The sequence below is a fragment of the Vigna umbellata genome, chromosome 2 (genome assembly GCF_029865625.1).
Source record: "Vigna umbellata cultivar VRB3 chromosome 2, Vumbellata_1.0, whole genome shotgun sequence".
NCBI lineage: Eukaryota > Viridiplantae > Streptophyta > Magnoliopsida > Fabales > Fabaceae > Vigna > Vigna umbellata.
The window spans coordinates 21867564-21939652 of NC_142166.1; the positions used below are offsets into that span (position 1 = coordinate 21867564).

A 72089-nucleotide genomic window follows, 5' to 3' on the forward strand; every position below is an offset into this window, starting at 1 on the left:
ATGGTTGTTCTACTCTGGTTTGGAACTCCTCCTTGCGTGAATCCAGCTGGAAGTAGCTTCCATCATAATTTTTATCAAAATCCTATTTTTTACCTTTTTACACTAAACTAGTCTATTTCTAAAGAATTAAGAACTAAAGAAACCTAAGAAAAGATTTTTAACCTAGAAAAATATGTAAATCTAGAGTGTTATCACCAACCCTTGATGTAATCACTAACATCTCACCAACAAACTCTTGGTTTATCCACTCCTTAGTACCTATGCTAACTACTTATTACACTCTTATAGTAACATCGCTATCACATAACATCACTTGAAGCATCTCAACCACTATGATCACCAACATAGATACACCACCATCATGACTATCCTAGTCATGAAAAACACCATGAGCATCACTATACCATAAACACCTCAGTGGAAAGATTCAATCACACTCTTGTACCCTACCTCATCGATTGTAGATTCCTCATACAGTCCATCTATAGATTCCCTATACAGATACATTCGAGTAGTCCCACAAATCAGCAAGGAAAATTTTATCCTACTATACAAGGACAAGGAAGCCACCTTCACCCACACACAAGGAAGGCTCAATACCCGAATAACCTTCAATGCACACAAGGCAAAAGGAAGCACTTATTCACAGATAGCACCAGGATTTACTAGGTACAACAAGTAGACCTCATCTTCCACTCTCATGCTCATCAATCACATACTAAGGTACATCCCAACACTCACACATGCTCTAATCTCATCAACAAGTCAAACCTAACCTTAAACAGAACCCCTAAACTCATCCTCTGATTCTCATCACGTTCTACAACTTCTCCAAAATAGAGTTGCTGATGCGAGACTGTTTTCTCCCAAACTAGACGTCCAATTTACGATTCGAATGGTCCGAATGAAGAACCATATGTCTGGAACCTACTTTCCAAAAATCAGCCCGATCCATCAGTGAACGACTTCGCAACGACGAAAACACCAGTACAGGTTTTGTGATATGCGGAAATACTTTCCTCTTTTCGTTTAGGTTATTCCTCCCAACGTAAATCTCCAATTGACGATCCACAATGATCAAAATGAAAAACCATATTTCTGGAACCCACTGTCCAAAACTCATCCCGATCCAACAATGAACGACTTCGCAACGACGAAAACACCAGTGCAGGTTTTGTGATATGCGGGAATGACTTCTTTTCTTTCCTTTAACCCAATACTTAAAATATATATTTGCATGGAAACCCCCATGAATCATAACTTTATTCTCCCTTAACATCAAACCCTTTGTTGAGATAACCCAACAACCATACATACATTCATAGGAAAAACCCAACACAAATATTACATAAACCCTACGCAATACATACATAAACCCTTGTCCAACAAGAGCAATATACAACTATAATCATAATCATATAAACATATATCAACAAGGATTATTAATCAAATAACCAAGAGCACATATATCATACAATAATTAACAAACAAAGGTAAGTTTCTCAAACCTTGGTCAATCCTAGGGCTTGATCTAACTTCAAAAATACAATGAGTCCTCCCTTGCACTAGGTTTTCTGCAACTCTTCCTCTTCTCTCCTAGAAACGTCTCTTCTCTCCCTTAACTCTCAAATTTTCGTTTTTGGATTTTAGGGTAGCAATATGCAGCCCCCTTTTACTCTTCTCCTTTTTATCTTTTTTTATTCTATCTCTATCTTTTTAATTAAAATAATATCTTTCACTTAATCTATAAAACCACCAAGATTTCCTTTCTTATTTTATTTTATCTAATATTTAAAATATCAACAACCACCAAATATCTCAAAGAATCACATAATCTTTCTATTTCGTTTCAGATTTTATTTTTATTCTTTTTCTTTCTACACCCTCAACTTAATGTCCACACCACTTAATGATGATATAAGACTCTTTTGCCCTTGGGCCCCCAAAATACAATTAAACCCAAAAGTTTACCTTAAATCTCTTTCTTTCTAAAATTTGGCCTACACCTATTAAATCTCAAATCACTCTTCTACCATCAATCCAACACATCATATTGGTAACAACACACCACACAAATCATCATGAAAAAAAATACCAACCATGTGTTCTACTTAATCAATAATAACATTAAATAATAACATAATAATTATAATTGTAGAAAAACATCAAATAATCCAACAACAATTACCAATAATAATGTCCAAGTCTTATAACCACATTATTCCCTAATTACCACATTTTCCTAGGGTCTTACATTCATCGGGGGTGTACTGCTGGAAATGCGGCCCCCTGGGTGGTTCTCTCGGCTTAAATCCTCCTATCTTTCCAACCTGGCCATCTTGTTTTTTATCATCCGCCCTTTCCCCCTTCACGTCTTGACTCTCCTTCTTATACGATAGCTTCATCTCCTCAACCGTTATTTTGTCAATTGCCCTCTCTCTCAACTCTTTTATACTCTTTGGTGCCCGTTGGCACACGCTATCCTTGAAGGGGCCCAGCTTCAGTGTCGACAGTAGATATTGGAGGGCGAGCTCCAAGTTAAGCCCCTTTACCCATCGCACAATCTTCTGATATCGATCCATGAACGTCTTTAAGGGCTCATCCTTCCCTTGCTTGAGATTTACGAGCTCGAAGATGGTTAAGTCTTGAGCTCGGCTACTTGCGAACTAGCGTCCAAACATAACTTTGAGGCCCTCAAAGTTTTCAATGGAATTTGGGGGTAAAGAGTTAAACCACTCTAGCGCCTCTCCCTCTAGCGATAAAGAGAAAGCCCGACACCAAATGGCGTCGTTCCCCGTATGAAACGTCATCCGGTTCGTGAACGTCTTGATGTGGTCGTCCGGATCGGTCGTTCCGTCGTATATCTTAAATTGAGGCGGGACAAACTGTTCGGATATGTGGACGTCCATAATGGCATGGACAAATGGTAAGTTGCCGGAAGTGGTCTCAGCTTTTACCACCAACTGTTTACTAACAGCTCTAAGCTTGGACGGTTTTAGTCCCGCTTTCCCGGATTCTGGTCTTGGTCGATTTCCAAGTCTCGTTTAGCATTGTATTTTTCTCGGTTCTTTCCTCCTGGGCAGCTTTACCCCGTTCCTTTTCGGCCTTCTCTCCTGTCTCGGGGATCTTCTCTTGAGCAATCAGGGCCGATCATTCGGCCCGAACGGCTGTCAACTCCGCTTCGTGACATTTTTACATTTCCTCCATTCTTTATTGTAGCATCCTGATCATCTTTGTTGGGTTGTCAATACTCATGTTTCTCATGATCACCATTGGGTATATTAAGTCACTCGGCCCCATAGTTGGTGCCAAAAATTTTCGGGTATGAGGTCGAGTCACTTCTAATACCTGCACAATTTCTTCGATGAAAACGTCCGATAACCAACATCAAGTCTTCGTCTTCACTCCACCATCCAAAGGTGTACCTGCCAAAGGTTCTGTGATGCTAAAGTCAGCAAGTTGTCCGTTCGGTAGCTCAATGCAATAGTAATAAATACACAGTAAATGCGATCACCTACCACTTACCTTTAACCTATATTTATAATTTTCGGTATGAGCTTGGGATTAGTGAGATCTTAATCACGGTCCAATCTCAGCCCAATACCCACTAGTATAAAAAAGCTTACAATGTCGAATATTTTTTCCTTTCACGTCGAATTCGAGAACAACGTCATATTGGGAGACGTTAAATTGACGTCGAATTTAAAAAATTCGACGTTAATTTAACGTCGAATTTTGTCAATATACGATGTTAATTTAACGTTGAATTTTGTCAATATACGACGTTAATCAATTTTTTTTTAATTAATTATAATCGTTTTTTACAACTCTACGAGACCTAAAAACCCAAACTATGAACGGTAATATAGGATCAACAACAAATAATAAGAACAAACAACAAACAAGTTCAATCAAACAACAACAACAAACAAGTTCAACCAAACAACAACAACAAACAAGTTCAACAAATAAATTCTTCAAAACAAAAATGAAAACTAACATTCAAAAGGTGGGTTCATCGGAATAAAGTGTTGCAACCAGTGAGAGAGAAAGCAGAATGCGTCTATGAATGACAAGAACACAAAAATGATTGGTGAAAATAAATGAAAATCATACCTAAAGTAGTTAATTAACATGCATTTGTATCAAATAAAAGAAAAATTACATGTGATGGTCTTCCAACTTCGCTCGAGAAAAGTTTGAGCAGAGAAGAGGGTCTCACGCGCTAAGATAAAGTAAATGAATTTTCAATCTCCCGCTCAAATGTTTATTGAATTCACTAACCTTTTGACGTCAAATGCTGAGGCATTCGACGTTTTATATCCTTTTACATCGAATTATAATTCTAAACGACGTTTAATAATTGCATTTATTTACAAAATTGTCACCGGTGATTTTTAACGTTGGCTATTGAATGGTTAGACGTTAAACGCGTGACGTTATACGCTGTTTTTATACTAGTGATCCTTAAGTACTAATTACCTTAATCTTCGTAGGAGGTCGGGCGTTCTGCTTATGGTCGTTCGGTCATGCGTACTACCTCATTCTAATTGTCTTAGTACGTTTCCTGTTTGCTGAAGGTGTCCAGTCTTAACTTGACATTTTGTGTATTTGTGTGATCGTCCGTCCATTATATAGTGCACATTATTGGTTCAAGCGGAACGTATTTAATTATAGGGTGATGTCATGGCCGGTCGACCTTTAATCTAAGTTCTCTTTTAATAAAATAATACTTTGATTATTTTTTGAATATTTCAAGTTACAATTTTTTTTTTTAATTTTATCACACTCATTCATAAATATTAGATTAATTTTTTTCTTTTTTATGTTTTTATTCTCTCACTTTTCACTCCTTAGGATAAATAAAGGTTTAGGATAAATGACTATTTTAAAAAATTGTAGGGTTATTTATAGTATCTATCCTATCTCCACATCATTAAATATAATAATATTTTTACGTTTTCTGTCGGAATATTTAATAATACTATCTTAAATTTCAAATAAAAGAAAAAATAAAAGAAAAAAATAAACGAAGAGAGAGAGAACTGCTTTTGAGTATTCAATCTTGACATTTTATATTAGCATTATCTGTTGGTGGACCGTGGTCACCCAGACTCCGTTTTCAACAAAAATAATTATAAAAGGTTGAATTAATTTAAAATAAAAATTTAGAAAATATAACGTAATCAATTACTCATTGGAAAGGAATACCAAAAATTTCAATTGCAAAGACTCCCATTGAGAAGGTTGGCTTAGAAAGTTGCAAGTTGTTCCTACTAAATTATTATATTTTGGTAGAAAAAACGAAAGATGAGATTCTATAGTAATGATTTAATCAAAGTGCTTGGAGAATAGATACACATTTCCAATCCAACTGTAAGTTGATTGGAGCATAATCAAACACGACCTCCACAGTTTTCACTTGAGGGAAAGGATCAATCAAATCAATGAACGACAAATTTGAAACTTTATATATATATATATATATATATATATGTGTGTGTGTGTGTGCACTTGAGTAATGAAAATAAAGAGGTGAAAAATGGGTGAACTAAAACCATATTTGGCAATGTTTGTGGTGCAATTGATATATTCAGGGCTAACCCTGCTGTCTAAGGCTGTGTTTAACAGGGGAATGAATACCTTTGTGTTCATATTTTATAGACAGCTGATTGGTGCACTTGTTTTGGTTCCTCTGGCCTTCATACTTGAGAAGTAAGTGTGTAATTAAGGTTCTGTTTTTCTTTCCTACTGTGTTTATTTACTTAATATATCACTGACATGTATTTTATTTATGATATGTTCCAGAAAAACAGTAGTGTCAGTGTCACTTTCCTTTTCAACCTTCTGCAAGATTTTTGTGTCTTCATTTTTCGGGTATGGTATTATTATTTTTCTATGTGATTTCTCGTAAAATGTTACTAGGAGAGAACCTTAGGTATATGACCTTAATCTGTTGCTTTTCAGAGTAACTTTGACTATAAATATGCAAGCTATTGCCCTTGTTTACACGTCTGCCACTTTGGCTGCTGCAATTGTCAATTCTCTCCCCGCATCTACGTTTTTCTTTGCTGTGCTGCTCAGGTAATATTTCTGATATGTATCAGTCTCTTGTAACGGTTAGGACTGTCACTGGAAACACATCTTAAGAGTAAAAGTGACCGTGATATCTATTATGATTTTCGTAGAAGCTGCAATTTCATTATGAGAGTGTTGCATCTGAATGTTGCAGAATGGAGAAGGTAAATATAAGGACAAAAAGTGGAGTTACAAAGATAGCAAGTGTGTTCGTGTGCCTGGTTGGTGTAGCCACCCTTGCTTTTTACAAGGGACCACAGTTAAGGATTGCTCATTACTACAATGATAAGAGTCCACATCATGAGGATCATTTTTCATCCAGCAAAAGATGGGTATTAGGCTCTGTAGTCTTGTTCATAAGCGTCATCATCTGGAGCATTTGGCTCGTAATTCAGGTAGATCCACTTGTGTTGCACATTTCTGCTATTCCAACTTATGCTAAACAAGTGTTAGTTTATAAGTTCATCTATGCTCACACTGATCCCAAAAAAGAGCAGGCTCAAATTCTTAAAAGCTACCCTGCAAAGCTGAAGTTCACGAGCCTTCAGTGCCTGTCAAGTTCAATCCAATCATTTTGTATTGCTATAGCTTTTGAAAGAGATATTGAGCAGTGGAAGTTGGGTTGGGACATGAAACTGCTTGCAGTTGTTTACTGTGTAAGTATCAAATACCAACCATGTTGTTGAATTATGCTCAGAAGATAAATGAATTTTAAGTTTAACTACAAAATTGGTTTATAAAATAAAATTTGTATTTAATTATATATTACAAATTGGTGTTATTTATGCTTCCAACCTGTATATTAATAAAAGTTTAGATGAGTTAAGTTTGAAACTGTGGTGCATCTTACAGGGGACACTAGTGACTGGACTCATCTACTACTTGCAAGCTTGGGCTATCCAAAAGAGAGGACCAGTTTTTCCTGCGATGTGGAACCCGCTAAGTTTCGTCATTGCTACCACGGGTTCTATATTTCTCTTGGGCGAGCCCCTACTTTTGGGAAGGTCAGAGTTACAATGCTTCGGATACTTATCATTATTTATTATTTATAAATACATATGAAATCTTAGAAAATTAATTATTTTAATAAAAAGATTAATTAAAATATCAACATGCATGTTGAAATTTTATTTTTTAAAATGTTTTCATTTAATTAATTAATATAAAACTATAATGAAGATCATGACTATGGTCTTCTTTTTTTAATATTGTTTAAAATCATTGCAAGTTATTTGTTTGTTAATTAATGCTGCTTGGTGTTTGAAAATAGTTGAATAGGAGAATCTCTTTATAAGTGTGGCTAGCTCTTTCCATATTTATAAAGAGGAAAATCATTTATCTAATATTATAGATGGCTGACTACAAATGAATTTTTGTAGGGGTGATTTGATATATTACTTACATGTTGTTTACCTAATAGACTATTTGTTACTTAAATGATATATTTATTACGTTGTCAAATTCTTGCTTAAAATGGTTTTTCAATTTTAGTTCATAAAGTTATTTTTGTTGTAGTGCATCTAATTAGTTTACGTGATTATTATATTATATTATATTTATTAACATTTAATTAAATAATGTAATCTCAAAATTTATGATCATATTGAAAGTTTTTCAGTTAATTTATTTATATATATTAATATAAAATATTTAACATCATTTTTTATTACGTAAGTTAAAATTTATGTTCAAGTGTTGTTTAAAATGATGTCACTTCTTAACTTTTCCACCACCAATCCGACATGTCACTTCTTAACAAATGGTTTGTGGATTGGATACAGCTAAGAGTGGAAGAGAGATATGAAGTGGAGAAAGAGAGTGAACACTAAGATTTAGACACTGAGATGAGTGGATTTGGGTGAAATATTAAATAATTTAATTGATATGATAAAATAAAATAAAAATTATAAAACAGTTTAATATAAGAAAAAAATTAAAACATAAATAAAAATTAAAATAAATTTAATTAAAATATATTATAAAATCCTAGTAAAGATTGATAGTTAAAATGAATTTAAATAAAATAAGAAGTTATTATAACAGTTAAAAAAATTATATTTTATTTAGTTCCCTTAAAAGCTGAAATTATAATAAAATATTACATATATATCAATTATCATATTACTTAGGATGTTATCAAAATATTTAATTATTATTTTAAATTTTAAATTATTTTAGTTTGTAACTTCATACTTTTATTTAAGATTAATGAAAACTAAATTTTTCATTTATTTGTTAAAACAATTTTGGAATAAAATTTAAATTTTCAAAATTAAATAAAAATCTATATTATTTTACAATAATATTTGTCTAAAATAAATTCATTCACAAAATTTTAATGTCTCAAACAATAATTTAAATATATCATCGTAAGTTCAAAAATATGTCATAACAATTAATATAATCATCAATAATATCATGATAATAATTAATATAATTATCAATAATCTCAGTATCAGAAACTAATTTATATTTCTAGTGTGCAACTTATAAATATTCGTCCACTAATAAAATAATCATTATTTCTGCTTCTTTCAAATCTTTCTCATTACTCTTCTTTAGTTTGACAAAATATATAAAAGTTATTAAAAGAACATTTTTCATATATAAATGTCATTTCTCATCACTTTCTTGAGAATTTTTCTAACTCCATGTACAAATGTTACTTTTCATCACTTGAAAGTTTCATCAACAAAAATACATATGTGTGACTTCGTATTCTTTTCCAAATAATTATACAAAGTTATCATTTCTATTTCTCATTCCTAGTGTTCTCTTATGTTGTGTTCGTATGAATGGATTTCACTATTCAGTTATATTTGCGAGCAAAGATTTAAGTTGATTTGCGTGTTTGTTTTAAAAGATATGCGCAGACTGATTTGAGATGATTTGCGGGATGAATAACTTTTTCGTCACCCGCTAATGTATCGCGATTTGGAGGGATTGTGTTTAAAAAGTCACATTTATCCTTGATTTATTTTATAATACCACGTCCAAACATACTAACGTGCAAATAACATATTCGATTCTAATGTAAAAATAACTAATTCCAAAGTGTTTGAAGATGGAGAAGATGAAGAGGAGTGGTTGAAGACGAAGAAGAACATAGGCGTATTCGATTACATAGCATTATATTCGATTCCTCTGATACAAACAAAAACAAAGGGACCTGTATTCGGTTCCATGTGTTTGTATTCGGTTCCTAGAGTAAAAACATGGTGTATTCGGTTACATTTTTTCTGTATTTGATTCCCTCATAGTTCTAGAGTGGTATGTATTCGGTTATCTGGACTAATTTTGTACTGACCAGAGCGCGACGGCCAGAGGGAGTGGGCCGATGATGTTGTTGTTGTAGAGGTCGAGGACCTCGAGTCTCTGGAGGCGCGAGAGCTTCGGGGGAAAGGTTTGGTTAAAGCCATTGTTGGAGAGGTTGGGGAAGCGGAGGGCAGATAGGGAGGAGAGAGGCGGAGGGATGGGGTCGGAGAACTTATTGTTGGCGAGGGAGAGATTGGAGAGGAATGGAAGGTGAGCTACGTCAGCGAAGAGAGTCCCGGAAAGGTGGAGACCACGATGTGGAGAGCGGAGTAAGAAGAAGCGGAGGGCGGGGCGTCGGTGTCACCATACCCGTGGAGGTCAGGGGCGATTGCTCGGTAACCCACGACGGAGAGCGACAAAAGCTGGTGACGCCACGAGTACCATAGTTCCGAGAAGCCGTGGAGGAACAAAACCACTGGGCCTGACCATTCTATGCTCTATTTTCTCCATTTCTTTCTCTTCACTCTATCTTTCTCAATTTTTCTACTTCAAATGGTGTTGCAGGGAATTTAGGTAAGTGGAGATTAAGAGAATTTTTCTTTTCCTTTTCAAAATGATTTTGCGTGTAATGATGTAATCCAAGACGATCCAATTATTTCGAAGTACTTCACCTTCTCAAACAACTTCACAATGATAAACTATACATATTCCTTTGATTTTTTTTCTTTTGTTTTTTTATGTGTATTCTAATAACCACAATTTGCTTACTTTTTAAAAATTAATTTTAATAATTATTTTTAATTTTAATAATTATTTTTAATTGTTTACTCTTTATAAATATTTTTACAATTAAATATAAAATTAATAACTATCATTTTATATTATTTTAATAACTAGGGGTATTTTGATAATCTTTAATTTCTACACATCAAACAAATTTTTTAAATCTATCACATCTATCAAATTCTATACTAATTCTAACAAACTTTACTTTCAAATCTACTTTCAATTACATTCAAATCCACTCAAACAAACAACAAAAAATTTACTCTCTCAAATCCTCTCAAATTCATTCAATCACTCTCTCCCAAATCATTTCTTCCAAATACCCTCAACCGAACAAAGCCTTAGGAACTAAAAGAGTGTCTACCTCTAATTCAATCACCACACACACATTCATTGTTTCAAACAAGTATATTTATTCATTTCATCCAATCACAATACTAAAATCAATCCACCACACCCACAATGCTAAACAAAGCTTTACCCAAATAAAACCCAACAAGTGACACACACTCGACTGTAACATTAATTTATCTTATTTGAAAATTTAATAAATAAATAAATTGCACATCATAAAATCCACTATATTTTCTTAAAAATATAAACTACCACTGCCCAACTACACTAAACTTTAACTTTTATATTATCTGTATAAAGAATCTAAACCAAATAAACACCCACATAGTTATCAGAAAGCAAATAAAATAATACTTTTTAATATTATAATGCACCTGCCCAAAATTTCAAGAATCCACATATATACATTTTGAGCCAATATATAAAAACGAATCACATGGCATGTAAAAATACCTAATAAAAACGCTCCATGTATTATAAACCTCATCCAAAAAGTATAGACTAATTACCCAACGATAACACCAACTCATTATTCACCTAAACTTAAGTTCCGTCGGCCAAATTTTACAAAGTCTAACCAAATTTTCATAATTTGGTTGAGTCGTGCTAAATTTTGGTCAAATTTTTTGAATTAGTTTGATTAATTGATAAAATTTGGTTTAGTTTGTTCTTTTTTAAAAGTTAATCAAATTTTGACGAGTCAATCATGATCTAATTTCAGTATAGTAGATCTGGACTAAAATTTAGTTGAATTTGGAAGAGTTAGTCTATGCGAAAATTTGATCTAATTCGATCAAGTTACTTCCAGTCTAATTTCGATTTAGTGGATTTCTGTTGAAATTTTGTCAAATTTGGTTGAGTCGATTCCAACTCAAATTTGGCTTAATTCAGATGAGTTGACATTAATTGAAATTTGACCGAATTAGCCCCAACCCAAATTCGGCCTCACCTTTAACCTAAGGTCGAGATGAGTGAGTCTGACTCGAAGGGTGAGACGAGTCAAATTGGATTAATTGGTCGAGATAAACTAATCCTAGCCAAAGGTTGAGACAAACTAGTTCGGACCAAAGGTTAAGACTGATGTGACCCAAGCCAAAGGTTAACTGGGGTCAACTCAAGCTAACCTAGGCTAAAGTTTGAGACGAGTTAGTCTAGACCGAAGGTCGAGATGGGTGGGTCTGACTCGAAGGTTGAGACGAGTCAAATTGGATTAATTGGTCGAGATAGACTAATCCTAGCCAAAGGTTGAGACAAACTAGTTCGGACCAAAGGTTAAGACTGATGTGACCCAAGCCAAAGGTTAACTGGGGTCAACTCAAGCTAACCTAGGCTAAAGTTTGAGACGAGTTAGTCTAGACCAAGGTAAAGATGGTTTGACTTAGATTGAAGGTCAACTATGAACTGTTTGACTGAAGTTCAAGACAAACTTATTTAAATTGAAAGTTAAGTACGGATCAACCTAAACCAAATGTCTAATAATATATTTTAAAAAATTAATATTTTTTCATTTTTTTTTGAAAAAAAAGTACATAGACTAGCTTTTGCCCCATAGAAATTTTGTGAATATTTTAATTATGTGGACTTTTTCAACAAGGCGGTTTTAACCATGTGAATTTTTTTTCTCTAACTTACCTTAATTAAATTCAAACCCTATAAGGTGATCAATTGACAGCTCTAGTAAAAACAAGTTGACCGAATAGATCTAGATTTAAAACTTGATCCAAACATTTAGATTTTAATTTTAGAAAACATAAACTATTTCTCCAGAAAAAAAAGAATATATATATATATATATATATATATATATATATATATATATATATATATATATATATATATATATATATATATATATATATATATATATATATATGGATCCAAAATGTGATCCAATTTGATCTAGAGTACATTGGATTGGATTTTAAAAGTCCAATCCATGCCCACGTTAAACTAAAGAAATTCTTCACAACGTAATGCTATCCACGTTATTTCGACAAAAGCCAAAATAATGAAACAACAAAACTTCATCAAATTCCAAGTTATATACTTTAATATACATTACGGATTATGAAAGCCAAGAGTACGCTTTTATAAATAAAATAAAATAAAATTAGCAAATGTGCTTAACAGCTTATACAAATAAATAAAATGTTGCATCTCCTTATGGGCTGATGTTCATAAAAATTTCAGTTATATACATAAAAACTAGAAAAGAAAACTAGTTAACTCTCATTGCATCAAAATTCAAATTGTCTAAAAAAATATATTATACCCAAAACTTCATCAGTAATAAAAGTCTTTCGGATTGAATTTTGGAAAATCTCTAAAACAAAAATGTTTGTTGTTTGTGGGAGTTTCCATATGTTATTGAAGTATTCTATAACCAAATAGATTATATAACTTGTTTGGTTATTTTAGTCATTCTATTAAATTTAAACTTAACTAATCTTTCTCATAATTTTAATTAATTAAGTTTTCTATTATCATAAATCCTCCCAAGATTGCAGAGAAAGATTAAAAATCTTGTTTTGCCTATTTATTCTCTCCTGTTTATCGTCCGTGTTATGTTTATAAATTTGGACATAAGTAGTCATGTGATATAGATTGTTATCTTATAGTATTTAAAAACTATTTTAGAGTAATATATGATACTTAGGATATAGATGTGATAAATAAACTAGACTCTTAGAAAATTATATTTGTATATTTATTAAAATAACATTTTTGAAGATGAAAGGAGATTGATTATGATACCTTTAAGAGATATAACCAGAGAAAATGTATGATTAAGTTCTATTTATATCTTTACAGCATTTCCACACATGTTAAATCTATTAAAAGATATAAGTGGAGGATATATGTGAATTAAATTGTATATATAGAAAAAACAGACAAAATATTTTTCTCCCATTTTCTTTTATCATAACTCATGCTAATTATATATATATATATATATATATATATATATATATATATATATATATATATATATATATTTATATGTGTGTATATATTGATATCTTAAGGGTTAAATACGTTTTTAGTCCCTAAACTATTGACCGTTTCTGGTTTTCGTCCCTCTTCCAAAGTAAGGTACAATTTAGTCCTCAATCTTTAAAAAACGTTCGTTTTAGTCGAAAAAACGAACGTTTTGAGGACTAAAACGAGGACTAAAACGAACGTTTTTCTAAAGAATGAGGACCAAATTGTACCTTACTTTGGAAGAGGGACGAAAACCAGAAACGGCCAATAGTTTAGGGACTAAAAACATATTTAACCCATATCTTAACTATACTTACATTTTAAACACGTTTCTCATTTATCATCACATAAAAAATATTATTAAAGTAAAATATAAAATATTAATAATTATGGGACCAAACCAAACTCATGAATAAAGGTAAAAAAATTTATTTCTTTAAAATGAATCTTTTTTAGTTAGTTTAGTGACCTATATATATACTTTATATTTTTTTAACTAAACAGTATTTTTTTTTTCTTTCGAAATTGAATGCACTCTTATTACATACCTAAGGAGAATATAAAAATAATTTATTACTCTGATGATTTCACTTAAATTTATGCATGAGTTCATTTATTAATAAATGCACAATAATATTTTTTTATAATATTTTTTATATATATAGATACAGAGATATAAATTGTATCTAATAAATTAATATAAAATCAATATGCAGAATCAAACAAAAATCATAATGAAAAATAAACTTTTCACGCAGGAATCTATAGTGTGTTGCCATCTTGTTACATTACTTTGTGGTTACTAAGACACATTCTTATTGAAACAATTTTTACCAGACAAATTTACAGCTTAAGTTATTTGTACTGATAAAATAAATTACAGTGGAAAAATCTCAAAGAATTTGTGACTCCCAGAAATAATTAAAAAGTTGGATAATTTTGTGAATTATATTTTCAACTCTAATAATCATTTCAGTAGTGTACGAAAACTTTTTAAATTTAAAAACTAAACTAAGAAATGGTTTAATTCTCAATAAAAATAACTTATGTTTTGTGTGTAATTTAATTTAGTTCAATTAAAGAATTCTTAGTTGAGTTTGTTTTTTTAACACTACAAGTTCACTATTGCATGATTTAGAATAACGTACGTGTCTTATAGCTGTTTAAGTGCTCATCCCATTGTGTTTTATGGGTCTACCAGAGCACAATTTCTTAATCTCAATTATTTTTCTGGTTAGAAACTATAATAGGATTTGCTCAAGAATCTACCAATTAAGGTAATCATGTAATGAATTCTCCTACTAGAGAAGTGATTTTCGAGACATATTCCTTTTAAATGCAGTAAAAAAAATTAATAAAAATATTTAAAAAATTAATAAAAATATAAAAAAACTAATGTACACAAAATTGATATATAATTGGACAAAAATTATGATCATTCTAAAATATGAATATTAAATCACCGAAAAAAAAGATGAACAAAATTGAAGTTGAATACACTAGTGCAGCGAGGGGATTTTACCGCGGTTATTTTTCACTATACGTCGCGGTTTACGAATCGCGGCATATTCAGCCGCGGTAGTAAGTCAAAGACTTTAGGCCGCGGTTATGACCGCGGTATATAGGTTGCATAATATGCCCCGGTTGTCCAAGGAACCGCTGCCTAAATCCATTTTTTTTTTAAAAAAAAAAAATTTGTCCACGATATGCCACGGTTCAACCGCGGCAAAAGACTCCGGTATATGCCGCGGTTCTAGCACTAACCGCGGCCATATGTCTCATTTTTAAAAAAAACGAAACACTATATGTCGCGGTTGTGGTACAACCGCGGCATATTCCCCTGCAGTTTTTTAAAATTGCAGGTCTGTTTTTGTGATATCCACTACCACAAAAACAGACCTGCATATAAAAACATGTACACAAATTCAATTTGAACATAACAAACACATGTTCAAATGTATTTCAACATCAAATAAAGTACAAAGTCTAAGAAAATTCAATCTAATCAAATGCAATGTTTAAATCTAAGAGCTATTGTATAATCTAATTATATACTTCGCAGCAGCGTTCCTAATGAATAATAGTGACTTCTCAGGAACTGGTGTAGTAGTCTTGAATCTCTGCAAAAGACAATTCATATTAATTAGTGTATATGAATTCAACATTTGGGAAAAAATCAAAATTTGTTAAAGTTAAATATTACCGTTTCCCAGCGACTTGTGATGTGAGAACGAACAATATGGGCCATCCAATACATTACATAGTATCCGCACTCATATGACCCATTTTGTCTGTTACATTACAATATATCATCACAGTTGATAATAGTTAGTGAATAACATTAAAATAAAACAATTATAACAAAGTATGGCTTTAGCATATGTCAAACCTTGAAAGAAATCCAAGCAATCTTTCTACTATTAACAATTGATCTCCCACCCATCATCATACTTGCTGGAATAGAACTGTATATAAAAAAAGGTTTTAGCATTCATTTATATAACAAAGAAAGTCCAAACATTGAGGTTCTTACCAATCAATTGCTTGTCTGAGTTGTGTGGGAGGAGGCCTGTGCAATGAACATAGTTGTCTTGCATAAACATAACAAGAAGTTGCCAATGGCGCCTGAAATTCATAATAACGTAACTATTAAATATTAAAATCACATATGGAACATTATTATGTTAACAAAGTTCACTTACCCGGATATATAAGGCAAAAAGTATATTTTCTTACCCCTTCCAAAACTTCTTATCAGATTCATGTTGATCTGCTCAAATTCATTTGATTCATGAATTGATTGAGGATCAATGAATCCATAATCATCAGAAATCTCTCGTGCAGTGTCGGAAGAGTAGGTGCTCGATGGTCGCATACGGGCCAACTTCCATTTCTCATGTCTAGACGGTGGAGAAGGAGGCTGAGGAGGGCTACCACCCTGAGATTGTGGTATAGCATCTGCCTTTTGCTTGAGGATTTTCTCCTCAAGCTTCCTATACCCACCACGAGATAATAGGTGGGGGTTTTTGTTGTGAGCACTTGTTCCTTGTGCTTTGCTTCTAATTGCCTGTCACATACACATTAATTAATTACTTCATATGATATATATTTGTTAATGAGGAATTGAATAATATGAACTACACTAACCTGCCATTCCTCTGACATCCGACTCTCTTTAAAAAGCCGTCAAGTCTCCTCATCAATGGACTTATATGAACTACATGGACTTTTATGTTTAAGGTGTCCAAAGATGTATCTTGATGTCAACTTGCTTTTAAAGTTTCTGAAATTTTCTGCAACAGTTGACAAACACTTATTTCTAAGTGTTGTGACATTTGGAATGTCAAATGTCAGCTGAAAAAAACATAATAAAGTTGTATTAGTACAAAATTATCAATATAAACAAATTTTAATTCAAATGCTATTAACTAACTTACCAATATATCTTTCCAAATAATGTTCCGATCAACCTCGGACACATGATCAAAAGATGGAATGAGAATGCTAATCTTATCACGTGCCACCACTCCAAGGTATGATCGGAAGTCATCTGCATGGGGGCCAGTTGCCACACCCATGGTGACATTCACATTCACCGGAGTTCTTTCACCACTATTTTTCCTGATCAATAGTTGTTTCATCCTAGTGGGTCCTCTAGTGGATCTGGTTGGGGGAGCCTCATCCCCTGAAGAATGTGGATGATCAGCCATATATCTGTCAAAATAAATAACAACATTAAATTTTATTTCAAGACTTATGTAATATCATATAAATTAACAAAACATGTAATAGTAATCATAGGAAATGTATAAAAGGAAAACTTATGTTATATTAATAAAATACTTATACAGAAATTGAAAATTCATACATAAAGATATGGATTCATCATATGTATATTCCCTCATCATGATCTGATCGAATTGCATGTACATCATCGTCAACTAGAGATTGGTCATCCAAATTTGTTGTAGTTTGAAATGAATGGTTGTCAGCAATATAAATATTAATCAGATTGTCTTCGTTAACTTCAATTTGTTTTTTGCCTTGAAGAGCAACATACCAATGGTCAGACGCAGGATCTTTGACATAAAAAACTTGAGATGCTTGATGTACCATGATAAACGGTTCGTCTCGGTAACCCACCTTGCGAAAATCAACCAGTGTCATACCCGAGTCATCTATTTTCACACCACTCTTATTGTCAAACCACTTACACTTGAACAATGGAACAAAAAACTTGGTGTAATCAACCTCCCATATCTCTTCTATTATACCATAATATCTCATTGATCCAAGTACAGGAGATTGATCTTTTGATGTGGAAAATTGAAGTGACTCAGCTTCTAAACTGACTCCACTATTTTGTACTGTGCTTTTATCATCCAAAGTCTTCGTATAGAATGTGCAATTATTGACTTCATAACCTGTACAACACACGACATCAAACTTCAAACCATTTGCAAGCCACAATAAAGTTTCAGAAGAATGTGGCTCTTTGTCAATTTCATATTTGAACCAAGACATAAATGTTTTGTTATGCTCCATCAATTGCCATTTCTCTGATTGTCTTGGATTTTTATTCTTAACAATGACTTTGTGTGCTTCCAAAAAAGGGATCACCTCATCTGTGTTGTTCAATATATAAAGATGCGCTTGCAACAATTCTTCGCGATCTTTTGTCATCACATTGACACCTCGGATGCTTTTACTTGTAGAAAATTTATTCAACCATGCTGTGCGAGGAACTCCTATTGGATTCGTTGATGTCATGTAATATGAACAAAACTCGATACTTTCTTCAGCAATATACCTTTCAATCATCGAACCTTCAAGACGATATGGATTTTTAACGTACCCTTTCAAAATCTTCATATAACGCTCAATAGGATACATCCATCTTAAGTATACCGGTCCGCACAACTTGATTTCTCTAACCAAATGAACAAGTAAATGTACCATGATGTCAAAAAAAGATGGAGGGAAAAACATCTCTAGTTGACACAAGATGATAACAATCTCGCCTTGAAGTTCATCTAACTTTGTAGGATGATGGCTTTACTACATATTGACGAGAAAAATGAACACAACCTGTTTATGGTGTGCCTAACATTTTTGGGCAAAATTCCATGAATAGCCACCGGTAACAACTGTTGCATTAAGACGTGACAATCGTGAGACTTCATGCCAACAAGCTTTAAGTCCTGCATCGACACTAAACTCTTCATATTTGAAGAGTATCCTTGTGGTACTTTGATACTCTTTAAACATACACAAAAACTTATCTTCTCTTGTCTAGACATTGTGTAACATGCAGGGGGCAAATAAGTACGTTTACCAATCTCCTTGGGTGCCAACTCTTCTCGGATATTCATGTCAACCAAATCCAAACGAGCATTCACTCCATCTTTTGTCTTTCCCTGAATGTTGAGTAATGTACCAATCAAGCTATCACACACATTCTTTTCTACATGCATCACATCTATGCAATGTCGAACATCTAACTTTGACCAATATGGAAGATCAAAGAATATTGATTTCTTCTTCCAAGGGGTCGTTACAGATGACTTCTTGGATGTTTTCCCAAATACATGATGTATTTTATTAACTTTTTCAAGAACTTGAAGGCCAGTAAGTGGATTTGGTGTTTCGTCCCTCTCTTGATCTCCATTGAATGCTTTTTTTAACCTTCGATATGGATGATTACGTTTTAGAAATCTCCGATGACGCAGATACACCGTCTTTCTTCCATATTTCAATTGATGAGCTGCAGTGTTTTCTTCACATATAGGACACGCTTTATGACCCTTGACACTGTATCCTGACAAATTACCATAAGCAGGAAAGTCATTAATGGTGCAAAATAACATTGCACGCATCATAAAAGTCTCTGAAGCGAATGCATCAAATATTTCAACCCCATCAACCCACAACACCTTCAAGTCTTCAACTAGTGGGCTTAGATAAACATCTATGTCATTTCCAGGCTGCTTTAGACCAGATATCATCATAGACAACATCATGTACTTCCTCTTCATGCACAATGCAGGAGATAAGTTGTAAATTATCAATATAACTGGCCAACAACTGTGATTGGTACTCAGATTACCAAATGGGTTCATTCCATCAGTGGCTAAACCAAGCCTAAGATTTCTACACTCTTTACCAAATTCGGGGAATTGTCGATCAATATTTTTCCATTGCTTTGAATCAGCTGGATGACGAAACAGCCCGTCAATTTTTCTCTCATCTGCATGCCATCTAAGGTTTTTAGCATCTTTGGGATTCGCAAACAAACGCTTAAGTCTGGGCACTATTGGAAGGTACCAAACTACTTTCAAAGCAGATCCATTTTTTTCTATCTGACCATTATCTTCACTATTATTTTTTGACTTGTATCGTGATAAGCCACATTTTGGACACTTTGTCAAAAATTCAAACTCTTTCCTATACAAAATGCAGTCATTCGGACAAGCATGTATCCTTTTATACTCCATACCCATTGGACAAAGAATTTTCTTCGCATCATAATTACGAGTGGGCAGTGTATTTCCATCTGGCAACATTTCATTCAACAACGTCAACAGTTCTGTAAAACTCTTATCAGTCCATCCATTGCTCGCCTTCAAATTCATGAGCCTTAACACCGCTGACAAACGTGTGAACTTAGTTGAACCGACATACAAAGGTGTTTCCGCATCAGTCGACATCGTCTCATACACATGAGCTTTGGCAAAATTTTCTGCTCCAACATCGCGGATCATGTCCTCCAATTTGTCTTCATCTGGTCGATCTTCTTCCATGGTGGAATCAGTAACATTTACAGTTTGAGAGTCAGTGGGAAAATGCATTTCTTCGCCGTGCCATATCCATGTTGTATAGCATCTTAGGAAACCATCACATATAAGATGTTCTCTAATTTGAGTTGCGTTCAACTTTCTCCCATTCAAACAGTTCACACAAGGACATCTAAACTTCACTTCATCATCACTTATCCGCTCATTACGTTGCGCAAATTGTATAAATTCCTCTACACCTCTCTTGTACTCAGCACTAATACGTGGTAAATTAATCCAATTTCGATCCATATTCCTAAATATTACATAAAAAGATAAGCTACTAAAAATCAAACTTGCAATTTCATACATATCATTGAAACTTAGTGAATAATATTTTAAGGTTTATAAATAATGCAAGAACTACAACACACATTACCAAAACTATAGCAAAAACTATACCATACATTACCAAAACTATAGCAATTTCATGCATTACCAAAATTTTAGCAAAAACTATACCATACATTACCAAAACTATAGTAATTTCATACATTACGAAAACTATAGCAATTGTTATTATGCAAAAACTAATGAAGAAATCATGTTAAGAATGCAAAAGGGCATAAATACCTGGAACAGGGGCGGTGAAAAAGCTTGGTGCAACAAAGGGGAATGGCAGCGGAGAGGAATGGCAGGCGTTTCAAACGATTTTGATCGGCTAAAATTGTTTCTTATCGTCAAAAATGGGAAATGACCGAACAATTTTGAGTTTAAACGGTGAAGAAACGAGGGAACTGAGATGGGTGGTCGGCGGGAGGGAGAAGAAAACTCGCAGGTCTGCACGAACAAGACGATACTGTTCCAAAGTTTTATTTTTTAACTCTGACTGGGGCATCTACCGCGGTTCACTACTTAACCGCGGTATAAGAGAGTTATATGCCGCGGTTTCACAACGAACTGCGGCCTATACTCATTAAAAGAATAACCTAAATGGCATTTTTGAAATTATTTTTAAACTATATGCAGCGGTTGAGCGGGCAACCGCGGTATATTCCTCTAAATATTTCAAATTCATTTTAAATTTATTTCAGGTAGGAGAATAGGTCGCAGTTACTCTGAGAACCGCGGCCTATACCCCTGTAACGTGCTGAATACAACTGTCTCCCCAACTGCCTTTTGGGGAATATCAGTAGATGACAGGGGGTATATGCCGCGGTTGCTCTGAGAAACCGCGGCATATACCCCTGTAACTTCTGAAATTCTCTGACTGACGGAGAAGTTCAGAAGTTACTGCGGTATATGTCGCGGTTTCTCAGAGCAACCGCGGCATATACCCTTGTAACTTCTGAAATTCTCTGACTCATTCAGCCCCTGCAATAAATTGGCACGGGTATATGCCGCGGTTTTCCAGAGAACCGCGGCATATACGCTGTTATTTAATTTTTTTTCAGACGTGGCGTCAAAGGGGATGGTTGACTGTCGTATATGCCGCGGTTCCCCTCTGAACCGCGGCATATTCCTTCGATTTATTTACAAAATTGCCACCGCGCACCATTATGCTGCAGTTTCTAGTGAACCGTGGCATAATGTGCGCTGTAAAAACCCAATTTTTTACTAGTGATAAATACTGCCATTCAACTAAATGTAAGAAGACATAAATATCGTAAAATTAAAAATATTAAATATATAAAAAAGTTTATGTAACATTCAAAAATATAGTATAAACTACATATTACAATCATCACATGAAATGATATGATAGAATAGTCATCTATTTAATAATAAAGTATTAATAGTACAATTATCTCAAAATAACTATAAAATTAAAACATTACGAAGTTCAACTCTTCTACAAAACTAGATACATAACCGAACGGTTCATACAAAACTATATACACATATGACCGGATGGTCCTAATCTAAACAGTTGGGTCCTCATCATCCAGCGCTTACTCCAGCGAACGCTCGTCTCCTTCTGCTCACACCCACAAGGTGATCATTACAAGAAAGAAATATCGAACAACAACATAAACAAGGTAGAAGAGAAGTGTAAGCTAGAGTAATTTAATTAATCATACTAGGCATAAAACTAAAACAAATACATAAGCATGTAACAACCAAACACTTATAATCATGCAATGACCGACCACTCAAACAGGCCAGAACCGAACACATTATAATTCAAGCAAAGACCGACTACTTGACTTGACCATCTGAATTGTATGAATATGTAGCTTGGGGTCGTTCGTGCACCCGAGTGATGTAGTAACACTACAAGAAAAATCGCAGTTACATACGGTCAAAATCCGTATATAACCTCCAAAATCCGTATATAAATTAGTGTTATATACGGATTACATACGGACAAAAATTCGTATATAAAAGGAGCGTAGATAAATTATATACGGATATATCCGTATATAAATTACATACGGAAAAATCCGTATATAAATTATATACGGAAAAATCCGTATATAAAAATCCGTATATAAATTACATACAGAAAAATCCGTATGTAATCAACCTAACAGTATATCAATCATTAATTGCTTATATCAATCATTAATTGCTTATACCAGTGAGAGATTTGGACAAAATGAAATAAACCACAAACAAACATTTTACATTAATATATAAATATTATTTACATGAATATAATTGTCAATTATATAAATGGATAAAAAATGTGTCAACCGTAAAGAAAACTTGAGAATTACAACAGCATTTGGTCAACTACTTTTAATATTGACGATGAAAGAATCACATAGCTAAGGCATAGCATCCCAATTGCATAACTCATCATTATCATGCTTTCCTAAAATTAAGGATGTTACAAATGCATATTTATGAACATGATCAGTATCAAAGCTAATACATTTAAGCCACATGTAACGAAAAAATTTATCCAAGAAACTTCAATACAAATATGTCAACCGGTCTTCAAGAATACTCATCTCTTATGAATTTTGAAACTCAGGTCTTCATCATCTTCCCAATCACTTTCTTCCTCATCATCAAAACCATCAGAATCTTCATTCTCACCTGCATTCCAAATAACTAGACAAATTAATTGTCATTGAAGTTAACTATTAATTTTGCTCTTATTTCTTTCTTTCAATTTTTCTCCCTCATAAGTAAATATTATTATAAGCACTACAAATTCGATATTAATCATTTAATAGTACAGGAAATTCTAAATGCCCGAGCTACTATTTAAAATAGTATTGTATTATATATATATATATATATATATATATATATATATATAAAAGAAACAAAAGATACGTCATTATTCATCTTCAAATCCCCACAACCACACTGTTTACCCTTAATGTTTCCATGGAATTCAATACTTCATCTCAAACTTTGAAACTCACTTAACGTTTCCATGGAATTCAATACTGCATCTCAAACCTTGAAACCCACTTGGTATTATAGGAAAAAAATGTAACTTGAACTTTCAATCTAATTGTTGAATGAAAGAAATATCTTATGTTTACATTTAATTAAATCTTTTAAGTATTTTATAAAATTGAGTATTTTTAATTCACTCTATTCAACACTTTTATATATCTGAGTTTCTTTCATCTAATTTTTCTATTGACTTGTTTAAGAATAAAAATGAAACATTTTGCGTTAATATAAAATAATATTAAAAGTAAAATAAAAACATAAGTAATTTTTATTAATTTTATTGGTTAAATGTTGCACTAAAATTAATACAAAACATATATTAGGAACTTTTTTCCACTAATACTTAAGGGTGGTGCCCTGATTATGCAGTAAGTTGTTGCTTGGGTTCTCTTTTAATGTAGCTAAACACTTACATCCTATCTAATTCATTTTACTATGTTAATTATGATTTTTCAGAAGTTTCTAGATAAAATTTTGGCATTCAATTCAACCAAAATGGTAACAAACAAAATCTCTGTAAAATTTGATTACCTAAGAAATAAAAAAGAAAACAACATACACACATTAAGGAAAGAGTAATTAGAATCAGGTAATAGAAGGAAATTATAATTTGTGACACTTAATCAATGATAATTTGAGTTTTCCAAGGTATACCAGTGGCATATAAAGGTGCTTTCGTGTCTTTAAATCCTCGAAACACTCCTTGCATTGCCAAGGAGAGAAGGACGGCAGGAGCACTGAGGAACCTCAATCTCAGATACTGTTGTGTAGGGTGTGACATGGGAGAGTCCTGCATAAATAATTCATATTACTTGGCAATCATCTTATGCTCAAATAAGATCAAACCACTAAAGGAACAAGTTAAAATAAACACCAAAGTGAATCCTAAAATTTGGAAATGCACAAAACCTTTTATTGGTTTTCCTACAGAGCAATAGATCATTGCTCTTGAGCAGAAGCCAAGAAAACTTTCCAGAAACCAAACCTATTACAAAAGAATGGTATAATGGTATCATATACCTCTGTAGTTGTCGCAACCGGAATCGCGACGGGACGACGATCCAAAAAAGAAAAACGGGTTTCGAAAAGAGATTTGGAGTCGCCACCATAGTTTTTTATGGAAAACTACGGAAAAACCATAAAATGATAAGACATGGTCTACAAGAACCAGATTCTAGGTTCGGGAGTCGGTTACGTGTAGGGAAGGTATTAGCACCCCACAACGCCTGCCCTAAGGCAGTACCTTTAACTAAATGCACGAATATGATGCGGTTTTCAAAATGTTTAATTATCCCCTAAAATAAAATTCTAAATAAACAAAACATATTTTTTAGTTTTTTGGGCCCGACAAGGATTGACCTTGCTCCTACGTATTCTCATTCAAAATGAGAAATCAGGGTTACGTAGTTCTAGTAGAAAACTGCTTGAAAATTTGTTTGAAAATTGTTTAGAAAATTTTGTTTGGAAAATGATTATGGATAAATTTGGATTTTTGGGAAAGTGAACCTGACAAGGACTGGCCTTGCTCCTACGTATCTCCACTTTTGATGGAGAATCAAGGATCACGTAGTTCTGGGTAGCAAGACTATTTGTTGTTTAAAATTGTTGATGTTTTCGGGTTTTTTGAAGATTTTATACCTTTTTTTTTGTATTTTGTTTAAGAAAGAGAAAAGGTTGTTAGCACAAGGACGATGCGTGCGATCACACATGCGCATAAACCTTTAAAACATATTTTTTGGTTAATTTTACTTAAGGAAAAGAAAAGGTTTTTAGCACAAGGACGATGCGTGCGATCACACATGTGCCTAAACCTTTAAAACATATTTTTTGTAATTTCAATTAAGAAAGAGAAAAGGTTTTCAGCACAAGGACGATGCGTGCGATCACACATGTGCCTAAACCTTTAAAACATATTTTTTGTAATTTCAATTAAGAAAGAGAAAAGGTTTTCAGCACAAGGACGATGCGTGCGATCACACATGTGCCTGAACCTTCAAAACATATTTTTTGGATTTTATTTAAGAAAGAGAAAAGGTTTTCAGCACAAGGACGATGCGTGCGATCACACATGTGCCTAAACCCTTGAAACATATTTTTGTAAATTCCTTTATTTAAATTGTAAATATTGCATTATTAAATATATATTTTAGGATAAGTAAATATTTAGAATAAGTAGATAGAACAAAATAAAATAATAAATAAAGTAAAAATAAAAGAAATAAATAAAACAAATGAAATAAGATAGACAAAATAAATGAAATAGAATAAAATGAAATAAGAAAAACAAACAAATAAAAATAACGAGCGTTGGGGGAATCTGGATGACAAGCGTTCGTTGGAGAATTGAAGAACGGACGCTGGGAAATGAATGACGAGCGCTCGTTGGGATGAGCGTTGGCTGGGAAGCTGCGGCTGGATGACGAACGCTGGCTATGGACGAGCGTTCGTTGGGAAGATGGGCGGATGACGAACGCTGGGAAACGAGGCTGAAGTACGAGCGCTCGTTGTGGACGAGCGTTCGTTAGGGAGATGGTGAACGCGTTGAGAAACGAGGCTGAAGGACGAGCGCTCGTTGGGGGACGAGCGTTCGTTGGGGAATTGGTGAACGGACGCTGGGAAACGAGGCTGAAAGACGAGCGCTCGTGGTGGACGAGCGTTCGTTAGGGAGATGGTGAACGCGTTGAGAAACGAGGCTGAAGGACGAGCGCTCGTTGGGGGACGAGCGGACGCTGGGAAACGAGGCTGAAGGACGAGCGCTCGTTGGGGAACGAGCGTTCGTTGGGGAATTGGTGAACGGACGCTGGGAAACGAGGTTGAAAGACGAGCGCTCGTTGTGGACGAGCGTTCGTTAGGGAGATGGTGAACGTACGTTGAGAAAATGAGGCTGGATGACGAACGTTCGTTATGGACGAGTGTTCGTTGGGAAGATGTGGCAAGTTGATGACGAACGCTCGTTATGGACGAGCGTTCGTTGGGAAGATGAGGATGGACGACGAACGCTCGTTATGGGCGAGCGTTCGTTGGGAAGATGTGGCAAATTGATAACGAACGCTCGTTATGGACGAGCGTTCGTTGTGAAGATGAGAGAAATTGGTGACGCACGCTCGAAAAAGGCCAAAAACGTGCGTTCACTATGGGCTTGGCCCACCCGGGTGATTTCTAACCTAGAATTCCCTTAGGGGTTCTACCTTCCCATTCTCATTCACTCACTCACGCCGTTTCTCTCAGATGAGACCAATGTCTCCTTCTCTCTGACCAAAAGGAGTTGCTCCTCCACGCGCTGCAACGTCGACACCGTCGCCTCCACCGAAGTTGGCCGCCGCAAGCCACGAGCCAGGGCGTCGCCCTCAAGGTCGTTGCCGGTGACCACCCCGATCTCTCCCTCTCTCTCTCGCACTAGCCTAGGGTTGAGGCTTTTCCACCTTGGGCACCTCCTGCCGCCGCCTCTGCCAGAGCCGGCCACCGTCGCCTCTAGCTGGAGCGCGCTTCTTCACCGGCGCCACCAGCGTCACTTTCCTCCCTCTCCGTTCGAAGGCTTTCTCGGCTGCTAATCGTCCCCGCAAAACCACATTTCCCTCTCTTCTTCCCCTAATTTTTATCTCTTTTTTTTTTTATTGATTTACTGATTAATTTGAAAATTACGAGTGTGTGTTGTGTACATCTGAATGTGAGGGGTGAAGGCTGGATTTGTTCTGCCTTATGTGTTGGTTGGGTTAAGCTTGTTGGAGGTGGCGTCGGAGATGTTGGGGAGATGAGAGTGATGATGCTGGAAGTGGTGCTGGAGATGAAAGTGGTGAGAGGAAGAAAAGGGACGTTGGGAGTGGATTATGGTTGAAGATGGAGATGAGGTGTTGAAAATGAAGAAGGTAAGGGATGAAAATGATGGGTTGGCCGTGGGGTGTTGGTAGTAGTGTTAGAGATGATGATGCTGGAGGTGGTATAAGGATGAAGATGTTAGGTGTCCCCGTGGTATAAGTATGGCTTGTGGCAGTGGGTGGATGTGGATGATGGGTGTCGGAGATTGGTCACTGTTCTTGGCTGTGGCTTTGTGCAATGCAGGTTGAGGATGGTGGTGTTATGCGTGAGTTGGGATGGAGGTTCCGTGATAATGGTGTATGGGTTGGGGTCTCTGCTTGAGTTGAATTTCTGAAGATGAAGGAGTATGTGGTTGTATGTGATGGTTGTGGCAAATGAATATGGTTGAAGTGAATATGGTTGATGATTCGGGGAGGGGGATCCAATAGTGAGGTTTGGTCGTGTGGTATCAGGCGTTGGAGATGAAAAGGGATGTTGAGTGTTATGAGAGACCAGAACCCAGGAGAAAAGGAAAGTGAAGCCTCGTGGTGTAAGGCGCGTTCATGTGCTCATGGGAAGAGAATGGAGACGCGTTGGTAGCAGAAACATTAGGCAGTGAACGTAGCACGAAGAAGGAAGAAAGGAAAAGAACAACAATGCAATATTGAGTACGTGCACATTAACCTACAATATTGATTACCTTAAGGATCAAACTAGGATGGAGAACGGGGATGGACGACTTACCTAAATGCTGGAGTTTCCTTCTTCTTTTTTCTTTGTGATAATCTCCTTCTCTTCTCTCGGTGCAGGTCTGAACCTCCCAGGAAGTTGGCTTCTCTGGTCGTCGATTCTTGATACAATGAGGGGAGTTTTTTCTTTTTGAGAGAGTCCCCCTTGATTCTGCTCCCTGTCCCTTTTCTGTGTGTCTATTTCACTTTCTCTTCTCCATTGCTTTTTGCCAATTCAATCCCTCTGCTGTGCCTCCTGCCAAAACCAAATCGCGCCTCTGCTCTCCCCCAAAACTTGCCTTGTCCTTGCCTGCACAAAACCAATTTTTGCCTCCCGCAGCAGAGCCGTTTTCCTCCACTGTCCCCTCCTTTTTTTGCCAATTTTGTCCTTTTCTAACTCTTTTGATTCATTTTTATTTTTTCTTTAATTTTAAAACCTTTTAACTAATAATAATTTTTTAATTAATTAAATTTTTTTTTTAATTTTTTTTTTTAATTATAAACAAAATGAAAAGATAAAAATTTAATTAAAATTAAAATGAATCAAAAATGAATAAATAAATAAGAAACAACAAAAAAAATAAGAATTAAAAAAAATAAGAATTAATATTGAAACAAAGAATTAAAAAATAATAATAATAATAATAATAAATAAGTAACAAAATAAGCAATAAAGGAAATGAATAATAAAAGATTAAATATGTGGCAACCAAAATGCAATAAAACTATAGAAATAATCCGGACGAAATTGGGTATTGACAGTAGTAATAACACTTTGGACTTCAAACTTAAAACGAGGAAGGCAAGAAATATAAAATAAATGGACACCTAGAAAATGGCATGCTTAAATACAAATGACAAAGTTAGCAGCATTTCCTTCCTTTTTCTTCCCCTGCAACAAAACAACAAACCTTACATAATCCCTTCAAAGAAACACATGGTAACCATATCACAACAAAAAACTCAAAAGTTCAATACTAATTTAGCAACTTGTAATCACAACCAGAACAATTATGTTTGAGCTTTATCATCTTTTGTTAAAGCTTTTCCAACCTGCAATGACAAAGAAAGGTTTAATGAAGTTCAATCCAGTATGAAAATTTGACCAAAAATGTTAGACCATGGTAGTTATTGAGGGTATTAACTAGTAATCACCATTAACTCTCGGAATAGAGTAGCACAGATAGATCAAAACAGCATCCCTACGGTTCTTTCTGCATGATTTCGTATGATCAAATAATTAAGTAACCTTTTACATATTTACGATGCAAATGAAACAATTGATATCTTCCTGTGATGTGATAACTGTCCATGGGTAATTCAATAGTAAAAGTTTGCTTCACTTAGACTTTTTAATTCAAACCAAATTTGTCAAACAGTCTTAAGATATATCCAAATACTATCATTTGATAAGAAGGGTCAATAACACCCTTGAAGTAGCCGCACTTGGAACCGAGCAGGGAACCCAAAAATTTCTTAGATGAAAACTCGTTCTGAGAATACCATGAAAAGAATAAGGACCAAGAAATAAACCCTTCAGGCTTCACTATCGAAAATTTGGAAACTTTTTTGAAAGGGGAAAATAGAAAGTGAAGTTATGTATACCTAGTTTTGGTGAACTTTTCCATTTATGCCACGAAGAGGCACAAAACCATCGTGTCTCTCCAATCCTCTTTATCCTTCCAACACTCGACATTGCCTGCATTGGACGATAGAGCAAGAGTTGTTCTAACCCTCAATAACTTTGGCTAGGGTTTTCACCTCCTCTGGAGGCATGAGCTATCGAGCCGCGAGCGGTTGAAGCACAAGTGGTGGACCTCCGCTAGGGTTTTCGCCTCGTATGGAGCTCGGGCAAGGGTTCCGAATGAATCAACAATCTTTCTTTGTCATGGAGAAGGAAGAAGGAAGAAGCAGGTGCGACTCATTTCTTAGTCCTTATTCTTATGGTTCAAGGGTACAAAGGAGCACGAAAATTTGTAGTGAATTAGCGCAAAGATTTAGGGATTTAAGGATTTAGGGATTTAAGGGACGAGCAAAGAAGAAGGTGGAGGCTAGGGTTCGAGGAGAGGGTAACACGAAAGAGGCGTTTGCAGCAGAGGTTAGGGTTTCAATGGTGGCTAGAGAAGAAAGGTTGGATAAAAATGGCTTGATGAGAGGGAAGAACAAGAGCTCGTGAGGGAAGAAGAGGGGCTCGATGAGAGGGAAGGAGTCGAGGAGAAATTCGGAGTACTGATTCTGTCTCTTAGGTTTTCTATTAGGTTTAACTTTTTAATTTATCTTTTATTTATTGTAAAATCCTTATATAACATCTGCACATAGAATTCACTTGTATACGAATTTTATATACATATTTATCTTTGGCAAAGCTCCCGGGAAAAGACGCCACCGTTATATACCAATTTTATATACAGAAAATCCGTATATATACTTTTTTTTCTATTATATACGGAAAAATCCGTATCTAATTCATCCGTATATAAAATCTGTATATAATGAAATCTTTATCTACGAATCAGAATCCGTATATAATAATCCGTATATAAATGATATTTTTCTTGTAGTGTAACTGGATACCCTTAGTTGCCACCTGGGGTTAGTCCATTATAACTCACCTACAATACCCTATAGGCTAGGACCTCTTGCTATTCTCACAACATGACTTACCCATCTCTACTTGAGACTTGGTAGTCATTAGAATGTCAGGATGAACACCGTCAATTTCGTTGTTCTATTCATACTTTACCACAACCTTGATAACCAATCACTAAGACATTCCTCCTTGGAATTCTCTTTCACATCCATATTACAAATATCATATCATACTTTCCTTTTGACACCATTATGATAATGCATACATAAGCCATCAAAGCAAGTGGAACAATTAATTAAAATAACATACTAGAATAACTATAAATATAGGCCAAACAAAATCACCAACATATATGAACAAGACCGAACACCCTGTGCATTGTGGAGACCGAACGGTCAATAATAGATACAGATGAAGAGAAGGTCGAGCGCTATTAATGACCGACAACTAGAGGATTCCGAGTACCACATCATGACTGAATACTACCACCAGTCCAAGTACTAAGTTTAGACTAAACGCTTATGGCTTAGGCCGAACACCTATAGCTTAGGCCGAACACTTAGAGTTGATACTGTATATTAATATAAGACCGATTCAAAAATATCACCGAATGATCATTAACATGTAAGGCCCATGAGAGGCTGAACGCAGTTGAGACCGAATACATGTACGAGACCGAGCGTTAGTATAAAATCGAGCACTAGTAAGGGCCATACACCCCACTAAAAATGAACACTTTGGACTTAGACAAAATACTCAAGTAGGACCGATTACTAAAGTGACTGAACGCCAATACAAACCAAGTATTAATGTAAGACCTAGAACCTATACTGGATACTTTATCTAAGTTGAATACTAGGTTAAGACCAAAGGCTATGACTAGATCTAACGCTATATTAAATTGAATACTAGCACAAGATCGATCGGTCATTAACTGAAAAGCTCTCCAGAAGTAGAACTCAGTTAAGACCGAACACAAGAAGAAAGTCGAACGGTCAATGAATGACACTCGGCGATCTGCATAATTTTGCAAAATTATGATCAACAACTATCTTTACCAATTTAATACAACTTCTAATCTTCCAAACATTGATTCATATACCATTTTACGCGTATCCAAAGGTACTTAAAATCGTTCTAACATGATCCCAAAGAGTCTCATACCAGATTTCACTCTCAACCCCAAACTCTGATTCTCGCCTACCCGCTTCCTTAAAATCAGAACAGACCGAACACTTACGCAGAGAAACTCCAACCAGTTCCCAGGTTTCAACATTCACAGATTCAACACAATTCAATCAAACATTCAAGTTACATGCATGCAACCATTCAAACAGTAATTAAATATATAGAAAATCATAATTAAATTAACTAGCTTCCCTTACCTCTTGACCGAACAGAAAGCATTTACCCTTTAAAAAAATTGTTTGAACTTCAAGAAAATCTAAAAACACCTAAAGATCACCGATTGAAGAGAAAGGATCAACCAAACGATTGAGAACATGATCAGAAATGAGAAGAAGAAGTTGATGTACACATGCAACGGAATTTCCCTTGCATGCACTAGAAAACTGAAACACTAAGAAGAGAAAATGAAACTTATTAACTCAAATCACTGAACTAACTAGTTGATAAGGAATCTTTCAACTCAAGGATCACTTAAACTCCTCCTAAATGAAGAACAACTGATCAACTGATGAAAATTTTTAGAGAGAAGGAGGAGAAAAGAGAAGATCAGAATTTTTGAAAGAGAGAGAGTGTGTATCCAGAGAATGGAACGAAATTTGAAGCTTTCATTTATATATCATTCTGAAAACTGAACGGTCCAATCCAATGCAAGCACCTGTCCTACTCTAATTTTCTTTAAATCTCTCGGTTCTCACATTCTCCCTAACAACAAAATTTTTCGTCCTCGAAAAAATTGGACTTACTAGAGAATAGATGAGGGTATAACTCCCTCATGACATCTTCCAATTCCCAGGTATAGCCACATGTTCTCTTATCCTAGACAATCTTAACTAGACTGATGAATTTTCCTCTAAGTTGCTTAATTTGGCTTTCCTGAATGCTGACAGGCTGCATCTCAACCGAGTAGTCTTCCCTGACTTGTATATCTTCTACTTCCAACACATGAGAAGGATCTAGACAATACTTCTTGAGCTGAGATACATGGAAAACTGAATGGAGATTGGCTAGCTTTGGAGGCAAGGCTATATCATAAGCGACTGGTCCTATACGCCTCAAAATCTGGTAGGAACCAATAAACCTAGGAGATAACTTCTTAGACCGAACGACTCTTCCAACACCAGTAGTAGGAGTTACCCTGAGAAAAACATGATCTCCACTAGCAAACTCTAAAGGCCTCCGCCTTCGATCGACATAAGACTTTTGCCTACTCTAAGATGCCCTCAACCTTTCTTGAATTAGCTTCACCTTTTTAGTAGTCTGCTGAATCACTTCTGGCCCAATCAACACTGATTCTCCTTCTTGAAACCAACAAAGAGGAGTCCTACAACGTCTTCCATACAAGGCTTCGAATGGTGCCATACCAATGCTGGACTGATAACTATTGTTGTAGGTGAATTCCACCAATGGCAACACTTCATCCCAGACTCCCAAGTGATCCAAAACTCACGTCCTTAACAAATCCTCAAGTGTTTGGATTGTCCTCTCAGACTCACCGTCCGTCTGGGGATGATAAGCTGAACTCATCTGCAACTGGCTGCCCAACTCATTCTATAGTGACTGCCAAAACTGAGAGGTGAACCGAGGATCCCTGTCCGACATGATACTAGACAACACTCCATGCAACTTCACTACTTCTCTAATATACAACTGAGTCAACTTGACCATTGACATCTTCAAGTTAATAGCAAGAAAATGAGCGCTTTTAGTTAACCTGTCCACTATCACCCAAATAACATCATGACTTCTAACTGTTCGGGGTAAATGGGTAACAAAGTCCATAGCAATGTTATCCCACTTCCACTCGGGAATTTATAACTGCTGTAACAAACCACCCGGTATTTCATGCTCTACTTTAGCTCTTTGACAGGTTAAACATTAAGATACAAACTAAGCCACATATCCCTTCATACCTGACAACCAAAATGATTCCTTGAGACTCCTGATACATTTTAGTCATGCCTGGACGCATACTAAAACGACTCTGATGTCCTTCCTCAAGAATCAATCTCTTTAATTCCTCATCATTAGGTACAAACACTCTTCCTCTGAACCTTAAGAGACCGTCCGTCCCTACACTAAAATCTTTTCCTTGCTCTGAACTGACCAAACCTCAGAACTTAAGTAGCTCGTCATCAACCGACTGTCTTACTCTGATGCGGTCCAACAATTCAGTTGCTAACACAAAACTGCTACAAATAAAACCACTCGGTTCCAACTCCACCTGTAGTCTTAAATCTCTGAAGCTCTCAACCAAACTCAGCTCTCAAACCATCATAGCATAAACATGCACAATCTTTCAGCTCAAGGCATCAGCTACTACAATAGCCTTGCCTGGTTGATACAACAGATCAAGCTCGAAATCCTTAAGGAATTTCATCCACCTTCGCTGCCTCATGTTCAACTCCTTTTGATCAAAGAGGTACTTCAAACTCTTATGATCACTAAACACTTGAAATTTGGCATTGTAGAGATAGTGTCTCCAAATATTCAAAGCAAAAACCAGAGCTGCCAACTCAAGATCATGCGTAGGGTAATTCTTCTCACGAACTTTCAATTGCCTTGAAGCCTAAGCAACCACTTTTCTTTCTTGCATTAAAAAACAACCCAACCCTTGGTAGGAAGCATCACATAATACTTCAAAGGGTTTACCTGCATCCGGAATTATCAACACAGGAGCACTTGTCAACCTTTGCTTTAGCTCTTGAAAACTATCTTCACACCGATCGGTCCAAATGAAAGGTTGATCTTTCCTAATCAATTGAGTTAACGGTGCTACTATCTTAGCAAATCCTTTAATAAATCGACGGTAATAGCCCGCTAAACCAACAAAACTCCTGATCTCTGTGACCGACAGAGGCCTTTCCCACTGAAGCACCACTTGCACCTTGGCCGGATCAATAGAAATCCCACCAGCCGAGATCACATGTCCCAAGAACTGCACTTCTTCCATCCAAAACTCGCACTTGGAAAACTTAGCATACAACTTCTTTTCTCTTAACACACCGAGTGTTGTTCTAAGATGAACTTCATGCTCTTTGCTAGTCTTGGAATAGATAAAAATGTCATAAATGAAAACGACCACAAACTTATCTAGATATGGTCTGAAGATGTGGTTCATGTAATCCATGAATATAGTCGGAGTGTTAGTAACACCAAATGGCATTACCACATACTCATAATAACCATATCTGGATCTAAGTGCAATCTTGACCAGAATCAGGCGATAACCTGACCTTAGGTCTATCTTAGAAAACACAGTAGCCCGATACAGTTGATCCATCAAGTCGTCAATCCTAGGTAATGGGTATTTGTTCTTAATGGTTAACTTGTTCAACTACCTATAATCCACACATAGCCGAGAACTACCATCCTTCTTCTTTACTAATAACACTGGAGCACCCCAAGGGGAAACACCTGGCTGAATGAATTGCTTCTCAAGCAGGTCTTCAATCTGATTCTTAAGCTCAGCTAACTCTACTGGAGCCCTCCTATAAGGAGCTATTGATATTGGCCCTGCTCCTGGCACCAGATGAACAGAAAGTTCCACTTCTCTCTGAGGAGGTAATCCAGGCACCTCTTCCAGAAAAACGTCCAAGAAATCGCTTACAACTGAACGGTCTACACTCCCCTTACTTTTGATCGAATGGTTTACACTCTTCTCATTCTGAAACACCTCCACGTGAGATAGCACCAGAAAACAACTAGCCCCTTCTCTTAACTCTTGCCGCAACTGACCGACCGACGACAACATCTTCTTCTCTTCCTTTGGAAACTCCAACTTCTTCTCACTACAATCTATAAGAATAGGATTTGCGGCTAACCAATCAATTCCTAGAATTACCTCCAAACTTTTGAGAGGTAAACAGATAAGGTTCACTTTGAACCTACGACCCTCAACCTCAATTGGACATCTAGCACACATGAAGATGTTCGAATTACACCAGCTGTTGGGGTTGACACCACCAGATCAAACTAGAACTCTCCGACTGACAACCCCAACTTCTCAACACATTCCTTTGAGATAAAGGAATATGTTGCTCCCGAGTCAAACAACACACAACAAGGTACTCCATGCAGCAAACAAGTACTAATAATAAGATTACCTAAATTTGCTACCTTTGCTCCTGTCATTGTGTAGGCTCGGCCAACAGCTTGTGCTTGGCCACCACTCTTCTACTGAAACCTCCCAGCATGCGGCGGTCGTGAGACAGACCTTCTGCCCAAAGGACAATCTTTTTCCCAATGGTCATTCCTTCTACACCGATTACATCTCTTATATCCTCCCAATTGAGGACATACTGGCTTATAGTGAGGTCCCCCATAATTGTAATAGCTAACTGTCCCTTGTTGCCCCTGCTGACCCACAGAGACAGATGACTAAGAAGAGAAACCACTGGACCCTGAAGAAGAAGGTCAAGAATATGGGGTCCTCCTAGAACCGAGGGTGCCTCTAGATGCAGTCGATCCTCCAACTCTCGGTGGTGGTCTTTGTTAACTTTCAACCTCCAGCTTGGTCTTCTCAAGAACTCTAGCCCTTTCCACCAAGGCGGGAAACTCTTTGATGCACAAGCCGGCCACCAATAACTTGATATCGCCCCTCAACCAGTTTTCTACACTGTCATTCTTCATCCATTGCTAAAGTGTGAAATCTAAGTAGGTGCTTAAACCGACATACTCAGAAATCGACATGCCCCCTACACCAACTGGAGAAACTCCACTTCCTTAGCAAACTGAACACTATCTAGAAAATATTCGGTGTAAAACTTCTTCTTAAACACCTCCCAAGAGATGGGAGAACCACTCCCCTCCAGCATCATCCTCATACTGCTCCACCAATGACTGACCTCCCCAATCAGTAAGTACTCGGTGAAGGGCAACCTATTTTCATCCGGGCACTTTTTGGCGTTGAAAATTCGTTCCATATCCTGGTACCACTGGTCAGCTTCATCCGGACTGTACTTGTCATCAAACTTGGTCGGATGATGTTGAAGAAAACTCTCCAAACTCCATTCCTGATAAAGATTGGATGAAGAAGGACCTACTGTAGCCCTACCACTTAACATCAAATCCAAATATTGCCTCTCGGATGTCTTAGCTATACCCTAGCAGCCTCCAACTACTGCAAGGCCACAGAATGTTGATGAACTAATGGAGTGTTTTGTTGCTGCATTACTTCCAATACAGACTCCATCATTCTCATCATGTTGGATGTGTCAGGATTGTGACGTGGAGAAGAGGGAGACCGATTTTCCATCTTCTACTTACATAGAGAGAAAAAGCCATCAGTGTAACTCAAGGAGACAAGGACAACCACTAAACATAACTAAGAGCACATAATTACAAGCAAGGCACACTCAAAACCTACAGGATTCCTAAGGAAAGAACTGCTCTAATACCATAAACGTAACATCCCAAAATATAGTATAAACTACATATTAGAATCATCACATGAAATGATATGATAGAACAGTCATCCACTTAACAGTAAAGTATTAATAGTATAGTTATCCCAAAATAACCCTAAAATTAAAACTTTACGAAGTTAAACTCTTCTACAAACTAGATACATAACTGAATGGTTCATACAAAACTATATACACATATGACCGAACGATCCTAATCTAAACAGTTGAGTCCTCGTCATCCAGCACTTAGTCCAGTAAACACTCGTCTCTTTCTGCTCACACCCACAAGGTGATCATTACAAGGAAGAAATATCGAACAACAACATAAACAAGGTAGAAGAGAAGAGTAAGCTAGAGTAATTTAATTAATCATATTAGTCATATAACTAAAACAAATACATAAGCATGTAACAACCAAACACTTATAATCAAGCAATGACTGACCACTCAAACAGGCCAGAATCGAACACATTAATTTAAGCAAAGACCGACTACTTGACTTGACCATCCGGATTGTATGAATATGTAGCTTGGTGTCGTTTGTGCACCCAGGTGATGTAGTAACTGGATACCCTCAGCTGCCACCTGGGGTTAGTCCGTTATAACTCACCTATGATACCCTATAGGCTAGGACCTCTTGCTATTCTCACAACATGACTTACCCATCTCCACTTCAGACTTGGTAATCATTAGAATGTCAGGATGAACGTCATGAATTTCGCAGTCCATATTCACACTTTACCACCACCTTGATAACCAATCACTAAGACATTCCTCCTTGGAATTCTCTTACATCCATATTACAAATATCATATCATACTTTCCTTTTGACACCATTATGATAATGCATACATAAGCCATCAAAGCAATTGGAACAATTAATTAAAATAACATACTAGAATAACTATAAATATAGGCCAAACAAAATCACCAACATATATGAACAAGATCGAACACCCTGTGAATGTTGGAGACCGAACGGTCAATAATAGATACATCTGAAGAGAAGGTCGAGCGCTATTAATGACCGACAACTATAGGATTTCGAGTACCACATCATGACCGAATACTACCACCAGTCCAAGTACTAGGTTTAGACCGAACGCTTATTGCTTAGGCCGAACACCTATAGCTTAGGCCGGACACTTAGAGTTGATACTATATACTAATATAAGTTCAGCTTCAAAAAGATCACTGAACGGTCATTAACAGGTAAGGCCCATGAGAGGTCGAACGTAGTTGAGACTGAATACAAGTACGAGACCGAGCGTTAATATAAAACCGAGCGCTAGTAAGAGGCCATACACCCCACTAAAACTGAACACTCTGGACTTAGACAAAATACTCAAGTAGGACGGATTACTAAAGTGACCGAACGCCTATGCAAACAAAGTACTAATGTAAGACCTAGAACCTAGACTATATCGGATACTTTATCTAGGCTGAATACTAGGTTAAGACCAAAGGCTCTGACTAGATCTAACGCTATATTAAATTGAATACTAGCACAAGACCGATCGGTCATTAACTGAAAAGCTCTACAAAAGTAGAACTCAGTTAAGACTGAACACAGGAAGAAAGTCGAATGGTCAATGAATGACACTCAGCGATCTGCATAATTCTACAGAATAACTGCAGAATTATGATCAACAACTATCTTTACCAATTGAATACAACTTATCAACTTCTAATCTTCCAAACATTGATTCATATACCATTTTACGCCTATCCAAAGGTACTTAAAATCGTTCTAACATCATCCCAAAGAGTCTCATACCAGATTTCACTCCTAACCCCAAACTCTCATTCTCACCTACCCACTTCCTTAATATCAGAACAGACCGAACACTTATGGAGAGAAACTCCAACCAGTTCACAGGTTCCAACATTCACCGATTCAACACAATTCAATGAAACATTCAAGTTACACACATGCAACTATTCAAACAGTAATTCCATACATAGAAAATCATAATTAAATTAACTAGCTTCCCTTACCTCTTGACCGAACAGAAAGGTTTTACCCTTTAGAAAAATTGTTTGAACTTCAAGAAAATATAAAAACACCTAAAGATCACCGATTGAAGAGAAAGAATCAACCAAACGATTGAGATTATGATCAAAAATGAGAAGAAGTTGATGTACACATACAACGGATATTCCCTTGCATGTACCAGAAAACTAAAACACTAAGAAGAGAAAATGAAACTTGTTAACTCAAATCACTGAATTAACTGGTTGACAAGAAATCCTTCAGCTCAAGAATCACTTAAGCTCCTCCTGAACGAAGAACAGTTGACCAACTGATAAAAATTTTTTAAGAGAAGGACGAGAAAAGAGAAGATTAGAATCTTGAAAAACGAGAGAGTATATATAGACAATGAAACCAAATTTGAAACTTTCATTTATATATCATTTTGAAAACCGAATAATCCAATCCAGTGCATACATCTATCCTGGTACAATTTTCTTTAAATCTCTCGATTCTCATCGTTTCTGTCTTTTTTTTTTCAAAAGCATAATTTGATTACTGTACCTGACACAATTCGTCAACATATGTATTTCATATTTTAAAAAATAGTACTCCAACACGATTAAAATAACTAATATGGTAAAGTATATCAGGAGTAAAAAAACAGTACTATAAAATCGTTGAAAACGAAAAAGTTGTAAATCGAATTTAACTACTATTGATTCCTTTCCATATATACAAACGTATTGGAACCCTTGACAACTATGTATAAGCTTATAAATATAGTATTCTTTCAATTTGCATGAATTACCAGTTTGATGTGTGTAATCATATTTAATTTTTGTCATATTCCTCTGACATCAGTATACTTTTACATGAAAAAGTTAGGTAATCGGCATTAAATAATCGACAAAAGTTATGAAGTACAGTGTGATGAAAAGGCAAAAGTCAAAGAAGAATAGGTGGAAACTAATTTTATACTCCGTTGCCCTAATCCTGTAATTTTTTGGTTTCAGCGTTCTGGGAGGCATTGTGCTTATTATAAGCCTCTATAGTGTTCTGTGGGCAAAAAGCAAAGAAGAAATGAGTCATCACCAGAATTCTTTACCCATAAAAGAACGTGCAGAGGTGAAAACTGAGGCCAGTAGCGTGGAACAACAGTAACCCTAATGATTTTTCCAAAATTGTTCATTAGTGGTTTCTGTCTGAATTTTCTTCTTGGGACCCAACCATGTCATTCACAATAAAGCATGCTCTTTTTTGTACCAGTTTACACTATACAAGAAATTCGAAAGAATGTCTTTGATTGCGCATGAAACTTATCTTAATACTAATTTTAGGAAAAGATGTTGCTTAAGGATGTCAATAGCTTGATGGTTTTATCCAATAATAGGGAAAAGAAGATATCCAAAGACACCTACTTCTACTATATATGAAAACTGTCCTTCAATCATTTACCTACCATCCTAAGATAATGATGAAATCTCTATCAAAATTATTTTCATAGATAAACACTTAATTTTAATCAATTATTTGTTCTGAAAATTTTATCTATCTAAAAAAGGCTGAGTGGAGGATAATCTGTTATTGTACACGTGCGAATAATCAATTAATTTCGAGTTCCGACCGTGTTTATATCTTTTTGCTGCATGAATGACTTTACTCTCTAACGTTGGACTTGTTTTGTCCATAATTGGGAAGAATATTCATTTGCAACGAGTTTATTTTTAGATTCCGTGTATCTTTTTGTTAAAAGAAAAAGAGAGAAAAGAAAAAAAATAAACGAAAGAGACTAAACTAACGACATAAAGTTTTACGCGCGGAGTTTTTGACGGGTTTGGTCCTCCATCCTCCACACCACTAAACATGATTGGTGGAAATTAATTTGCATATGATGAGGACTTTATGTTATAGAATCATGTTAATTATGATTTATGGGAATTATCAAATTGGGTAGATTAATTGAACTAATTACTTTTCGGCTTAATTACCTACTTAGTCCCCATGTTAGGAGGTAATTTTCTGTTTAGTACCCGGTTTTAAAAATGTAGGCATTTGGTACCTATGTTTTGAAATTTGTATCAATTCAATCCTATCCAGTTAACAGCATTATAATTGATGCGAGAAATTAAGGACGTTAATGAAGATGCATTCAAACATTTGATAGCTATTCCACCCAGGCTATCATTAACGTCCTTAATTTCTCGCATCAATTATAACGCCGTTAACTGGATAGGATTGAATTGATACAAATTTCAAAACATAGGTACTAAATGCCTACATTTTTAAAACGGGGTACTAAACAGAAAATTACCTCCTAACATGGGGACTAAGTAGGTAATTAAGCCTTACTTTTCTTATAATGGTTGTGGTTGTTAGGGAAATGTGAGATTCTTCATGCACGAGGAACTAAAATTTAATTAATCATTGCAATTTCTCCGTTCCTTCGTATGCATGTGCATGTTGATATTTTAAATATCAAGAAAGAACTTTTGATAAAGATCATAGCTTTACATATTGGACACATTTTCGTACCTTCTTCACATATTTTGATATATTTGTTAGCAGTTCTTTGGTTTGAAGTATGCAGATCACTCATTTAAAGGAGAACTTTTTTTTTCCTATTTTGGAAAATGTTGTCAACGTGCTGCTTATGTGTCCTTCAATTCGTTTGAAAAAATTAACAAGAGTGGCTGGTAAGTAGTATTTTGATTTTGATTTTGCTTTTGCTGCACATTACTACGTACCACTTTTTTTCACATTTAAAACATTGTGTTTGTGAAAAGTTCTTTATAATCAGAGTTTGTAGTGTCATATTCTTGTCCACTTATGATTGATCATGCAACGTAAAACTTGAGGGCAAATTCTGGTGGCAATCACATTTCATCCATATCCAACTCTAATTATCTAAGCTCAACCACATGGATTATGTGTCTTAAAAGAAAATATCCTACATGAGAAACTCGTGATATATATAGAGAGAAGGAGAGAGATAATTATGTCAAGAATTTTGCTAATAATTAATAAGTGCACTAAAATTTGTTGAGAAACATTTAATACATCAATTAATTTTTCAATTGTTTAAAATTAAATAATATTAGACTATTTGTTTTTTAATATAATAAATACTTCTCTTTTATATTTTTAACCATTATGAACTAGTTTCAGGGATGCTTATCAGTTTTTAGGTTTGTCTAACAAATAATAAAAAATTTAAAGCAGATTTTTTTCACTTGAAAGCTCACTGTATCGAAATACACAAAAAGTTTTAATATAATAGAATATTTTAATATTTTTACAATACGTGTGTATAATAAATACTTCAAAAACTTCATACTTTTACAAATTTAATATTTTTAAAAATTTTAATATTAAATCGTGATGTGATATATTATGTCACGACACTTTAGTAAATACTGAAAATCATATTAGATTTAGGTTCAATTGATGTAATATATATTAAAAACTAAAAGAAAATATGAATATGTTATTTTTTAATAGAAAAATATGATATTACATCGGTTGTTCCGTAAAACCGATGTAGCATACCTTTTAATGCATTTGTATCGTTTTTTTTTTTAGAATATTTTGTTTTCTTTCTAATACTCGTCTTCTCTCCTACATTCTTACATTTCTTTTCTTTTTGTTTCCGTTCTCTTTTCTAGAATATCCAGTATTGCATTATCCCCCTCTTTTCATAAGAACTTCAACTAAGCATTATGTTTTGGCTTTCCATTCTTGCCCTAACTCTCACTCCCTATAGTTGCATTCAAGAAGAACGAAGTTCTTTCCGCCATTAAGAAGCTTTGTTCCCATTTTTTAGAAAAGCTTCGTTATTTTTGTCTTTTTCATTAATTTCATTGAGCCCGTTCTTCAGCATTAAGAAGCCTCCATACCACATTGTTACTATTTTGTGAAGAAGGTGTCGTCGTGCAAAGGAAGTGTGACCATTCACCTCTTTGTGTTGAACCCTACCATGCAAATGAGGTGTGATTGTTATTGTGCAAAGGAGGTGTCATTGTTGTAGTGAAATAGAGGTGCTTGTAAGAAGCACCCTTCCTGTACCGCTATTGAGAAGACTTTATCTCACTAGTGTTGGTTTCAATTTCGTCCTCCCTCCTTGCACTCATTTCACCCTTGTTGGCTTTCCACATCATGTTGTTCTTATTGTGTTGCGAAGGAGGTTTCGCAACACACTAGCCATCATTACTTCTCGTTGAACCTTAGCTTTTGTCACTAGCTCGCATTGAACCTCAATCATCGCCACTTGAACCCTATCTTGTTTCGTAACACCCTTCTTCTCTGTTTTTTCTTTTTAAAAAGGACATGTTACATCAATTCTAAAAAAATCGATGATATATGTGTTTTACTTATTACATCATCTTAGACAACATCGATTTCTAAACCAATGTAATATATCCAAAATAACTTATGTAATATCGCTACAAGAAAACATTAAATTACCAGCAGATAAATATTGATGGATCTATATATGCTAGTAATGCATATTTATCGTTGAAATTTTCAACAGATCTTTGGTAGTAATGTTACGACTCAATACCGATGGCTAGGGTTCGTTTGTAAGCACTTGCCAAAACATTTTTAGGGATTTTGGAAATCACTTTTCCCTTACTCGCATATTTCGTTTTCTCCTCTAAAATTCCTCCATCATTTGCACCCATTTATGAAATCACTTTTGGCTTTTTTTAGAAAAGCTTCGTTATTTTTGTCTTTTTCATTAATTTCATTGAGCCCGTTCTTCAGCATTAAGAAGCCTCCATACCACGTTGTTACTATTTTGTGAAGAAGGTGTCGTCGTGCAAAGGAAGTGTGACCATTCACCTCTTTGTGTTGAACCCTACCATGCAAATGAGGTGTGATTGTTATTGTGCAAAGGAGGTGTCATTGTTGTAGTGAAATAGAGGTGCTTGTAAGAAGCACCCTTCCTGTACCGCTATTGAGAAAACTTTATCTCACTAGTGTTGGTTTCAATTTCGTCCTCCCTCCTTGCACTCATTTCACCCTTGTTGGCTTTCCACATCATGTTGTTCTTATTGTGTTGCGAAGGAGGTTTCGCAACACACTAGCCATCATTACTTCTCGTTGAACCTTAGCTTTTGTCACTAGCTCGCATTGAACCTCAATCATCGCCACTTGAACCCTATCTTGTTTCGTAACACCCTTCTTCTCTGTTTTTTCTTTTTAAAAAGGACATGTTACATCAATTCTAAAAAAATCGATGATATATGTGTTTTACTTATTACATCATCTTAGACAACATCGATTTCTAAACCAATGTAATATATCCAAAATAACTTATGTAATATCGCTACAAGAAAACATTAAATTACCAACAGATAAATATTGATGGATCTATATATGCTAGTAATGCATATTTATCGTTGAAATTTTGAACAGATCTTTGGTAGTAATGTTACGACTCAATACCGATGGCTAGGGTTCGTTTGTAAGCACTTGCCAAAACATTTTTAGGGATTTTGGAAATCACTTTTCCCTTACTCGCATATTTCGTTTTCTCCTCTAAAATTCCTCTATCATTTGCACCCATTTATGAAATCACTTTTGGCTTCCTTTAATTACCCCATCATCGAGATTGGTTTCCCCCATTTTGCATTTTGATGAATGAGTAAGATTTAGAGAGCAGTTCTTTGAACAACAGAATGGGAGATGGAATTTGCATTGATCCACTAATTTAAGTATATATTTTTAGGATATCATGTCCTAATTTTCTTTTATACCTTTCAAAATTGTAATCATTATTTCAAGTTTATCACACATACATAGATAAATATATGCCATGAGAGTGAACTGTATATTTTTTGCATTTTTATATGCATAGTGGATTGATACACTTGACATTTTTTAGAGAAGAAAGGATCCAAGTTTTATTTAATGCAATGCTTGATATAAAATGGTTGTAGAGACGCCTCAAAACCCTAAGATAAAGTATTATTTTCCTACCTAGCGGATGTTTGAATCTTATATTAAATCCTTTCACTAGTGTAAACCTAACATGCTTTCTATTAACTTAATACCAATTGGTTCATTACATTCTTATTATTTTTATACGTGTCATGTTAAATTAAATAAAAAACACTCCTTTCTCGGACTCGGTCGTTAATGAACTAATGAAGTGATCACATGATGACATGGTTACAGGTTATGAATTCTGTGCAATGAAACCCATCAATATTTGGTTGTGAATTCTGATTTGGGTGTTAAAAATGAGGAGTTAAATTTGATTTGGGTGTTAAAATTTGATTCTTGCTTGATGCTTTTAGTAAACTGTTGGCATCAATTGCCTCTTAGTTTTGTTATTTACCCAAACTTGTATCACGTTGAATTGTTCATTTAATAGGTTTATATTAGTAAATTGTGTTTTAGAGTTTAACTTATAAACTCTTTGTCTTTCACATACTTGTCTTTGGTTCTGTTTTTCTTTTTGTTGAATGAATGTAATTTGTTTGAAGGGAGTATTGGAGAACATGAAGTTAGCACATGGGAGTGTTTGGTGGGATTGTATTGGATTTTATTTCTTCATCAAAACCACCTGAGCTGCTTTACGTGTGATACATTATCGTTGAGGTTATCAAATTAATACTACTTTTACAAGAAAACTTCAATATTGCCAAGTTAGTAGTTAACAAATTAGATAGGATTAAATTAACCCTAAGTCATTTCCCAACGAATACGAAATGGATTTTCAAATACTTGATTCTTATGAAGACTCTGAAAGGTTTGTAAAATGCAATGCAATGCTCAAAAATAAAAGTGAAAATCTATGCTAATGAAATTAATATTGAAGAATTTGTGAGTTAAGTTGAAGAACAAATAAAAAACTTTAAAACAATTATAATGAAATAGGCTAATTTCACTACTTTTCCAAGATAGATTCTTCATCGGTTATCCACAGATTATTATTCAATTGATCATTGTTTGAGTTTCAAATTAATTAAAGTATATTCTTAATTAATTTGAGGGCGATCTTATAATTAATCAAAGTACATTCTCAATCAAAAGCAAGATCTTTTTATATTATTCACAATAAATTCAACCAAAGTACATTCTCAATTAAATCCTATTGTGTTTAATCATGTTTATTCTTACATCTTCTAACCAAATTAAAAGTTAATTAATCAAAGTAAATTCCAATTAATTATTGTTAAAGTTCTTACCACTAATCAAAGTACATTCTCAATTGGTAGCAACACCCCATTCAATCATATGAAAGTTTCTAAATTCAATTAAAGTACATTTTCAATCAAACCTAAAAACTCTTGAACTCATATGATCAATATGCATGTAGATTCAAACACCTTATGATGTAAAAACTATTACTTTTGACGTGATTGAGATATGAAATACATAGAAGAAGAATAATCAAAATCAATAATCAAAAGAATCAAAACATTAATTCAACTTCACCTCAGAATCAATAATGAAATTACAGTGGAATAGCTCTAGAAGCTTAGCTCTCCATTAATGAATTGAAATACATGGTAAAATAAGAGTAAAAGAAGTGGTGGATGATGGCTTCCCAATGGAGGAGTCTGAGTGAATGAATGATTGGTCCCCTTTGTTCTCTTTATATAGAACTTGATTGGGCTTAGATTATGATTTTTCTGTTGATAAAATCTTTTATCTTGATAATGTAATATCTCTCAATTATCTTCTAAATAATTCAGTATCTTCAAGATATATTTAATTTTTATGGAGATATAAAAATATTTGAGAATATCTTTTCTAGATTCAAAAAGATTTGATAAATATTATCTTTTGATATTTACTGATATAGTTAAATAAGGTAATTATTTAATAATATCAAATAAAAAATCTTAAGATATATTATTCCCAAATTATTTTTTATCATAAACATTTATCAATGATCAAATCCATTTTTGTAGAAAAAATAGAGAAAACCCAAGATCCAATTTTTGTTGTATCTTCCCACTTCTTGGCTTAGCCAAATTTCTTTACTTTTTCATGCCTTGGATTGACTTCTTATGATCTTGATTATTTGCTATTCTTGAATTTATCTCTAAGGTGTTATGAAACTTTAACCAATTCATTTTCACACCTCAATAAGTTCAACTTAGTTGTAGTTGCAGTAACATGCCTCAAAATATACTAAGTACATTTATGTAACTAAAAAATTATTTTTAACATGTTTTTTATCTCATGTTAAATAAAATCAATTATAAAAAATATTAATTAAAATATTTTATTAAAATACAAAAAGCAATTAAGAATCCAATATTAAAAACTAAAATTTGAGGATAAACATGCCTTCATCAATGTGCCTATAAAATTATGAATCAATGCATAATGTGATAGTATAAGATCAACTTGGTGGGATTATATTCATGTTATTTTTCTTGGCATAATATGATAATATAAGATCTGTAGATGCAACCTGCATCTGTCAATGCAACAAGTTTTAAGTGATAAATAGGAAGATAATTTGTAAAGTTGCAGAATCTGGAACTACACAACTTTTCCCCAAATAACATTTAAAATCAAAAAGGTTATTTAACAATGTAAAACTACCTTCATCCGTTGATCATTACATAGAGAATGTCAGATGTGATGAGGTTCATCCGCTGTTCCATCAGAATAAAAAATGATATTATTACTTCTTTGACTTAAGCAACTTCTATTATATGATTCAATGAATGGTTGCACACGACAGTGACTATTTTAACTCTATGTCATGGGTACAAATTTAGAAATTGGTTGGATCTTCCATAAATTCGGTATAATTTATTTACCTTTGGATGATTAAACAACTATTTGTTATGAAATCACGTGTTACCATGAATTTGCTAATATATAGCTATTATAAGCATATGTATTTAGGGTTAATTATTGGCAAAAGCTAGCTGGGCATATTTGTTTGCCTCTGTTATTTCGTAATGGGGTTAGTTTAGTTGGTGCAGCTTTTGTCTTGGAATTGGACCTTGTTTGTATAATTTTTTTGTTGTTGTAAAACTGTTGTGGCCAGGGCAGCTTGGTGCTGCCAAGTTTTTGGTATTTTAAAGTATATGGTACAAGGCCAGTTTGGTTTGTTTTTCTTGTAGGTCTTGGTCAATTTTGTGAGTAAACATTGACTATGATTGGGAGTGTTAGAATTGGTTGTAGACATTAGAAATAAGGGGAAAAATGATTTTTGAGCTTGACACTTTTCTTGTGGTATAAAGGTTGTTTTTGTGGTGTTTTAGGTGCTAAATAACTTGTTGGATACAATAACCATCATAAAAGCTTCCCTCAATTGAACCTAAAATAAGAAGTATCAATCAAAGCATGTCATGAAATGAGCCATTTATTTGTCTCTAAAATAACAACATGATGTTCATATACTATATGTGTCATAAATACTATGTAATTGCATTCACATAATCTTAAATACTTCATTCATGTTAAGATGTTTTCTCAATACTATAATTCAAATTGATCTAACTCATATCTTTGTATTTTTGTTTTATGTTTCCAGAATTTTGCTATCAAACCTACAGTCCACCAGACATTACTCTGTTGTCCACCACCTATTACTCTATTATCCACTAGACAATCCTGAATTTTGTACCTACTAAAGTCTGTTGAAAATCTTGCATTGTTTGTTATTATATTCTGCAATGATTATGTTTTTGTGGCTATTATATATATCCTATGCTAATTTTTCAGTTGTGAGTTAATGATCATTAAAATTGTAGAGTAAATACTTTTAATTGTATAACATGATCCCCATTTATATTAGCTTCGTAATCATGTTGGTGCTTTATCTATGTAATATGATCCCCATTTATGTTTGACATAAAACTGAAGACATAAACATGAGTTTTGTATACCCTATCCTTATAGTTGTTTGTCACTTGGTTACAACTAAAACAGATCCATGTTATATGAATAAAAAATCTTGCAAGTTTTGGATAGGCCAGAGTGACTTTACACTCTTCAATGTTTATCCTCTTGGTGCAAAATTTTATTTTGTTTTCTTTCCTTGATGGCTCAATTATTTTCCACTATATTAATAGAGAATAGTTTAGTCCTTCATTGTTGAATATTGAATAAGGAATCATCTTGTAAAATATCATAATACAAAAGGATTGAACCAAAAGGAAGATGAAATCAAAACCTCTATGAACTTGTAGTAAAAAATGTTTTGCAAATCTGATTCTTAAATATAGTTTTTGAATATGTAATTCCAATTATAAACATTTGTCTAACTCATTCTGAGTTGGACAACTTAGTTCGAGTATGCATACTTTCTTGAAAGTAACTGTATAACTCATTTTGAGTTGGAGTACTGATTTGGAGTTGTAGAACTAGTTGTCTAGATGAATCTATACTCACCTTTGTGTGACTAAACATTTTCCTCTTTTGGCTTGTCAATTCCCAACCACCATGGGTGGATGTATAACTGTTGTTATAGTGGTAAAAGAGGTTTGAAGGAAACTGTTGTCAAAGGAGTAGAGGAGTTTGTTTGGACGGCTTGACAGTATCAATATTATGTTCTTGATGGAAGGATTATATGCTCATGCATCAAGTTTGAATGTACAAGAATTTTGAAAGATGAAGTGGTGAAAGTTCACCTATACCAAAAATGGTTCATGTCAAATTACACGGTTTGGACATTTCATGATGAAGAAATTTTTTCTACCTAGACTACTCGTGAAAAGCAGCGAGCTTCAGGTTTGAACACTTTTGAACGTACATTTGAGATAAATCAATTTATGCATATGCAAGAAATGGTCAATAATGTTCTTAGTTGACATGTTGAACAAAAATCAGACGATAGTCTTGATGAAGAGTTTCCAAATGAAATCACTCAAAGGTTTTAAAATTTATTGGTAAAAAGAAATCAATCTGTATTTGAAGGGTCAACAAAGTCAAAATTGTCATTATTTTGTTCCGTCACAAGAAGGCATGAGATAAATTCATAATAATTGTGAAATTTCTTTTCACGATATTATTGATTTAGGAGCAAATTAGTTGCTTAAATGATTTATTTCTTTCTTTTTCACAAAGATCCATTGCATATAAATGTATTCCAGTATCTAATATCTAAAATAAGTAATTGTTCATTGTAATATTAATGAACACAAATTCAAAATTTGCAAGACATGTTTAGAACTAACATATAAAATATTAATAATAATAATTATTTTTTAGGTATGAAACTATAAAATTAATGTAACAATATTAAATGTTAGAAAAATAATCAAATATAAATAATAATTATAATAATAGTAATAATAATAATAATAATAATAAATGTTAATAATAATAAAACAAAGATAAAAATTGACCAAATTAAACAATTTTTATCACAAAATAAGAATATCAGCTAAAATTTTAAATACAAAATAAAATATTAGAAAGAGTTTGAGTTGAGACACGCAGAACGTTGTCCTTATAGAGAAAACGTCTCCACTAACTCACTTAGTTAGAACATTGTTTTGATAATGTATTATAAAATAAAGTTGATAATAAAGAAAAAAAAGAAAAAAATAATAAGAAAGCATAAAATGAATGGAGATTAATTTATGTGTATTATTGCTAATAAGAAAAACTCTATTCATATATATATATATATATATATATATATATATATATATATATATATATATATATATATATATATATATTGTATAGTAGGATATCTGAGTTAATCGACTGTCGACTGATAACTCAGACGACCATTAAAAATAAAATAAAACACACAATGTCGAGCCATCTTGGCGATCGTATGCATATGTCGATTGCATTAAACGATTGGCGATTGGCCCGCGAGACACCCTCTTGGCACCAATCATTAAACGACCGTATTATAGCGATCGTATGTATATGTCGATTGCACTAAACGGTTGGCGATTGGCCCGCGAAGTCTCGACAATTGGCGATTGGCCCAGAAGTCTCGACAATCCAGTCAAATGCCAAAGGAAGGACATCCGGTCAATTTTAGTCAATATGGACGTATTAATCTTAAATAAACTAAAGAATAAACAGTTAGAAATATCTGCATAGTGTCACAAATCACGGGATCAACTGGCCCAGTATCAGGCACGACCTAACGGTTGTGTTTTCTAAATGGTCAAGTTCTCTAACCAAGCGGATTTTTAGGTAAGCGGTTTATTTTATCATTAGGTTAAATATGAAAAGCAAAGAGGAAAAAAGGTACGTTTTTCCAGAGGAGAAAATTATCATTTTTATTACTTTATCGAACTGAGAAGAGTTCTATCATCCCCTGTTTTTTGACTTGAGCGTCGAAGTAATTTCACAGGTACCCATCTTATTCTTCTTGAGACGCGCTGAGAAGGAAGAGGACGTGAAGATAACGACACCCTAGACGGAAAGGACGTGACTCATTAGGTTCATATCTCGGCCTCAACTCTTATACTGAAACATATATATATATATATATATATATATATATATATATATATATATATATATATATATATATATATATATATATATATATATAAAGTAATTGTATTAAATGAAAACTTGAGTAATCAATAATCATATTTAAATAAATGTAACAAATTAATCAACAATCATTCATTCATAACGAAATATTTTTAATTTACATTTTTTTTTCAATTGTGATCCCTTTAAAACTGTTCTTTGTATCCCATCCCCGACATTGTATCGCATCCCCAACAGCAAGTGGTCATTTATTATTAATCCTGTTTTTCTATTTATAATATTTTATTACTGAAAAGCATAAATTGTGGCTTTAAATTGTGACTATTGATTAGAAAGCACTTACATATAGGATGGGACTACCTACTCCTTAAGTAGAATTTTAATTAAAAATTTAATAAAAATCTTAGTAGAAAGCATGAAATGAAAAATGTGTATGAAATCTACTCAAATAAAACAAAATAATGTACGAAAAGAAGGGATTGAGTACGTTTAAATGTGATAGAAACATAAATACCCGGAATTGTCATTCATTTTAATCAAGGGTTTAAATAATTAATTGTTCGTTTAAGAATCTTATTCGTCTTTGATCTCCTGTCTATCGATGGTTATTGTTAAAATTAATAATCATGTACATGAGGTATTATTCGTTTTGCAAGTGTAAATTTAAATTTTTAAGTAAAGTAAAACTATTGAACGTAATAAAAACATTTTCAATTTTTATTTTGCCAACATATTTTATTTTTAAAGTGTGTGTGACGTATTTTCTTTCAATATGCATAGATTTAATATTTTTTCATCTATATATTTATATTAATGACTTAATTGTTCTCTTTTATTTATGCTTTATTTAATGTGATTCTTATTTTAATTTAAAAAAAAGTTAATGTAATTGTTCGTTAATTAGTATTGATGTCATTCAGTTATTAGTTCAACGTCAATATATCGGAACGAATCACATTAACTATTTAAAAATAATATAAGAATTAATTACGTAAAAAATAAATAAACAAAATCTATTATAGGCTATTTTTAATGTAATAATATTTTTTTTACAGAGTGTTTCTTTTCTTTTATTTTCTGTTAACACTTCCTGCAATCACTTAGTGTAGAAGATTTTAAAAGTTTATTTTTTAAAAAATGTATAAATTTTCCTGTTTATTTAAAAGAAAAATCTATTCTTTATGTTGAAGATTTTTGCTTTACTTTTATATGGTACACAGTATGGGCCGTTGACTCCATCCAATCAAGGCCGATAGGTTCATTCACTTAGGACCATTTGGTCTATCTGTTACAATAAATGTTGGGCCGTAATTGGTAAACGCTAAAATTATTATTGGGCCAATAGTCCAGCAAACGATAAAGTAATTAAAGATATCTGATTAGAGATATTGGTGAATTGTTTATCAGTAACTAACCGAATGTAAAGGTAAATATGTTTTTTTTATTGGATATGTGCTAGTTTAGGATCCATGAGAAACTTATAAATATAAGGTCAAGGTCAAAAGTCAGATATGTTCTACTTACGTTCGATCAGAACTCAAATACTCAAATGTGATAAATAGTTCATTAAATCGCTCCTAACTTGAGCGTCAGAGCGCCTTTTGCAGGAACCTCCTCCCCCCCCCCCCCCTTCCTGTGCGGTAAAGAGTATAACCGATCAGAGCAGAAAATAACCAAGCGGAGCAGGTGACAACCGAGTGGAGCAGACGACTCAAGCATTGGAAAGCAGGAAAGTCACGTCAGGAAAGGTACGTTTCTCGGTCCTACAAATTCCTACCAAAACATTTGGGTGCCTACCGTGGGAGAGCCAGCAGAAGAAACCCAATGGTAACCACGAGAAATATGTCGGAGCAACAAAGCACCAGAGAGCTGATAAGGTAGATACAAGCGCAGATGCAAGCACAATTGTTGGAGATGCAACGGAAGCACGCAGAGGAGATTGCAACAATGAGGGTCGAACGAGGTTGTCATGAGCAATCCGCCTAGCATTCGGTGTCGACAACCAACGAGAATCACAACCACGAGAATGGCAATGAAGCAAGCCATAATCACACTAACCCAAATGGTCGTGGAAGAAGGGAACCAACGCCCTTGCAAATCGTTCGGCCTACCAGTTTACTTTCGTTCACGATGGCCATCATGAAGACTCCTATGCCAGAAAAAACTCCTCCAGCATTAGAGAAGTATGATGGCTCGATTGACCCAGATGATCATCTCAAGATCTTCACCAACGCAATGACGTTCTACACAGATAGTGATCCGGTCATATGCAGAGCCTTCTCGTTATCACTCAAGGAGGAGGCATTGGAATGGTACAACACTCTTCCCACGAACACGGTAGATTGTTTCGCTACCGTGGAAACTCTCTTCCAGAGGCAATACGCCTCCAATCAAAGACAAGAGGTGACACCGGCGGAATTGGTAAACACCAAACAGGAAAAGGACGAAACCTTGAAAGCTTCATGAAAAGGTATAATGAAACCGCATGGCGAGTTAAAGATGTTATTAACACTTTTATCATCAGCAATTTGCCTTCATGCTTAAAATCGAGATATTTTGCTGAAAAGTTATATGCCCGACCACCAAGAACTATGGACGAATTTCAAGAAAGGGTGGCTAAGTTTATTCGTATTGAGGACATGAGGAGCTCAAGGGAAAAACAACAGCAAGAAGCTTCTACAGGCGGAATTAGAAAGGACAGCAAACAGCTGTTCTTCGGCAACGGCAAGGGAGGAGATCCTCGACCAAAGGACTTCCCCCGAACGCCTAAATTTGATCATCACACAACTATTAATGCACCCAGGGCAAAAATCCTTGAGGAAGCCCTTAGTGCTGAACTTCTTTCGGTTAGAAAGCTTTATTCACCTAAAAATGTTGATGGAGGAAAGCACTGCCAATACTACCGAAGAGTTTGTAACACTCAAAGATAAGATCGAAGCACATATTCGTGCGGGACATCTCTGTAGGTACGTGAAGGAAGAACAACCGCAGATAAGAATCCCTTCAAGAAGAAGATCTCCACGGAGAAGTACCAAACGGTAGTATAGAAAAAAAGAATAGAGACATAGGCAAAGCCGCAGCCGCAGTCGCAATCGTAGCCTTGACCGCTCGGTTAGGGGATATATCAACTAGAAAATATAATAAAAAGTCCTTCCTAACACTTGGAATGCGACTCATCTCACGTTTACTTTAGTTGAATTTTGTTGTGATGTTTTGTTTCAAATAAATTCTTTTGACAAGACTTACGTGCTTACACTTTTGGTATGAATAAAGCTAGACAATTTCCATTCAATCACAGGCTGCATGATAGTACAAACAAAACCCAGGGAACGTTCTCTGAGAACCCCTGGTCCTAAACCGAGCGGTGAGAAACGTTCTCCGTGAACTCTCACTCTCGTCCACAAAACCCAGGGAACGCTCTCTGAGAACCCCTGGTCCTAAACCGAGCGGTGAGTAACATTCTCCGTGAACTCTCACTCTCGTCCTAAACCGAGCGGTGAGGAACGCTCTCCGTGAACTCTCACTCTCTTCCACAAAACCCAAGGAACGCTCTCCAAGAATCCCTGGTCCTAAACTAGGCAGTGAGGAACGTTCTCCATGAACTCTCACTCTTGTTCTAAACCGAGCGATGAGGAACGCTCTCCGTGAACTCTCACTCTCGTCCTAATCCAACCGACAAAGTCTCATCAAAACCCAGGAAATGTTGTCCGACAAACTCCTGGTCCTAAACCGAGCGGTGAGGACCGTTCTGAGTGAACTCTCATTCTCGTCCAAGAAACCTAAAGATCCTTTTCAATGAATTCCTAGGTCAAAGCTGAGAGATAAAGCCCTCTCACTAAGAAGTTCTCCAGGAACTCCATGGTCAAAGGCGAGAGGTTAAGCCCTCTCACTAGGAAGTTCTTCAGGAGCTCCTAGTTCAAAGCGAAGAGATAAAGCCCTCTCATTGGGAAGTTCTCCAGGAACTCCTAAGTAAAAGACCGAGCAGTATTCTATCATTCGGCCTATATTGCTCGGCCTTCCTTGGCCTCAAGTGATCAGGCATTCGGCCATCCGGCCTCACAGGTATTCGACCACTCGGCCTCGAAGGTATCCGGCTATTCGGCCTCACAAGAAAAAGTTCTAAAAAGAAACGACTTAAAGTACAATCAAAACAACCTCCCTAATACAACGGGAAAAACCTCTCCCAAGCACATATAAGTCCTATACTTAACCTTGGCTAAAGCCGAACAATTAACTCGGACTTGAGGGGCATATGTATGATATATAATATGGGTCGTTCGGTCCATCCAATCAAGGCCGCTCGGTTCATCCACTCAGGATCGTTCGGTCCATCCGCTACAACAAATGTTTGGCCATAATTGGGCCAGCGTTTAAGTTATTATTGGGCCAATAGTACAGCAGACGATAAAGTAATCAAAGATTAGAGATATTGGTGAGCTGTTTATCAGTAACTAACCGAATCTAAAGGTAAGTCTGTATTTATTTTATTGGATATGTGCTAGTTTAGGATCCATGAGACACTTATAAATATAAGGTCAAGGCCAAAATCCAGGTACGTTCGATTAGAACAAATACTCAACTATGATAAAAAGTTCATTAAATCGCTCCTAACTTCAGCGTTGGAGCGCCTTTTGTAGGTACCTCCCTCCCCCCCCCTCCCCTCCTCCTCCTCGGTTAAGAGTACAACCGACCGGAGCAGCAAATAACCGAGCGGAGCAAGTGACAACCGAGTGAAGCAGACGACTCAGACATTGGAAAGCAGGAAAGGTACGTTTCTCGGTCCTACAAATTCCTACCGAAACACTTTACCAAGTAGATCTTGTAAGACACATATCATTTATAAAATACTTTATATATTAATTGCATGTAAGTTTGTTTTACAGGAGATTTAGAATATTGGTTTCTTGATATGTAGATTTTTCTATTTTTCGATATTCACGAGTATTCACCAAAAGTTATCAAAACTTAGAACATATCACCAGTAAAAAAATATATTTGAAATTGCCTAATAGATCTCGATTCAAGAAAATAAAATCTTTTAAAATATGGTGAAATTTTTTAAATTATTTACAAAATTATAGACTTCAGTTCTAAATTAACCGAAGTTTATACTAGTAAGAACCGAAACCTATAGTTTTGTAAATAATTTTAAAAATGTCATAGGTGAAATTTTTTAAAATATTTGCCTAACTATATGTTTCCATTTTATAAAGAACTGAAGACTATTTCTTTGTCTAGGATTAAACTTTTAGAATAGTTATTTTCTTACCACAACATTGTGTCATTTTGTTGTGAACTCTTTGTTTTCAGGTTTATTCTTTTCTCTCATTTCTCTTCTTATTTAATCTTTTTGCTTTCTCTCTCGTTTGTTTTTCTATTTGCAAGTTCTCGCCACTATGTTTACATAAGTCTTTGATATCCGTTGTTCAGATTTATTGTCTTTTTTTGTTTGTTCATTGTATATGTTCATTTATATATATATATATATATATATATATATATATATATATATATATATATATATATATATATATATTCAATGTTTATCTATATTGTGTTTTTGGTTCATCTAATAGTACTAAATTTTGACTTAATTTTTCAGATTGTTTAATATTGTGTGAGAGTTACTAATTTTTTTTTTTAAATATCACAGTAAGCTTCGATTACTTCAGGAATCAAAGCATATAATCAAGTAAGTTTAAGTTATTGTTCACACTGAAACATATTCTTTTATTTATTTTTTATATAATTTTTTATTGTTCTTAAAAGGAATCAAAGTTTAATATTGAAGTTTATGCTTCGTGTCATAACCAAAACTAAAATGATCTCATTTTTATCTAATCATCGAAATATAATGTTGAAAATATATATAATTTTTAGTTTTTTAAATTATATATATAACTAATTAAGTTAAGGAAACCAACAGAGTAGCATTTATACAAAAATGAAAGATGCAAAATGACAGGGTTTCTAAGTTACAAAGGATTTTGTACAACTATTTAGTATTGTTTTTGTTAAGGGAAGATGTAATAAATGGTAATGCTTGAATTCAAAGATATAGCTCTTCTTGACGTATCAGCATCTATTAGCCTTTTTTTTTAATAATTATTATTCATTATGTTTGCTTTACTTTTGGTCGGAAAGATATGTCATAAATCGTAATCAATGAAAAAGAGAAAAGCATTTAATGTATACTAAACAAAGGAAAAGAAGAAGCCGTCTCTGATGGCGAGTTGGAAACATATTTTAAACTTGTCTTGGCAGTCGCATGTGGTGTGTAAAAAAGGCTGCGTCTTCATCTAGAGTGGTATTTATAAATTATCCTCTCTTTTTTTTTTAAATAACTAACTATTGTTTCCGAAAACTATAGAGATTAATCCAAGATTAATAAAATATTTATATTAATGAAATGATCATAAAAAATTGATTGATATTATCATCAATATGTGAATAATGAAGTTGTTTTAATTTTATTAACATATATTTAATTATATTAAATATTTCAATAAAAAGGTTTAATGGTCGGTTGTGGAAGTTCGAGGAAATCCATTGAACTTTCAAATTGTTTTTTTTCTTTATGCTGAACAAACTCTAATATCACACCATCGAGAAAGCTTGCAACAAATGATAAAGGAAGGTTGAAATATGTGGTGGAGATAAAAGGGAAGTGAGTAGATTTAGATAAAGATATTCTCAAACTTGTTAGCCTAGTTAATTTGGTGAAATATTGGTAAAGGTTAATACGTACGTGTTCTTTTATAAGTGAATAAAACTTGTAATTTATATAATCAAAGAATATTAAATTATAATATAATTTATTTCTAATTTTGTCCAAAATATATTAGCAAAGCATGATTGTGAAGCTTGATACATACCTATCTCTTTTAAAGAATTTTCATGTTTTTTCTTCAAAACAAAAATCTAGTTTGTTGCTAGCCTTCAATTATTATCATATCAATGGTTTAGAATATATAAGTATTAACAAAGTGTATGTATTCTTCTTCTTTTTTCTGAGTCCAAATATGATTTTATTTCTTATTTTCTTTACCATGATATTACACTTTATTATACATAATAACAAGTTAAAAAACACACATATCCAATTAAAATTTAAAATAAAGTAAGTTTAATTGTACTCTCCAAATATTTCTTGAGTTGTAAAGTTCTAAAATTTTATTATTCTTAATTGTTTTTATCAAATTTGTCTAAAAGCTTTTGAGGTGAAGTTGTTATTCTTGAATATAAGGTTGTTATTCAAGTTCTAAGTGCATTTAAAAGAAAGATTAACCTACAAAAAATATCTAATTCTTAATTCACTAAGAGAGCAAATATATGTTATAGTGATAACGCGAGTATGAGTTGAGTGAATACTTCTTAAATACTGTGATATATATATATATACTACAAGAAAATGACAATCACATTTGGAGAAAAAAATATAGTCCTTATATTTATTTATTAAATTCTATACAATTTTATATACTAAAATATCACTAGTGCATTTAGAGGCTATGGCACCGGTTATTTTAGCCTTTAGGCACCGGTTATTGACCCGAAGTATATTTAGACGAGGTAAAAAACATGCTTTTTTATGCCTCGGTTACAAACCGAGACAAAATGATATAGGATTAGAACTCGGTTAGAAGGGAACCGAGGTAGTATGGTAGGATTAGAACTCGGTTAAAAGGGAACCGAGGTAGTATGGTCTTCTTGGTTTCCCCACCGCCGACCACCATTCGTCCTTCTCACTCTTCCAAACACTGGTTTCCCCACCGCCGACCACCATCCGTCCTTCTCACGCTTCCAAACACCTCACGCCGCCAAACACCACCGTCTTTCTCACATCAGACCACCCAAAGCACCACCATAGACCACCTTCATCCTTCGCGAGAATCGCCCTACCACCCAATTTGTGAACCACCATCTTCTTCGTTCATCATCAGAAATTTACAGACCTGCAAAAACACCTCACACCAGCAATCTCATCCTCCTCACGCAATGCCTCCATCAATCATCCAACCACCTGCAGTAAAAGCCAAAACCCACTCACACCAGCAATCTCATCCTAGAAACCACCATGAACCACCAAAACCCACCATCACCACCGTGAGCCAAATCGTGAGTTCCTTCATCTCCAACAACCTCCTCATACTTCGTCCATGAAACCTCCAGAAAAATCCCCAAATTAGATGGAAACCCTAATCGCGAATCTGTGGCAGCGCGACCTTTGACGCAACGAGAGGGACGAGCACGCGACAGAGGGACGAGCACGCGACGGAGGGGCGAGCACGCGGCGGAGAGGCGAGCACGCGACGGAGGGGCGAGCACGCGACGGAGGGGCGAGCACGCGATGGAGGGCCGAGCACGAGGCGGAGAGGCGAGCATGCGGCGGAGGGACGAGCACGCGACGGAGGGGCGAGCACGAGACGGAGGGGCGAGCAAGCGGCGAAGAGGCGAGCACGCGGCGGAGGGGCAAGCACGCGACGGAGGGCCGAGCACGCGGCAAAGGGGCGACGAGAAGCGACACCGTGGACTCCTTGGACGAAGCATCAGCAACGAACGGCAGCAAGAAGGCACCGAAGAAGAAAGCGTGAAAAGGAAATTTTAACCTAAAAAGCTACTGCCTCGGGTCTTAAACGGTGCCTAAATGCTTAAAAAAAATTTAAATACCCTGTTGCCTCGGGTCTAACTAAAACCGAGGCAAAAGGCTTGAAAAAGTCTGCCTTTGCAGATGGGACAGACGAGACTGGTGAGGTGGCACGTAGTTTTACGATTCGGTTCTCATAGTAACCGAGGCAGTAGAAGAAATAGACATCAGGTAATGGATAACCGAGGCATATAATGTATCAATATTTACAGAAATGCCACCGTGTTTTTATACGCTTCGGTCTTGTAATAACCGAAGCGTATATAGCGCGTTAAAAGCCCTCTTTTTTACTAGTGTATATTAGTATCTAAAATAGTATTTATCGTTAATAAAATAGTATAATTGGTTTGTGAATTAGAATGTAACTTGGGTTTAACATTAATTACTAATTTAGAATCAATAATAATAAATAAACCTTAGTAGCTAATATTAAAGACGAATTTAGATTCTAAATCACAAAAATCAATTATAACTTTTTATTAATCATAAAAATTATTTTAGATACTAATAATTTATAATTTATAAAATTTTTCTAACTTACTTAATATAATAACTAATTATGTTTTATCTTTAAATTTAGTTATTATTTAATTATTTTCTTGTAGTCATATAAGTTTATGAAACCCGTAGAATTCACATTGTTTTGTTTTTCAAAAATAGTACTTTTTTGAGGGAAAATCTTAAATAGATTTATTGAAACATTATTTCTCTAAATGGATTTATTTATAATTTTATAATTCCTTTTTTTTCTTATTTTTCTAAAATGGGTAAGAATAATAAACAAAATAAAAATTATGAGAAAATAACTTAAAATAAATAATTAAAAATATTGAGTTTAAATTTTAATTACTTTAATAAAAGGAATAAAATAAAAAATTGTAATTACATGAGAATATTTTTCTAAAAATAATAAGATTAAAAATATTAAAATTTTTGAACTTATAATCGATTACTCTATGTAAAAAAATATCTTCGAAATTTTGAATTAATAATCTATTATAGTCAAAGTTGTAATCCATTAACATATGTAATTGATTACAAGAAATTTCTAACAGTTAAAATTCAAATTTTTAAACCGTACAAAAGTAATTGATTACTAATAACATGTAATTTTATTTCCAAAGTCTAGATTTTCTGAAATCTTACCATTCTTTTAGAAAACTTGTAAGTCTTTCAAAAAGACATTAAGGTTGGAAATTTTCATTATGACGCAAAAATTAAGTTAAGGATGAATAAATTTTAGTTTTTGTAATATTAATATTGAAATTTTTTTTAACATTAATTTTGGAATAAATTATTTTTTATTTGTTTCCTTCTCTTAAAGTAATTAAGATTTAAATTTAGTATTTTTAATTTATTTTTAATTAATTTTTTAAATTATCCTTTCACAACTTTAACTTTATTTTATTTATTTTATTTTATTTTATCTCCATTTTAAAGAAAAAAATATATGAAAAAAAAACCTTAATCAGGTCTTTTGAAAAAATAATGTTATAATAAACTTTTTCTTTGAAATTTGAATCATTTTAATAACTAACCAAATCAAATACAAGTGATAAGTATACAATAACCCAAAAGCTTATTAAAAAAATTATTTGAATGAATAAACTTAAGATATTTATTAAAAGTCAAAAGATAATTAATTGTCTTTGCATAATTACTTTAAGTAAAATGAACAAAAAGAAAGTTATAAATTGTAAATTATTAGTTTAAAGTTATCTCATTTTCCAGTTGTTTATGTTTATTATACATTTAAATTTGTTTCATCATATGCTCTTGTTCAACATATAGAATCATGTTAATAAAAATTAGAATTACAAACAAAAAGATAAGTTAATATAAAAGATTGAAACCAAGGAATTAGTATATTATAGACTCTACTTATCTCAAAACATTATTTTATTTAGGAGCATTCATGGGAATATATTTACACTCGTATCAGGATATTCATTTAGACATGCTCATACATTAGGAGCATTTAAGGGGATATGATCAAATATCTAGGAAATCTCATGGAAACATGCTCACACTCGTCTCATCATACTTAGACACTTAAAAGCACCCATGGAGACATACTCTCACTCGTCATTCATGGAGACATGCTCATAACATACCATCAATTCATCAACAAAAAACATGGTAATGCATATCGATATTCCTGCTACATTCACATGAAATTTTAACTTCCTTAACCTTAGTAGAAAATCTTCAATAAATATTTTAGAGGTAACAAATTTTGTATTGTATAAATAAAATTTAACGTGAAAAATATGTAAAATATATTAAATTTTTAAAAATATATTTTAAATTATATATGTTAATTTATATATATATAAAAGAATTAGGGGTGTCAAGGTCCCTCCCGGTCCTCACTAAGCTTCATTGTCTAACTGCATTAAATTTGTAAAATATCAAAGTTTCTCACTATGTTCTAATCTTATTCTTACTTTTATTTCAAATCTACTCATATTCTTTTCACAAACGTAACTTTAACTCATTTAGTATGTATATTTATAAGTTTCACTTTCACTCTTCAAATCCTAAATATTTTTAATATATTTTATATAATTTTTCTAATAATCACAAAATAATCCTTCTAAATTTTCTAGAAAATGTTGTTTTCTATTTTTCATAAATTTATTTTGTTTTTTTTTTCAAACTTTGCAAAAATATTTAAAATAGTTAGACTTTGGATTTTGAGCTGAATTTTTTTGTGAGGGGTTTTCTGTCAGAGCGGCTGCAACGGAATGGTTAGCGTGGGATAACAAACCAAGAGGGTTTTTAATACTAACGTGTGCCTTAAAAATTTCTACTCAATTAAACTTACTTAGCAATTAACAAAGACAAATAAAGCAAGAGTAAGGTTGAGAGAAATTTGCACAGATGATTTTATCCTGGTTCGGATCTTACCAATCCTACGTCCAGTCGTTTATCTCAAAACAAGATAAACCTTTTTCACTAACACAAAACAATTACAAATTACAATCACAAAGATACAATTTGTAAGAGTTTAGAAAACACCTCTCTTGATGCCACAAGAGATGAGACAACCACCTCCTTTGAGTCTTCACAAAGGATGACCACCTCCTTCGAATGCTTCACGAAGGATGAACCAACTTACACCTCCTTTGAATCTTCACAAAGGATGACCACCTCCTTCGAATGCTTCACGAAGGATGAACTTCCTCTTCCGAACACCTCCTTAGACACACCAAGGATGAATCAGCTATTCCTCTATCACCGTAGAAGTATTTCACCAACTCTACAGACAGAGTTTCCTTAGCTGAGCAAGAGCACACAATTCTCAAGAGTTTCTGAGTATTTGAGCACAAGGGAAGAGTTTCTCTAGTTGGTTGCATGTCTTCTTGAGAGGAAATGAGAGTCTATTTATAGACTCATCCAAAGACTCTTCCATTTTTCGTTTTCAGCCTTTCACACTGTGTTAATCGATTAGCTACAGTGGTTAATCGATTAGCACCCCAACGGATAGTTCAACGGCTCTTAAAAACGGCTAGTTTTTCAAACGGTCCCTGTGTTAATCGATTAACAGCCCTTGTTAATCGATTAACGTTAATTGATTAACACCCTCTGTTAATCGATTAACACTGCAATGCTGGGCTTCTCCATGGCGCACTGGAACAATCGATTAACACCCTCTGTTAATCGATTAGCACTGCACAGTTTTGGCTTTTTGGTTTATTTTTACATCACTTTTGAATGCATACATAAAACTACTAATTTTCCTATGTTCATACAATTATTACAAAAGGTTACAAGTCTTCAAAGATCATTCTTCATGAGTCTTGTTTGTTCTTGACTTGATTTGGACATCATCAAAACTTCATCTTCATCATTTTGCTAACAATCTCCCCCTTTTTGATGATGATCAAAACCTTCTTGATTTAAAGCTTTTGGTAATAATCTGTTTTTAAAATACAACTTAAGGAAGAAACAATTGTTAGTGAACTTAGAAATAAGTTTAAGACTTTAAATATTTCTCCCCCTTTTTGATCATTATTAAAAAGTGATGTAGAATTTCTCCCCCTAAATGTGTTAGAAATTATGCTCCCCCTTAATGTATGCATAGAAATAATAAGAAAAGTAACATACATTTTATTTAATTTAAAGAGACAAGCATACAAAGAAGTTAAATATATAAAACACACACTACAAAAAGCATAGAAGCATAAAATACCCCTTTAGATATGCCTCCAATTTCGTAATGATAATCCTCTAGGTTGTTTCCACATTTTGTTTAGATCTTCATCTTGAGGATTGTCATCATTCATCACTTCATTTGTTATTTTCTACAAATCTTCATCATTGCCTGCATGTAATTCAAATGACTCAAGAGGTTTTGCCTCAAGGTCTATAATTTCATCAAAGACAACATGCACACATTTTTCTATTTCAAATGTTTTCCGTTTGAAAACTATATATGCTTTGTAAAATAAAATAGTTCCATCTACCTTGGAATAAAAATTTCTTAATTCTTCTTTTCAAATATTTAGAACAAAAACAATTTTTTAAAACTTTCTTAAATATTGCTTTTAAGGAAATTCTAAATTTTAAACAATAGGTACCCAACTACTTGTATGGGTCCTTTGGGTTAGTTTGAAAATTTGAAATCATTTTACAACCCAAATATATCTACCACTTGGAACACCATAATGCTTAATTTTACATTTGTTAGATGTATGACCCTTTTTCATACAATAAAAGCATGATACAACATTTGTGTTCCTATAGGTTGTTCCTTTTTCTACCCAAGTTCTACGGGTTCTATGATTGTGTTTATTTTTAATTCTAGGAACATACTCATTTTTATTTTTACTACATTCTCCTAAGGTTGTTTCATCTAGTAGTTTCTTATGATTAACACAAGATGCACATTTATCACTACTAGTAAATTTACCCTTTTCAAAAAATAAAACTTTATTTTTCAAATCTTTATTTTCTTCAAAAATATTTTCAAAATTTAATTTTAAATTCTTATTTTCTTCAAGAATATTTTCAAAGTCTGATTTCAAATTTTTATTTTCTTCAGAAATATTTTCAAATTTTAATTTTAAATTTTTGAAATCCTTTTTCAATTTCTGATGGGCTTTATCTAATTTTTCAGATTCTACTATTAAAGCAGCATAAATTTCATGCAATTCATTTTCGCTAATTTGACTAGAATTATCAGAATCGCTAGATGTACTTACTTGGCTTCCAACGTCGTCGTTCACCACTAAACAGATGTTTGCTTCTTCATCTGAGTAGCTTGAATCTGAAATGGTCTCATTGTCGTCTTCCCATGCGATGTATGCCTTCTTTTTCTTGAAGAATCTTTTCTCCTTTTTGTCTTCACCCTTCTTTTGATCTGGACAGTCTGCTTTTAGATGCCCCTTTTCTCCGCAACCATAGCATCGGTAATTTGAGGAAGATACTGGATTATCTTTCTTTTCGTATCTAAATTTTCCTTTACCTTTAGACTTCATGAACCTGTTGAGCCTTTTTATCATGAGTCTCAATTCTTCTTCTTCGTCTGGGTCTTCATCTTCCGATTTACCTTTGCTTCTTTCAACCTCCGACTTTAACGCCAAACTCTTCTTGTTGTTTTTGGCTTTTGCTTCTTCTTCATCAAGTCTTCCGAGGTCAAGTTCATGCTCTCTCAACTTTCCAAATAATGCAGCCATAGTCATTGTGTTGAGATTTTGTGACTCAGAAATTGCAGTCACTTTTGGTTGCCAAGACCTGTCTTCATGGGTTACTCTTAGTACTTCCCACATTTCTTGTGCAGTTTTACAAACAGAAATCCTGTAAAACTCAGCAACAGTTAAAGCAGATGAAATAATATTACGAGCTTTTACATCATTACCAAATTTTTTCTTATCTTGAGCAGTCCATTGGTCACGGGGCTTTGGTTCCTGCATATTGTTAGTTGGAGCAAAAGGACCAAATGCAACAGCATCCCAAATATCTATATCAATAGATTCCATAAATATTTGCATTCTTACCTTCCAAAATGCGTAATTTTCACCTGTGAATAGTGGTGGTCTATTGATAGAAGCACCCTCTGCAAAGGTTTGATGTGATCCTGCCATTTGAATGACTATCAAAGCAAGCTCTGATACCAATTGTCAGAGCGGCTGCAGCGGAATGGTTAGCGTGGGATAACAAACCAAGAGGGTTTTTAATACTAACGTGTGCCTTAAAAATTTCTACTCAATTAAACTTACTTAGCAATTAACAAAGACAAATAAAGCAAGAGTAAGGTTGAGAGAAATTTGCACAGATGATTTTATCCTGGTTCGGATCTTACCAATCCTACGTCCAGTCGTTTATCTCAAAACAAGATAAACCTTTTTCACTAACACAAAACAATTACAAATTACAATCACAAAGATACAATTTGTAAGAGTTTAGAAAACACCTCTCTTGATGCCACAAGAGATGAGACAACCACCTCCTTTGAGTCTTCACAAAGGATGACCACCTCCTTCGAATGCTTCACGAAGGATGAACCAACTTACACCTCCTTTGAATCTTCACAAAGGATGACCACCTCCTTCGAATGCTTCACGAAGGATGAACTTCCTCTTCCGAACACCTCCTTAGACACACCAAGGATGAATCAGCTATTCCTCTATCACCGTAGAAGTATTTCACCAACTCTACAGACAGAGTTTCCTTAGCTGAGCAAGAGCACACAATTCTCAAGAGTTTCTGAGTATTTGAGCACAAGGGAAGAGTTTCTCTAGTTGGTTGCATGTCTTCTTGAGAGGAAATGAGAGTCTATTTATAGACTCATCCAAAGACTCTTCCATTTTTCGTTTTCAGCCTTTCACACTGTGTTAATCGATTAGCTACAGTGGTTAATCGATTAGCACCCCAACGGATAGTTCAACGGCTCTTAAAAACGGCTAGTTTTTCAAACGGTCCCTGTGTTAATCGATTAACAGCCCTTGTTAATCGATTAACGTTAATTGATTAACACCCTCTGTTAATCGATTAACACTGCAATGCTGGGCTTCTCCATGGCGCACTGGAACAATCGATTAACACCCTCTGTTAATCGATTAGCACTGCACAGTTTTGGCTTTTTGGTTTATTTTTACATCACTTTTGAATGCATACATAAAACTACTAATTTTCCTATGTTCATACAATTATTACAAAAGGTTACAAGTCTTCAAAGATCATTCTTCATGAGTCTTGTTTGTTCTTGACTTGATTTGGACATCATCAAAACTTCATCTTCATCATTTTGCTAACATTTTCATCATTTTTTAGTCCTTCCAACAAATTTTCAGGACATTTCGAGTTCGTTTTACCATACTCTTATGATTACTTATATCTATGTTTTGATGTATATGATGTATGAAGAACAAACAATCAAACGAAACGAAACAACAATTCAAGAAAAAGCTAAAATGAAACGAAAATAACCTTGAAGATGGATGTGTTGTTGAAAATCAATTGGTCAAAACGAAACGAACATCACAAAAGAGTGCCTGTGGACAAAGCCAATTGGTCAAAACGAAAGAAAATCACACCTAAAGTACTTAATCAACGTAAAATTAAAGACAAATGGAAGAAATGTTGAGATTGATGGTCGAAAAACTGGAGAACGAATAGAGCAAAGCGGTGTCAACACAGAGAAAACGAAGAAAAACGAAAAAGAAATGTGCAAGAGGCTCTCCTACTTTGCAAAATTTAACTCTAGAAACACATGTTCTTACCTTAGTTATTTTATTAATCGAAGTAATAAGAGGTCTATGGTCTCGATTCTATTAAGAATCATTCCCTAAAGTCTCCTAAAAATTAAAAAAAATATATATTTTTAGTTATTTTATGTCTTGGTTCGCGTCATAACCGAAGTATAAGGACTTTATGGTCTCAGTTTTTTAAACAATCGAGGCCATAGGCCATAGACCATAGACCATAGACCTAGTTCAAAAATGATTCAACTAAAAAGTCAAATTTATAGAGGGATTTGACCTCGGTTGTTTATAGAATCGAAGCCATAGACCCCTTTAGACTTCAGCTCTTTTTAAACCGATACATATATGTTTGTGATAATTACAAAAATATTACTACATCATTTTCTGTTTCGTTTGCAATGAAACCGATGTCAAATACGCGAGTTAATATCCATCTTTTTTACTAGTGTAGGAGTGGTGAATAATTTACATAACTAGGAGTGGGTTAAACTCACATATAATCTTTGAAAAAAATAAATTAGACCTCTCAAGAGATCTTGGAAGAGACGTAGTTCAATTGAAGTCAATTAGCATAAAAATCTTATGTCTATTATTTTATTCTATTAAATGTCTTTTTGTTTTCATCATAAAAAGACAGTATTTGATCAAATTGCTTAAATTATCAATTTTCTTATATTCACTAGATGCTGATAATGTGGACTAAAACATGAGTATCAGTTCACTTTTATTCAAATGTGAGGTACTTAAAGTATTTATTTGAAGACTCATACTTTCTTTTATCACTATAATTTAAAGCTATACATGATGCTTCTTGTGAAATATTTCTAAACATTTTCTATGAAATCTAACACTAAACAATGTCTTTAACTACTATTTCACATTTATTTATCGGACGCCATGTTTTGAAAAAAAAATTCAAAACACTAATCTCCCTTTCTAGTATTTTCATGTAACTTCATTAATTAGAAAAAAAAATTAAAATAGAAATTTAAAAATATAAAAAATTATCAAATTTTTTAATTGAAATTTATAAAATAGAAAAAGTATTAAAATTTATTAAAAAAAATTTTAGAAAAACAAAATGTAAAAATAGAAGTTAGAGCTTTTTTGTGAATTTTGTTTTTTAATTTTAAGAATTTTGAGTATTATAATTTTTTTTCCTTTTTTAATTAATTTCAAGAACAAAAAACATTTAAAAATATATTTTTAATTTTTATTTTTATATTTTTTTCTAAATAAAACTTTTTACTAAACTAAATTTTTTTATTTCTTTAATTTTAATATTGTGTTTTTATTTTTTCCAAATGGAAATTTATATTTTTAAAACAAAAAATAATAATTAAACTGCATTTAGAGTAAAATGGTCTAGTTGAGGAAATAAAATGCACGTGGATGAGGAAATAAAATGCATGGGGATATAGTGGTATTAAATTTTAACAATCTAATCAATTAATTCTATTTTTATTAAATATAGAAAGTACAATTTTTTTAAGAATTTCAAAACTATTTGTAGACATTAACTATTACCAAATTTTTCATAAAATAAGATTATTTGCTAATGGATGAGAATGCAAACAAATCTATAGAATATTAACGCTCCATTTTCTTGTGACAAATTTAGTTTAACATATCAGATATTTTTAAAACTTAAATCAGATGTAAACTGTAAAGGACCGTTTTACCATAAATATTTGAGTTGTCTATAAAATTATGGTTTCCATAATTGTTGCCAGAATGGAATTATATTTAGATTACTAATTTTAACGTATAAAAAATTAAAGAAGATTTATAAAACTCACTAGTTTTTTGTATATATGTCCATCTATGAATGAAAATTAAGATTACAAAATCTTTGTTAGGATATATTCTGATTAAACTGCTAAAAACTTTTGTGATTCTCAGAAAATCATTGTTTAATATATCATCTGGAAATGAAAATCAAATAAAAGATGGCAATTTAACTTTTGTAAGATTCACAGAGTACTTAATATTATTTTAAAAGAACTTTATACGATACATATTGAGAGAGTGTTCGATTTCTTGTTACTCTTCCAAAGAGTGGTTTTGTATTTAATCGAACAAATCTTCAAATGTAAGTTCCCCCACCAGCCCCCTTTCTGTGAAGAGATAAGGATATAAATTTCTGTGGTGCAAAAAAGTATGAAATATAACTTTGTTACTTTCATCCTTTTCCTTTCCTTAACCCTAACACAAGCACAAAAAGCAGGTTTTCTTAATTAAAGAATTTAAAAAGGCACGTGATGAAAATGAAGAATGTCCCTCAATAACATATTCGAGCAATTAGCTAAAGGCAACAACCATGAAGGTTCCCATGAATAATGCAAGGAAATTATACCGAAAATTAGTTTTATTTTATTATAATCATGTTCTAATATACCACCAAAATATATATTAAATGTGAGGAGAAGTAATCTTTGCCAAAGAACTAATTAACTATTTTAAACAGAATCTTCTTTTTAATCATATATTTTTCACTAAAAAATATAAATATAAATCTTATTTGACTAGTTTCTTCTTTTGATTGCAACAAATAAGTGTTGTGCAATCTTCTAGTATAATACTTATAAAGAAAAAGGTGGTCCCAAGGGTAAAGCAGCATATCATCTTCCTTACACACGTCCGCGTAGAAGAGGTAACATCCTTTTCATTCGTTCAAGCAATGTCTTTCATTATTTGTGCTTAAAAGGCAAAGCTTTGATACTGTGTGTGTATGTATATATATATACACGTTTGTGTTGGTTTGAAACACTCACAACCACTCCATTATACTTCACACTCTCACACTCAAAGCCATACACAAAAAGAAGAAAAACAAAATGAAAGGAAACAATCCCTATTTGGTTGTGATTCTCATACAAGCCATATATGCTGCCATGTTTCTTCTCTCAAAAGCAGCATTCGATCATGGCATGAACAATTTCATCTTCGTCTTCTATAGACAGGCAATAGCAACCATCTTTTTGACCCCTTTCACTTTCTTCTTCGAATGGTATGTAGAAATGTCACTTATCATCTCTTTCATGAACTCAACTTCTTTCACATTTATCCCAGATTCTAATTCAACCCATTTTGGCTGTAGGAAAACGGCACCTCCTATGCCCTTTTGGACCTTCTGCAAGATTTTCTTCCTTTCTTTCTTTGGGTATGTCAAAATATTCAATTGGCATAATACATTAAAGTTGAAGAATATTGCTGGAACATGGGTTTGAAATTTGAAGCTTGTACTTTACAAGTTCACATGATCTTAATTATATGTTTATGATTCAAACTATACATACAAGTACACAAATTCTCCCTTTCCTTTTCCCCTTCACTAAAGTTGTGTGGTGATCCTAAATTTCAGGATCACTTTAAGCTTGGACGTATATGGTATCGGGCTTATTTACACCTCAGCAACTTTAGCTGCTGCTACCACAAACTGTCTTCCAGCTATCACCTTCTTCTTGGCACTCCTACTAAGGTAAAGTTCTACATCAGATCATGCTGGACCCATGATTGCTTTGCATTTTCTTCAATCATGGTTAACTATTTCCACCTTTTAAGTCAAATCTAACTTTGAGTCCGAACAATTCAAAGAAATATTGCTGCTATCTCATGGCAAACAAAACTTAAATCAAAATTAGGCCTACTGTTCAACCACTAATGATCTTTTAAAGGTGGTTTAGATTCTGCTTCTAAGATTTTATTGCATCTGCATGGAACTACACTCGGAGCGCACCTAATATTTTAATTGATTACTCATATTCCTCTTTTGTGGTGAAATCGTGAATCGATCAATTAACAGCATGTGATCATGTGAGCGATTATAGTGGATATGTAGCATTTGGACGACAAAGAGAACTTGACAAGTATATACTTTAAATACATATATGAAGGTACCTGCTTGACGATTGACGTCAAAAGCAGAAAAAGATATAAAGATAAAGCACTCAAAAAGAA

The 72089-nt window shown here is 34.0% G+C and overlaps 2 protein-coding genes and 1 long non-coding RNA gene across 4 annotated transcripts in view; 2 read left to right on the plus strand and 1 right to left on the minus strand.

Moving 5' to 3' along the window:
* The first annotated feature begins 5542 nt into the window (after window positions 1–5542).
* Window positions 5543–40629, plus strand: LOC124822595 (WAT1-related protein At5g64700-like). The gene is made up of 7 exons (XM_088106414.1): window positions 5543–5715; window positions 5809–5877; window positions 5968–6084; window positions 6233–6473; window positions 6576–6734; window positions 6931–7082; window positions 40340–40629. The coding sequence occupies exons 1-7, from the start codon at window positions 5543–5545 to the stop codon at window positions 40485–40487; spliced, it is 1059 nt and encodes a 352-aa protein (XP_087962540.1). The 3' UTR covers window positions 40488–40629.
* Window positions 22834–24667, minus strand: LOC148203618 (uncharacterized). 2 transcript variants are annotated; one of them, XR_015784208.1, is made up of 3 exons: window positions 24555–24657; window positions 24300–24435; window positions 22834–23273 (listed from the first exon to the last, which is right to left on the minus strand). It is a non-coding gene; the product is annotated as an uncharacterized LOC148203618 (long non-coding RNA). The 2 variants fall into 2 exon arrangements; XR_015784207.1 differs by having other exon boundaries at window positions 24300–24667.
* Window positions 40630–70883: 30254 nt separating the features above from the next.
* LOC124826697 (WAT1-related protein At5g64700-like) overlaps window positions 70884–72089 on the plus strand; it is a 3780-nt gene continuing 2574 nt past the window's right edge. Inside the window, exons 1-3 of the mRNA XM_047299598.2 lie at window positions 70884–71139; window positions 71230–71292; window positions 71494–71610. Coding sequence (XP_047155554.2) covers window positions 70967–71139; window positions 71230–71292; window positions 71494–71610 — 353 coding nt within the window. The 5' untranslated portion in view covers window positions 70884–70966. The remainder of the gene's footprint in view (window positions 71140–71229; window positions 71293–71493; window positions 71611–72089) is intronic.

What these genes read in the sequence shown, in the direction of transcription:
- LOC124822595 (XM_088106414.1), top strand. Translation starts at nt 5,543, where the DNA reads ATGGGTGAACTAAAACCATATTTGGCAATGTTTGTGGTGCAATTGATA. An exon ending in TTCTTTGCTGTGCTGCTCAG is followed by an intron (nt 6,085 to 6,232) that starts GTAATATTTCTG and finishes TGAATGTTGCAG; the next exon opens with AATGGAGAAGGTAAATATAA. An exon ending in GCATTTGGCTCGTAATTCAG is followed by an intron (nt 6,474 to 6,575) that starts GTAGATCCACTT and finishes AAAAAAGAGCAG; the next exon opens with GCTCAAATTCTTAAAAGCTA.